The following is a 52,538-nucleotide window of genomic DNA, read 5'->3' as shown; positions in this document are numbered from 1 at the left end:
CTACCTTGTATCCTTTTCCCTCTCGCTCTCATCCAACACCTCCCACACTGCCCCTACTCGGATGGTATCGCGCCGTCCCAACCTTCGCTCTCTCTCCCCCGCTACTCTCTCCTCTTCCATCCTATCATCTCTTCCCTCTGCTCAAACCTTCTCCAACCTATCTCCTGACTCTGCCTCCTCAACCCTCCTCTGCTCCCTCTCTGCATCCTTTGACTCTCTATGTCCCCTATCCTCCAGGCCGGCTCGGTCCTCCCCTCCCGCTCCGTGGCGCTCCGTGGCTCGATGACTCATTGCGAGCTCACAGAACAGGGCTCCGGGCAGCCGAGTGGAAATGGAGGAAAACTCGCCTCCCTGCGGACCTGGCATCCTTTCACTCCCTCCTCTCTACATTTTTCTCCTCTGTCTCTGCTGCTAAAGCCACTTTCTACCACTCTAAATTCCAAGCATCTGCCTCTAACCCTAGGAAGTTCTTTGCCACCTTCTCCTCCCTCCTGAATCCTCCTCCCCCCTCCTCCCTCTCTACAGATGACTTCGTCAACCATTTTGAAAAGAAGGTCGACGACATCCGATCCTCGTTTGCTAAGTCAAACGACACCACTGGTTCTGCTCACACTGCCCTACCCTGTGCTCTGACCTCTTTCTCACCTCTCTCTCCAGATGAAATCTCGCGTCTTGTGACGGCCGGCTGCCCAACAACCTGCCCGCTTGACCCTATCCCCTCCTCTCTTCTCCAGACCATTTCCGGAGACCTTCTCCCTTACCTCACCTCGCTCATCAACTCATCCCTGACCGCTGGCTACGTCCCTTCCGTCTTCAAGAGAGCGAGAGTTGCACCCCTTCTGAAAAAAACTACACTCGATCCCTCCGATGTCAACAATTACAGACCAGTATCCCTTCTTTCTTTTCTCTCCAAAACTCTTGAACGTGCCGTCCTTGGCCAGCTCTCCCGCTATCTCTCTCTGAATGACCTTCTTGATCCAAATCAGTCAGGTTTCAAGACTAGTCATTCAACTGAGACTGCTCTCCTCTGTATCACGGAGGCGCTCCGCACTGCTAAAGCTAACTCTCTCTCCTCTGCTCTCATCCTTCTAGATCTATCGGCTGCCTTCGATACTGTGAACCATCAGATCCTCCTCTCCACCCTCTCCGAGTTGGGCATCTCCGGCGCGGCCCACGCTTGGATTGCGTCCTACCTGACAGGTCGCTCCTACCAGGTGGCGTGGCGAGAATCTGTCTCCTCACCACGCGCTCTCACCACTGGTGTCCCCCAGGGCTCTGTTCTAGGCCCTCTCCTATTCTCGCTATACACCAAGTCACTTGGCTCTGTCATAACCTCACATGGTCTCTCCTATCATTGCTATGCAGACGACACACAATTAATCTTCTCCTTTCCCCCTTCTGATGACCAGGTGGCGAATCGCATCTCTGCATGTCTGGCAGACATATTAGTGTGGATGATGGATCACCACCTCAAGCTGAACCTCGGCAAGACGGAGCTGCTCTTCCTCCAGGGGAAGGACTGCCCGTTCCATGATCTCGCCATCACGGTTGACAACTCCATTGTGTCCTCCTCCCAGAGCGCTAAGAACCTTGGCGTGATCCTGGACAACACCCTGTCGTTCTCAACCAACATCAAGGCGGTGGCCCGTTCCTGTAGGTTCATGCTCTACAACATCCGCAGAGTACGACCCTGCCTCACACAGGAAGCGGCGCAGGTCCTAATCCAGGCACTTGTCATCTCCCGTCTGGATTACTGCAACTCGCTGTTGGCTGGGCTCCCTGCCTGTGCCATTAAACCCCTTCAACTCATCCAGAACGCCGCAGCCCGTCTGGTGTTCAACCTTCCCAAGTTCTCTCCACTGGCTTCCAGTTGAAGCTCGCATCCGCTACAAGACCATGGTGCTTGCCTACGGAGCTGTGAGGGGAACGGCACCTCAGTACCTCCAGGCTCTGATCAGGCCCTACACCCAAACAAGGGCACTGCGTTCATCCACCTCTGGCCTGCTCGCCTCCCTACCACTGAGGAAGTACAGCTCCCGCTCATTTACAGTAATGTAAATGTAAATGTAATTGAGGGATACAAAGTATGTTGAAAGCAGGTGTGGTTCCTGAGTTAATGAAGTAATTTAACATCCCAATTGCCCATTATTTTGGCTACTATGGTTAGAAGAAGATATCTCAGTGACTTTGAAAGAGGGGTTTTAAAGGGGCATAGGGGGTTTAAAGGGTATGTGTGTGTGTGTGTGTGTCTTAGTCACCAGATCTCAACCCAATTGAACTCTTCTGGGAGATTCCAGTGCGGCGTCTGAGACATTGTTTTCCACCATCAACAAAACACCAATTGATAGAATTTATTGTGTAAGAAGGGTGTCGCATGCCTCCAATATAGTTCCAGACGCTTCTAGAATCTATGCCAACGTGCATTGAAGCTGTTCTGGTGGCTCATGGTGGCCCAATGCCCTATTAAAACACTTTATGTTGGTTTTTCCTTTATTTTGGCAGTTACTGACAGATCATACCCCCAAGACATACTAACCTCCACTGTTAATATACAATAAAGCTCAGTATTTCAATGATTTACTTCATACACTCATTATTGCTCATGGTTATCAAAGGTGTCAATAATATCGGACCTATTGTACCAGTCAAAATTCTGCACACAACTACTCAATCCAGGGTTTTCTTTATTTTGACTTTTCTACATTGTAGAATAATAGTGAAGACATCAAAATTATGAAATAACACATATGGAATCATGTAGTAACCAAAAAAGTGTAAAACAATCTAAATATATTTTGGCATTCTCTCAACCAGCTTCATGAGGTAGTCATCTGGAATGCATTTCAATTAACAGGTGTGCCTTGTTAAAAGTTCATTTTCATGCGTTTGAGCCAGTTGTCTTGTGACAAGGTAGGGGTGGTATACAGAAGATAGTCCTATTTGCTAAAATACCAAGTCCATATTATGGCAAGAACTGCTCAAATAAGCAAAACCATCATTACTTTAAGACATGAAGGTCATCAATCTGGGAAATATCAAGAACTTTGAATGTTTCTTCAAGTGCAATTGCAAAAACCATCAAGTGATATGATGAAACTGGATCTCATGAGGACCACCACAGGAAAGGAAGACCCAGAGGAACCTCTGCTGCAGAGGATACATTCATTAGAGTTACCAGCCTCAGGAATTGCATCCCAAATAAATGCTTCACAGAGTTCAAGTAACAGAGATATCTCAACATCAACTGTTCAGAGACTGCATGAATCAGGCATTCATGGTAAAAATGTTGCAAAGAAACCACTACTAAAGGACATCAATAAAAAGAAGAGACTTGCTTGGGCCAAGAAACACAAGCAATGGAATTTAGACCAGTGGAAATCTGTCCCTTTGCCTTTTGAGTCCCAATTTTAGATTTTTGGTTCCAACCGCCATGTCTTTGTGAGAAGCAGAGTAGGTGAAAGGATGATCTCCGTGGAAGAGGAGGTGTGATGGAGGTGTGATGGTGTAGAGGTGCTTTGCTAGTGACACTGATGGTGTGGGGGTGCTTTGCTGGTGACACTGTCTGTGATTTACTTAGAATTCAAGGCACACTTAACCAGCATGGCTACCACAGCATTCTGCAGCGATACGCCATCCCATCTGGTTTGCGCTTAGTGTGAGTAACATTTGTTTTTCAACAGGACAATGACCCAACACACCTCCAGGCTGTGTAAGGGCTATTTGACCAAGAAGGATAGTGATGGAGTGCTGCATAAGATGACCTGGCCTCCACAATCACCCAACCTCAACCCAATTGAGATGTTTTGGGATGAGTTGGACCGCAGAGTGAAGGAAAAGCAGCCAACAAGTGCTCAGCATATGTGGGAATTCCTTCAAGACTGTTGGAAAAGCATTCCAGGTGACGCTGGTTGAGAGAATGCCAAGAGTGTCCAAAGCTATCATCAAGGCAAAGGGTGGCTACTTTGAAGAATTTAAAATCTAAAATATATTTTGATTTGTTTAACACTTTCTCGCTTACTACATGATTCCATATGCCCAGACTCTAAAAACCTGTTTTCTGCAGCATTGATCAGTGTCCTTCATCATTCTGAAATGGAAGAAGTTTGGAACCACATAGACTCTTCCTAGAGCTGGCCGCCTGGTCAAACTGAGAAATCGGGGGAGAAGAGCCTTGGTTGGGGAGGTGACCAAGAACCCGATGGTCACTCTGACAGAGCTCCAGAGTTCCTCTGTGGAGATGGGAGAGCCTTCCAGAAGGACAACCATCTCTGCAGCACTCCACCAATCAGGCCTTTATGGTAGAGCAGCCGGACTGAAGCCACTCCTCAGTAAAAAGCACATGACAGCCGCTTGGAGTTTGCCAAAAGGCACCTAAAGGACTCTGAACATGAGTAACAAGATTATTTGGATTGATTGACCCAAGATTGAACTCTTTGGCCTGAATGCCAAGCATCACGTCTGGCATCATGCTGTGGGGAAGATTTTCAGCGGCAGGGACTGTGAGACTAGTCAGGATCGAGGGAAAGATGAACAGAGCAAAGTACAGAGAGATCCTTGATGAAAACCTGTTCCAGAGCGCTCAGGACCTCAGACTGGGGCGAAGGTTCTCCTTCCAACAGGACAATGACACTAAGCACACAGCTAAGGCAACACAGAAGGGGCTTCGGGACAAGTCTCTGAATGTCCTTGAGGGGCCCTGCCACAGCCCCGGACATGAACCCGGTCAAACATCTCTGGAGAGACCTGAAAATAGCTCTGTAGTGATGCTCCCCGTCCAACCTGACAGAGCTTGAGAGGATCTGTAAAGAAGAATGGGAGAAACTCCCCAAATACAGGTGTGCCAAGCTTGTAGCAGATTCCCAAGAAGACTCGAGACTGTAATCGCTGCCCAAGGTTCTTCAACAAAGTACTGAGTAAAGGCCAGGGAAAAGGTGGCGAATCGCATCTCTGCATGTCTGGCAGACATATCAGTGTGGATGACGGATCACCACCTCAAGCTGAACTTCGGCAAGACGGAGCTGCTCTTCCTCCCGGGGAAGGACTGCCCGTTCCATGATCTCGCCATCACGGTTGACAACTCCATTGTGTCCTCCTCCCAGAGCGCTAAGAACCTTGGCGTGATCCTGGACAACAAACTGTCGTTCTCAACTAACATCAAGGCGGTGGCCCGTTCCTGTAGGTTCATGCTCTACAACATCCGCAGAGTACGACCCTGCCTCACACAGGAAGCGGCGCAGGTCCTAATCCAGGCACTTGTCATCTCCCGTCTGGATTACTGCAACTCGCTGTTGGCTGGGCTCCCTGCCTGTGCCATTAAACCCCTACAACTCATCCAGAACGCCGCAGCCCGTCTAGTGTTCAACCTTCCCAAGTTCTCTCACGTCACCCCGCTCCTCCGCTCTCTCCACTGGCTTCCAGTTGAAGCTCGCATCCGCTACAAGACCATGGTGCTTGCCTACGGAGCTGTGAGGGGAACGGCACCTCAGTACCTCCAGGCTCTGATCAGGCCCTACACCCAAATAAGGGCACTGCGTTCATCCACCTCTGGCCTGCTCGCCTCCCTACCACTGAGGAAGTACAGTTCCCACTCAGCTCAGTCAAAACTGTTCGCTGCTCTGGCTCCCCAATGGTGGAACAAACTCCCTCACGACACCAGGACAGCGGAGTCAATCACCACCTTCCGGAGACACCTGAAACCCCACCTCTTTAAGGAATACCTAGGATAGGATAAAGTAATCCTTCTCACCCCCCCCCCCTTAAAATATTTAGATGCACTATTGTAAAGTGGTTGTTCCACTGGATGTCATAAGGTGAATGCACCAATTTGTAAGTCGCTCTGGATAAGAGCGTCTGCTAAATGACTTAAATGTTAAAATGTAAAAATGTTAAAGGGTCTGCAATCTTATGTAAATGGATTATTTCAGTTTTTATACATTTTCAAAAATGAATAAAAACCTGTTTTTGCTTCATCATTATATGGGGTATTGCGTGTAGATTGATGAGGGGAAAAAATATTTAATCCATTTTAGCATAAGGTTGTAACGTATCAAAATGTGGAAAAAGTAAAGGGGTGGAACGCTCTTAGATTCACCCAGAAAGTCTCACAGCTGTAATCGATGCCAAAGGTGCTTCTACAAAGTATTGACTCGGGTGTGAATACTTATGTAAATCTGAGATCTGAGACCAGGCTAAATTCTTTAGGTTGATATCTTCTATATTTTTATTTCCCAGAGCCCAACTTCATCTCCTTGGCCCAGATGCCAGAGAGTGAGAGCAGGTCAGCGGTTGTTGATGACAAGGTATACCTGTTCTTCAGTGAGACTGCTGTGGAGTATGACTTCAACAGCAAACTGGTGGTGTCCTGCGTGGCTTGTGTCTGCACGGTGTGTATGAACCACCACATTTAACCAAGACAAGGTGACTGGGATTATGGCCGAATACAAACAGTGTAGTTATTCCCTCCGTAAGGCAATCAAACAGGCAAAACGTCAGTACAGAGACAAGTCGAAATACAACGGCTCAGACACGAGCGCTATATGGCAGGGTCTACAGAGTTCCTCTGTCCAGGCTCTGTGTTCTTTTGCCCATCTTAATCTTTTTTTTTATTGGCTAGTCTGAGATATGGCTTTTTCTTTGCAACTCTCTGTTGACGTTGAGACAAGTGTTTTACGGGTACTATTTAGTGAAGATCTCACTATAGGACTTGTGAGGCGTATGATTCTCAAACTAGACACTCTAACGTACTTGTCCTCTTGCTCAGTTGTGCACCGGGGCCTCCCACTCCTCTTTCTATTCTGGTTAGGGCCAGTTTGCGCTGTTCTGTGAAGGGAGTAGTTCACAGCGTTGTACGAGATCTTCAGTTTCTTGGCAGTTTCTCCCATGGAATAGCCTTCATTTCTCAGAACATGAATAGACTGAAGAGTTTCAGAAGAAAGTCCTTTGTTTCTGGCCATTTTGAGCCTGTAATCGAACCCACAAATGCTGATGCTTCTTAAATCAGAAGAACAGTTTCAGCTTTGCTAACATAATTGCAAAAGGGTTTTCTAATGATCAATTAAACGACGACTATCGGCAGCATAGAACAGAAGCCTCTGGTAAAGACACGGGCGGGGGCCTATGCATATTTGTAAAGAACAGCTAGTGCACGATATCTAAGGAAGTCTCAGCTCCTTCTGTAGCTCAGTTGGTAGAGCATGGCGCTTGTAACGCCAGGGTAGTGGGTTGTCCTCTTGATCCCGGGACCACCCATATGTAGAATGTATGCACAACATGACTGTTTCAAGTCCTTTGTTTCTGGCCATTTTGAGCCTGTAATCGAACCCACAAATCGCTTTGCTTGCTAACAGTTTTCTAATGATAAAAGCGTCTGCTAAATGGCATATACATATACATATACATATACAAGTCTCAAGGTTTTGCTCGCCTGAGGTAGAGTATCACATCGTAAGCTGTAGACCACACTATCTACCTAGAGTTTACATATCACCACCATAAAACCACACTTAATGAGCTGTATACCGCCATAGGTGAACAGGAAAATGCTCATCCAAAGTGATCTCTCATGTTCTGGAACAGAACCGTTATTTTCAAATCTTGAGAACCTTTTTGTACCAAAAATATTCCTCATGTCCACATAATGTCCTCATAATTCTATAATTCGGTGAAATTATAATGCTAGTAATAGCCTAAACAAATTCCAGTTCACGTCATGTCATGATGTTCAGCTTTTCAAGCCAAGCCCCCTCCATGTTCACTCCTCTCTCTCCCCACCTGTGAAATTTCTGTTGCATCTCGTGCCGAGCGTTCCATAGCAAGCGTCTCTAGCTGTGCTAATAGGTTGAGTAAATGAATGATCTATTCTGTAAAAACTATGTTGATTTCACAGGTTACAAAGATTACAAAAAGGAACTATATGGTTTCGAACTGGTTCAGAACTTTATTTTTTGATCAGACAGGAACAAAGAAAATATGGGTACTGTTCAGAATGATTGGAAAATAATTTTGGTTCCAACTAAATGGATCATATTTTGAGTGTATTCAGCACTCACTGTGACTGAACAGTATGCAAAGGATGAAAGTTAAGTTTTCATTGGGAAAATCATTTTAGTTAGAACAGATGGGTGTTCTGTTACCAAATAATGACATTAACATATTTTCTAATCAATCAAATGTATTCATAAAGCCCTTTTTATATCAGATGTCAAAGTGCTTATACAGAAACCCAGCCTAAAACCCCAAATAGAAAGCATGCTACTGTGTGCTTGTGTCTTGAAAGGCTTATTACATTTTGTGTAATTGCCCATTGTTGATATGCTGTAAGTGTGTGAATGAGATTTAAACATGATCACACATTGAAAAACTAGTTGCCTTCGGCTATTCAGACACAGAGGCATGACAGTGCCACTCATAAATATAGCAAGAGCTGTATGAAATCCTTTTAGAATAACACAATACAAAATTAACAAGGGCTACTTATTTGTGGGCAAAGGTATTGAGTGTAATCATGTTGGCCATATTGGAATCAGAATAAAATGTATTTACAGGGCCTCCCGAGTGGCGCAGTGGTCTGTCACTACTGACCTCGGTTTGATCCCAAGCTGTATCTCAACCGTCCGTGATCGGTAGTCCCATAGGGCCCAGCGTCGTCCGGTTTAGGAGAGGGTTTGGCCGGGTTGGCTTTACTTGGCTCATCGAGCTCTAGCGACTCCTTGTGGCAAGCCGGGTGCCTGCAGGCAGACCTCTGTCGTCAGTTGAACGACGTTTACTCGGACAGGGGCTAAGCGGGCGGATGTTAAGAAAAGGGTCATGTTTCGGAGGACACGTGACTCGACCTTCACCTCCCGAGCCTGTTGGGGAGTTGCAGCGATGCAACAAGATCGAATTTGCGGGTAAAAAGGGTGTCAAATACACACACAAAAAGTATTTACACCAACAGTCTTTATAGGCATGAGTGTTGTACACAATTCTGAAAAAAGGCCTCATTTACAAAAGTAATATTTAAAGGTGATTTAACCTCCATCAAATGTTATTATGGCAGCCATATTGAATTTGAGACCAATTATAAAGATAATCTGTGATGGCTCTCTGACTTAATTGCAAGACGAGGGAACCTTTACAGAACCTTTGACCCCAAAACATCTTATTTGGATGTCAGAGCCCATTTGTTTTCTTTAGAGTGATTACAATAGCCACAACATAAAATAATGTGTAACTGTATGTATTTTTGCCAGGCGGTACCATACAGCACTGAATGAAAGCTAATTTGACATGGAAAGTTGTCTATTGAACAGCTACCAAAAAGCAAAGTTTACATTCAACATGATTCTTGATAGTTATTTCTGCCCATTGTATGGATCTGTGTTTACAGGTCTTTATTTTAAAAGTTATTTAAGATATCCAAATGATGTTTGTATTTGGGCAGACAATTGACTTGTTTTATTCAAAATTTGAGCAATATCAGAGCTTGCCATATTGGGTTACCCCTGCAGCGTACTGCGGTGTGGAACGTTTGTTGATCAGGTCCGGATAGAAGATGTTGCCTGGCATTATCCTGAACTTTGAGTCAAAGGGTGTCACAATATCTAGAAATTCTTCTGCAGTAAAATATTTTTACACAACCATCCATTTCATACATGGGAGACCTTAAGAGATATGGAAAAACATTTTTTTTTTTTTTTGAGTTTTGGCCACTAGCCTAAAGTGCATTCTCAGGATCCTGTTAACTGTACTGTATAAGTGTTGTTTACGTTATTAAAACTCTTTCTATCTGAACTGTTTTTGGCATCTCCAATGTGTGTGAATAGAATAGTCAACAGGCATGACTGGTTTCAATCTGGGGCAGGAGTGGACTTGCTAAGAAAGTGCTAACATTGGGGGTTAATTCGTCCTAAATCGAACAGCTGTTGTTTCTAAGATTAAAAATAGATCAACGTTACACTTAGCCAATGGTAAAAGGGACAGTTTACTATCTTGTGATTTGTTGACATCCTCTTCCTGACTGATTATGAGACATAGTTAATGCCACTCCTAGGAAAATTTAAATCTTGTCAAATGTTTTGTTATTAGACTGTTTTACCTCACAGCTCTGATGACAACAAATGGAAGTCCGCTATGAAAAGAATCTTTAATATGTAATTTCAGAGACAGGTACATTGAAAGCCTATCTGATCAAACTAAAATACAAACCATTCTTTGTGACAACAGAATGGGCAGGGCTGCCGTAGTAATAACTAGGAGAAAGGTTAACACGAAGATAACCAATAAAAACACAGTTGATCCCAAGTGTGTAATTGTTTTTCTTTAGGCCTTCAGACTAAACATTAACCGCTTGAACACATTAACCTTACTGATGATCCCAACTGATATGATATCTGATCTATACATTCCATTTCTATGGTTACAACCTGGCAGTGTGAGTTTCCTGGTCCGGATTGGGGTCCAGGCCCAAGGCTGGTGTTGTACTGCTGAGGTTCTAAACTCAGCTGGTTCTATCTTCTGTAGCGGTACCTCTTGAAGTGGAACCACAGCTGGAAGATCCCGTTGGCGAACTGACAACGGAACCCGTGGCGGTGAGAGTACTCCCACTCGCGGTTAACGATCTTAAAGGCAATGTCCTCATATGGCGGGCCCGCATGGAACCGCAGAACCCCAAAGTCCTTGTTGTCGGGACTGGGTTCTAGGAAGTACTGCGGTGTGGAACGTTTGTTGATCAGGTCCGGATAGAAGATGTTGAACTTGTAGCCCTGGACGATCTTAGGCGGAGGGTTGTCGAAGTCGTAATGGGTCTGGTTATATTTGTTCCACTCGAAGCCTGTGTGGACCCTGTTGAAGAAGCGAGGTTTCCGGGGACGGTATTTATCAGCCCACAGGTACATCTTCCCTGTGAGGGGAAGCTCTACGCTAAACTGAGCCTCGTCCCCGCCCATGCCCTGTTTGGCGCGACGCACAAACTCATCCTCTGCATTCTCATTGGCATCACCTGGAGAACAAGGGGTGAGCAGAGAGAGAAAGATTGATTAATAGGACGATGGGTAGAGATAGGCCTTGTAAGAATGTCTGAGCGTTTTTGTGTATGTATGAATGTGGGTGTGTAGAGCCTCTTACCTGTGACGGCGAGCTGTCTGCGTGAGAGGTGTAGTTTGTGTGTGTCTTCGTCAGGTGTGATGGTGTGTGTGTCCAGCGGTAGCTCTGAGGGAAGCAGCAGTGTGGGACTGTAACGGCCAGAGTCATACTCTGCCTGGCTCTGCTGGATCAAATCCTCCTCTGTCAGAACAGCCTCTACCACCTCACCCTTCTCCTCTCCATCCCCCTCTTTCTCCCTGTCTCCCTCCGTGGATGGGCCCGCCACTTGCTCATCCTTCTCCTCTGCATCTCTCTTTTGATTGATGGAAGGGGAGGAAGAGGAGGGTCCAGGCACCCCTGAGGGAGTGTCTTTCTCGCTGTCGGTTCTGTGAATGAAAAATAGAGGCGGCAAAGGTCAAACCTAGTGTACTTGTGCGTGCGTGCATGCATGCGTGCGTAGAAAGAGGTTTGACGGTGTTTGTGCGTATACTCACACAGCCTCGTCCTCAGGCTCCTCTTTGATGATCGGGAAGAGAGGCTCACTCTCCACTCCCTGCTCCTGTTTCAGCTTGAACAGCTTCTGACGCAACACGTCCTGGTGCCTCTCTCTCAACCTACAACACAGATAGGGGTTGACATTTTTTATTTGAGTCATTTAGCAAACACTCTTAGCCCGAGCGGCATACGATAAGAGTGTCTGTGTGGATACATTTCTGTACTTTTGCCTGTACTGGTCCCCAGTGGGAATCGAACCCACAACCCTGGCGCTGCAAGCACCATGCTCTACATGCAATCAACCGGTCCTCACCGTGCTCGGCCCATGAAGACCCTGACTTGCTGCATCAAGCTCTCCCAGTAGCCTATGTCCAGGTTGGATCCCCCAGCTCGGATCTTGGTCTCGATGTTGAGGTTCAGCGCCTGGAGCTGGCTGTACGTTTTTCCCTTAAACACTATCTGAACATCGGTGCTCACTGACGTGTTAATGCCATCGCGACGGTCACCTGGAGAACAGAGAGACAGTCAACTAAACAGTAAACCTCACTTGACAGGCTAGGGCTGCACCAGAAATGGCACCCTATGCCCTAATTATATATTACACTACTTTTAACTAGGGTGCCATCTCCGACACTCCCTAGGAGAAAGAGACAGGGGGAGAAATGCCTAGGCGTAAAGTATAGAGGTTGATGATGGACAGCCAAGACATAAAATGGGCCAATGAGAGAGAGCAATACTGAGATGTCCATGTAGCTGGGCCTATGAGAGGTTGAGGTGGTGCACCTGGGCCTTTTCCAGATGCCTCCAGTTTCCGGAGCTTGCTGATCTCATCCTCTGTGATGGTGGTCATATCCCTCCAGAAGTCTACATTCTTCCCCTGCTCCAGCTCCATGTATACCTACAGAGAAAACACACAGGGTCACACAAAAAAAAAAACTCTTCCTCTGCACACCACAATTTCTCAACCAACAAGCTCAATTTATTCTAGAAAGACAGTAAGCACACAAACACACACACACCTTGATATCTTCAAGCAGGTCGTCCATGTCAGTGACGGTGAGTCCGTTGAGGAAGGTGTAAGGTTCGTGCATCTCCACAGCCAAGTCGTCATCCTCGGCACTGATGTACTTAGCCAAAAGGTCTATGGGCTTAGCACGGCCGTCACGGATACGGATCTTAGACCTAAACACACAAACATTTATTAGCTAGAGGGCTACACACAAATCCACACCGGCAGACACCGGAGCACTGAGGTGTTGTTTTTGGACCAGGCTGTTTTTGAGTGAGTAAATGGAACCACCGTGCCTTCGGAAAGTATTCAGACCCCTTGACATTTTCCACATTTTGTTTGGTTAGCCTTATTCTAAAATGAATAAAAAAAATAAAAAAATCCTCATCCAACAACACACCCAACAACAACAACAAAAGGGTATTCAGACTCTTTGCTATGAGACGCTAAATTGAGCTCAGGTGCATCCTGTTTCCATTGATCATCCTTGATGTTTCTACAACTTGACTGGAGTCCACCTGTGGTAAATTCAATTTAATTGGACAGGATTTGGAAAGGCACACACCGGTCTAAATAAGGTCCCACAGTTGACCGTGCATGTCAGAGCAACAACCAAGCAATGAGGTCAAAGGAATTGTCCGTAGAACTCCGAGACAGGATTGTGACGAGGCACAGATCTGGGGAAGGGTACCAAAACATTTCTGCAGCATTGAAGGTCCCAAACAACACAGTGGCCTCCATTATTCTTATATGGAAGAAGTTTGACACCACCAAGACTCTTCCTAGAGCTGGCCGCCCGGCCAAACTGAGCAATCGGGGGAGAAGGGCCTTGGTCTGGGAGGTGACCAAGATCCCGATGGTCCCTCTAACAGAGCTCTAGAGTTCCTCTGTGGAGATGGAAGAACCTTCCAGAAGGACAACCATCTCTGCAGCACTCCACCAATCTGGCCTTTATGGTAGAACAGTGGCCTCCTCAATAAAAGGCACATGACCGCCTGCTTGGAGTTTGCCAAAAGGCACCTAAAGGACTATGACCATGAGAAACAAGATTGTCTGGTCTGATGAAACCAAGATTGAACTCGTTGAATGTCAAGATCATGTCTGGAGGAAACCTGGCACCATCTATAGGGTGTAGCATGGTGACAGTATCATGCATCACGTGGTGACAGAATCATGCTGTGGGGATGTTTTTTTTCACCGACGGGAACTGGGAGACTACCGGTAGTCAGGATCGAGGGAAAGATGAAAGGAGCAAAGTACAGAGAGATTCTTGATGAAAACCTGCTCCAGAGCGCTCAGGACCTCAGACTGGGGCAAAGGTTCACCTTCCAACAGGACAACGACCCTAAGCACACAGCCAAGACAACGCAGGAGTGGCTTTGGGACAAGTCTCTGAATGTCCCTGAGTGTCCCAGCCACAGCCTGGACTTGAACCCCATCGAACATCTCTGGAGAGACCTGAAAATAGCTGTGAAGCCATGCTCCCCATCAAACCTGACAGAGCTTGAGAGGATCTGCAGAGAATAATGGAAGAAACTCCCCAAATACAGGTGTGCCAAGCTTGTAGCATCATACCCAAGAAGACTCAAGGCTGTGATCGCTGTCAAAGGTGCTTCAACAATCTACTGAGTAAAGGGTCTGAATACTTGTATAAATGTAAAAAAAAAATTTTTTTATACATTAGCACATTTGTTTTTAAACACGGTTTTGCTGTCATTATGGGATATTGTGTGTAGATTAATGAGGGAAAGAAACAATTTAATACATTTTAGAATACGGCTGTAATGTAACAAAATATGGAAAAAGTCAAGGTGTCTGAATACTTTCTGAATGCACTGCATGTGAGAGGTTATTGAGGGTCAGGGTTTACAGAGGGATAGTAATGAAGGTGGCACCACTAACCGTAGCTTGGCCTGGTGCAAGTGAAAGTTGTCCTCTTGTTCCGCCCAGGTTTTGAAATGCTCTGCCTCCTTCTCTCTCTGCAGCATCTCCAGCTCGGTCTCTCTCATGGCCTTCTCTCTCTCCCTCTCCAGACGCAGCTGCTTCACCTAAACACAGGCAGACACACAAACACAGTTACACACACACAGGTCCTGCTCTTGCATGGCTTTCTCTCTCTCGCTCTACATTGTCCTACAGTAAAATTGCATGACTTCGTTGCAGTCAAATGTAACACTATTTTGGGGTTTATATAGTCCCAACCTCATTTTGTGTTAAAACTACATTGATTTAAAAGATTTTCAAACCACAACTCTATGCACAAGGGCTACTTTTAACAATTTCCACAAAAAAAAATGTACAAAAATGAGTTTAGTAGAAAATTGTGCAGATGTAACCCTCAGGTTATGCGACCAACGTTTTCCAAAAATGATGTTAAATATCTTCTCCGAATTAAGATTAAAAGATGTCTGCTATCAGTAATGATAGCTTGCGTTTGAAAAATCTCTTTTGGTTATTGAAGTACAGTAAATGAAGTGGATTTATACCCGGTGCCGGTACTACGGTAACAGAATTACATCATGGGTCCCTGATCTGTACTCCACAGAAATGCATAAATATGGAAACGAATGTCATTTACAGCACAGTTTCACAAGTTTGGACATCACAGTAGAATACAATGCAGTACAATACAGCGCAGCAAAGTTCAGTAGAGTTTAGTTCAGTACAATATAAACTCAGCAAAAAAAGAAACATCCTCTCACTGTCAACTGCGTTCATTTTCAGCAAACTTAACATGTGTAAATATTTGTATGAACAAGATTCAACAACTGAGACATAAACTGAACAAGTTCCACAGTACTGCAGTGCATCTCCTCCTCATGGACTGCACCAGATTTGCTGTGAGATGTTACCCCACTCTTCCACCAAGGCACCTGCAAGTTCCCAGACATTTCTGGGGGGAATGGCCCTAGCCCTCACCATCTGATCCAACAGGTCCCAGACGTGCTCAATGAGATTGAGATCCGTGCTCTTCCCTGGCCATGGCCGAACACTGACATTCCTGTCTTGCAGGAAATCACGCACAGAACGAACAGTACGGCTGGTGGCATGCTGGATGGTCATGTCAGGATGAGCCTGCAGGAAGGGTACCACATGAGGATGTCTTCCCTGTAGCGCACAGCGTTGAGATTGAGCTTGTTGTCATTGCAGGCAGTCCGATGATGTTGTGACATACCGCCCCAGACCATGACGGACCCTCCACCTCCAAATCGATTACGCTCCAGAGTACAGGTCTCGGTGTAACTCTCATTCATTTGACGATAAACGAGAATCCGACCATCACCCCTGGTGAGACAAAACCTCAACTCGCCAATGAAGAGCACTTTTTGCCAGTCCTGTCTGGTCCAGCGACGGTGGGTTTATGACCATAGGCGACGTTGTTGCCGGTGATGTCTGGTGAGGACCTGCCTTACAACAGGTCTACAAGCCCTCAGTCCAGCCTCTCTCAGCCTATTGCGGACAGTCTGAGCACTGATAGAGGGATTGTACGTTCCTGGTGTAAGTCGGGCAGTTGTTGTTGCAATCCTGTACCTGTCCTGCAGGTGTGATGTTTGGATGTACTGATCCTGTGCAGGTGTTGTTACACGTGGTCTGCCACTGTGAGGACGATCAGCTGTCCGTCCTGTCTCCCTGTAGCACTGTCTTAGGCGTCTTACAGTACAGACATTGCAATTTATTGCCCTGTCCACATCTAGAGTCCTCATGCCTCCTTGCAGCATGCCTAAGGCACGTTCACGCAGATGAGCAGGGACCATTGGCATCTTTCTTTTGGTGTTTTTCAGAGTAGAAAGGCCTTTTTAGTGTCCTAAGTTTTCATAACTGTGATCTTAATTGCCTACCGTCTGTAAGCTGTTAGTGTCTTTAACGACCGTTCCACAGGTGCATGTTCATTAATTGTTTATGGTTCATTGAGCAAGCATGGGAAACAGAGTTTAAACCCTTTACAATGACGATCTGTGAAGATATTTGGATTTTTACGACTTATCTTTGAAAGACAGGGTCCTGAAAGGGGGACGTTTCTTACAGTTTATTACACTCTACTGTGCTCTACTCAATGTACAGTACTGTACTATGCAAACTTATGAAACATACCTCTATGATAGATTCAGATTTGGTTCAACTACTTTTAAAAGTCCATGGACGTCCAGTGTCCATGGAAAGAGAGGGGGCTCGTGGTTATGTGTCAGTAAGACCTGGGAGAGGTGACATTAACTAGAGAGAAAGAGAGGGGGCTCATGGGTATGTGTCAGTAAGACCTGGGAGAGGTGACATTAACTAGAGAGAAAGAGAGGGGGCTCATGGGTATGTGTCAGTAAGACCTGGGAGAGGTGACATTAACTAGAGAGAAAGAGAGGGGCTCATGGGTATGTGTCAGTAAGACCTGGGAGAGGTGACATTAACTAGAGAGAAAGAGAGGGGGCTCGTGGGTATGTGTCAGTAAGACCTGGGAGAGGTGACATTAACTAGAGAGAAAGAGAGCGGGCTCATGGGTATGTGTCAGTAAGACCTGGGAGAGGTGACATTAACTAGAGAGAAAGAGAGGGGGCTCGTGGGTATGTGTCAGTAAGACCTGGGAGAGGTGACATTAACTAGAGAGAAAGAGAGGGGGCTCATGGGTATGTGTCAGTAAGACCTGGGAGAGGTGACATTAACTAGAGAGAAAGAGAGGGGGCTCATGGGTATGTGTCAGTAAGACCTGGGAGAGGTGACATTAACTAGAGAGAAAGAGAGGGGGCTCGTGGGTATGTGTCAGTAAGACCTGGGAGAGGTGACATTAACTAGAGAGAAAGAGAGGGGGCTCATGGGTATGTGTCAGTAAGATCTGGGAGAGGTGACATTAACTAGAGAGAAAGAGAGGGGGCTCATGGGTATGTGTCAGTAAGACCTGGGAGAGGTGACATTAACTAGAGAGAAAGAGAGGGGGCTCGTGGGTATGTGTCAGTAAGACCTGGGAGAGGTGACATTAACTAGGTCCTTCTGTAGCTCAGTTGGTAGAGCATGGCGCTTGTAACGCCAGGGTAGTGGGTTCGATCCCCGGGACCACCCATACGTAGAATGTATGCACACATGACTGTAAGTCGCTTTGGATAAAAGCGTCTGCTAAATGGCATATATTAACTAGAGAGAAAGAGAGGGGGCTCGTGGGTATGTGTCAGTAAGACCTGGGAGAGGTGACATTAACTAGAGAGAAAGAGAGGGGGCTCATGGGTATGTGTCAGTAAGACCTGGGAGAGGTGACATTAACTAGAGAGAAAGAGAGAGGGGGTTGTCCAGACTCAGACTGTTTTAACACTGGGTTTGTCCACAAGAGAGACAAAGAAAACTGTTGTGAGCTGAACATAACAGTATGCCAGTGGAAGAGAGGACAGTAAGCAGGTGACCCAAGCAGGTGACTATTGTGATTTCCCATTGTAGCCAATTCAGTTGCAGTAATTCCGTTACAGATTTTTTGGTAGGTAATTCCTTTGCCAAATTGGTCACAAAATTACGAGTTTTAATCACATAATAATTCATTAACAAAATTGATATCAGTAAAATCACTATAACTAATTGGTAGGTCTAAAATTACTTGTTACTTCTGGGGACTTAATTTAACACCGATTTCAACTATCCTTGATTTATTATGCAGACCCAGAAAACTTGTGTTGCATAGAAGCATACCTTCTGCAGTTCTCTGCGATTTTCCTCCTGGATACGTTTGTTCCTGTCCTTCAGGTCCTTCTCACCCAGATGGCCAATGCCCTTCCTGTCCAGAGCCTGACCACAACAACAACAGAGAAATACACAAATTCCTCAGAGCCTTGTCTGTTGAAGCCTGAAGACCTGGCATTGAATTGAATATAATTCTAAGTCGGGCAGAAATTAGCATTTCGATCAGGAAAGTTTCATTTCATGACCTCTACAAGCCAGAATGCTGAAAAAAAGTATTGGTTATCCGTGTGGTTGTTCCTTTTGCTGGTAGGAATGTGAGACAAAATGACCAACAGAATAATGTCATCAACCCAACCTTCAGTACGCTGTTCTGTAGATCATTTGTATTTCCGGTTTTTATTTTCAATACTGATGCAATTAGCACGTGACAAACACTTGCACAATATAGCCGAGCCTAACCGAAAGGCAAACACTTCCAGCTGATTGCAAGGAAACGTGTTACGGCTATTGTTTACATATTGTGCATCACGTGTAATGTGACAACAGATTGATAACACAAGTGACAGAACCTATCGGCGCTGCAAAAAGTCAGGTAGACACATTCCTGTGGAAACATTATCTCCACCTCCTACCGCCAAAAGGACCAACAGCATGTACAACCTGCAAAATAAGTATAAATATATATATTTTTTAATTCTGCCTTGTAGAGACTATTGCTTTTTCTTTTACAACGACTTCTTTCAGATTGATATTCATGGAGTAACCATTGTATCAGTCTGCTGTTTAGACTAGGTCTGACAACCACTGCACTTCTAAAAGCAGGAGGTTGATAGTCCCATATACACCCATTTCTCAAGTGCTCATTCTCCCCTCCCCGTCTTACCTTCTGCCATTTGAAGGTGCCCAGCAGGTTGTTGTCTCCGAAGGGGTTGTCTGCATTGGTATAGCCCATGTACTCCTCACTCCAGCCCATCTTTTCTCTCTTCTTCCTCTCCTTGGCCTCCTTCTTGGCCAGTCGTCTGGCCCTCTTCTCCTCTGGGGTCTCCAGGGCCTTCAGCATCTCTCTCTGGTTCTTCTTCTCATCTCGTACCGAGGGACCGGCCTCTCCAGACCCCGGGCTGCCTCCACGGGCCCCGCCATCTGACCCAGAGCTCTTAGACGAGTCAGAGGATCCAGAGCGACGTCTATTACGCTCTTTGTCCCTTTGGTCCTTCCCTCTGCTTCCTTCTCTCCTCCCACGGTCTTCACTCCTCCGGCTGCTTCTTTCTCGACTTTTCTCCTTACATCGGCTTGGCTCCTTGTCTCGGCTTCTCATTCTCTCCCTGTCTCTCGTTCTCTCCCGCATCTGTCGTTCCCTTTCTCTGCTGGGGCTTCTACTCCCTCTGTCTGCACTCCTCTGCCATCTCCTCTCCCAGGCATTGTTTCCCCCGTCCCTCGATCTCTTCCGGTCTGCACTAGACCCTGAGTCGGACTGGGACTGGCTCCTGCCAATCATCTTCTCTCCTTTGTCTTCTCTTCTGCTCTTCTTTTTCTCTCTTTTCTTCCTTCCCTTTGGATCATCTGAGTCAGACCTGATGGATAGAAAAACGTTTAGTTGCAGATACAGTATGTGGGACATTTTTTGCGAACTACATACACAGTACATTTTTATTTCATATAGCTTAACCTGTAACGTTTACCTGGATCTGTCTTTTGATTTGCCCTTCAGTTTACGTCTCTTGTCGCTGTCTGAGTCGCTTCTCGATCCGCGATGGTCTCTGCTACGGGGCCGCTGTCCTTGTCGCGTCGTAGATCCACCACTGCTGTTCGAGTTTCCGCTCTCAGAACGCGCAATTCTCCGGGGTTTTATGTTTCGATCAATGGACCGACTCCGGCCTCTCTTCTCTTCGGGTGATCGTGATCTGCTTATTTTGGACCTGTTTCGATCCCGGTTCCGACTACGAGAGCCAGAACGGGACCGACGATGCTTTTTTGGACCCATGGCAAAAGAGTTCCCAAATTTTTGTGGTCCGTTCTCTTCTAGGTCGCGTAAATAGGACCTGTATAATTATTTTTGTTCGCAGCACACAACTGTATTGTATTTGAGGAGAGAAACACATTAAGAAAATTACAACCATAATTATTTAACTTAAACCACGAAGGGATCCTCTCCTAATAACCTTTATATTGATTTTGTTCACATTTGTTTAATTCTCAGGTATATTTAAAGCCTACCACTGGGACTTGTATTGAGCCCTGACGCAGATTGGTCGCGTCATATTATAAACTGACTGGTCGTTTGGTTTGGAGCAGAATGGGGGATGGTGAAATACAACTGCGCTTTTCTCAAGTATTTTATCATGATCAATGAAATCCGCACACTACATCCCATCTATAAGTATTTTGTATAGAAATATTTCAGTTGACACACAAATTGACATCGAAAATGCCCAGCAAGGCACTTCACATCAAAACAAACAACATTCGTGTTGTAACGTCACACAATTGGACTGTTTTCCAGAAATGCAGTGAGTGTAGTTTTTAAAACCTCGAAAATAATGAAAGAGTTGTAAATACATTGCTATACACAATTAATTGGAGTACTTGTACAATAAACATGGTGAATAAAATGTATATCATGAAACGTTTTGGCAATTTTTGCAATGCTGATATGAGAAGTTTTAAGTTCCATGTTTCATTGGAACTTCATTTCCCAGACGGCACTGCAATCTTATTGAACGTTTTGAGAGGAGTGGAGACTGCTTTCACTCTTCACATTGCTTGCCAGCAGGGACACAGACGTTCGCAGTTGAAAAATATATTCGGTGAATAATTAATGTTGTACAGACTTTGGCTGGTCCAAAACGAATTATTTTAGTATAACTATCAGTAGCAAAGTAACTGCTTTTTAAAATATTAATTTGATCAATAGCTAGCGCCTTATGCTAACTACTAGCTATATCCACGGCAGTCAGCTAGGTCGGTGAGCCTAACTACTGAAATACCAAAACATTTATTTTTAGTATGAGTTTTTCTAAATTCAGCTATTTTATAAAGATAATTAGCCAGATAACACATTGCGCGGTTTCACAACAAATCCATCCACCTGAAGCAAAATAAAAGTTGGCTAACTAGCATTTGTCCGCATCGCAAAATCGCAACAAAAGAAAACGTTTTTTGTGTTTTTCTTTGCAGAATCAGGTGGCTAGCTAGGTTGTTACGTGTGTTCGAGTAAACAACGAGGTTAACTAGCTTCGCTAGTTTGCTATATTACCATGGCGCAACATGGTCCTACTCACGTAGCAAGCTCACAGAAAGCATTAATGTTAGAAATGAAAAGCCTTCAAGAGGAGCCAGTCGAGGGCTTCAGAATAACATTGGTGGACGAGGCAGATTTATACAATTGGGAAGTGGCCATTTTTGGACCTCCTAACACCCACTATGAAGGAGGGTATTTCAAGGTAAGTTCGACGCGTAGGTATGTCAGCTTGTTTTGCAAATATGTTACATACACAAATGCTATTTTCCTAATTGATTTTGTTTGCTAACTAGCCACCATTCCTAATGGACAACTACATTGTTTGCTTCCGTTAATAATAGGCCCGTGAAAAACGTAACATCGCATCTGCATTCTATTGATGCAGCCTGCAGTGACAAGCAGTACTGTTTAGTGTCAAACTTGTTTCTGGGTCACGCTGTTGTTGCTCTATAGTTTGGTCTACTCAGCACTGGGTTGCGACATCAGGATTACAATTGAATCCGGTTAGCTAGTTTAGGCCCCAGAGACGCATGTTAGGACATGTTGCTGACATATTTGCTTCTTTCCCTGTGTCCCACAGGCTCGCATCAAATTCCCCATTGACTACCCCTATTCACCACCTGCTTTCCGTTTCCTCACCAAGATGTGGCACCCCAACATCTATGAGGTAAGAAGAGATAAACATTTATTTTACATTTTAATTCTACAAAAATACATTGTGTAACCTTTTATTAAACTAGGCAAGTCGGTTAAGAACAAATTCTTATTTACAATGACAGCCAAACCCGGACAACGGCAGCTGTATGGTACTCTCAATCACAGCTGAATGTGATTCAGCCTAGATTCGAACCAGGGACTGCAGTGACGCACGCATCTTGCACTGAGATGCAGTGCCTTAGACTGCTGCGCCAATTAATTACTCCATGTAATTCATTTTCAGACATTTTGTGGTGTTAATCTACATTTCTCTCCATCTTTTTGTGGCCTAATCCTAGTCACCTGCAATTTGTGAACATAAACCTGTCTGTATATTAATTTTAGCCTCTTCCCTGTGTTAGAATGGGGACGTGTGTATATCAATTCTGCACCCTCCAGTTGATGACCCTCAGAGTGGAGAGCTGCCCTCTGAGAGGTGGAACCCTACCCAGAATGTTAGGTACACATCTCAGCATGTTCTCTAACCCCACATCCCCTTCTCTCTGTACCTTTTCCTTCTGCTTCATTTTTTTCTCTGTGACCTTCTCCCATTACCAAACAGTTGACAAATTCAGCTAGGTCCCTCCCTGTTTCATTTGGTTTGCTTCCGTTTAGGAAATGTTTTCCAACAGAATCCATAGAATTAATACACCCCTGCTCTCCCTCTGCTTACTATATCACGCTCCCAATTCATCCCTTCTTTCTCTGTCCCTCTCCTCTATGCCCCGCTCTCTCCCATTGTGCTGTGTCACTCATACTCAGATCACATGACCCATGTCGATCTGGCTTCAGTGGAACCTCTCCAAGACTGCACAGAAACCCTGTTACACTTTGTTTATTTTCTGTCTGACCCAGTTACGTGGAATACTATAAGTCATGTTTGTCAGTTCTAATTTAAGAAGTTGTAGGTCTTATTTTTACCAGCAACATTTTAGGTTTATATCAACATCGACAGGCATAAATATCCTAGCCTGTATCCCACAAAGCAGGATCAATAAGCCAACCAGTTTACTTCGATAGGAACTGCTTGGTGCTTCTTTCTGACATCAAACCCTCTGTGTGGCTCCTGTAGGACCATCCTTCTAAGTGTCATCTCTCTGCTGAACGAGCCCAACACCTTCTCTCCGGCCAATGTGGATGCCTCTGTCATGTACCGTAAGTGGAGAGACAGCAAGGGCAAGGACAGAGAGTACGCAGAGATCATTCGGTAGGTACACACACAAAGGACAGAGTGTAGCATGCATACATACCGCAAGTACAAGGACCGAGAGTACAGCACACACTTATTCACCCTCTATCTCCCTGTCTCTCAGGAAGCAGGTGTTGGCCACTAAGGCTGAGGCGGAACGCGACGGGGTGAAGGTCCCCACCACACTGGCCGAATACTGTGTCCGCACTCGCGCCCCGCCACCTGACGAGGGCTCTGACCTCTTCTATGACGATTACTATGACGACGAGGATCTGGAGGATGAAGACGACTGCTGCTACGATGAAGATGACTCTGGGACAGAGGAGTCGTGACGCGTCCTAAATGTGAACCTGGATGGCTGACGCATGCGCTCCCTGACTTCTCCCATAGGAGAGACAGTTCTGAAAGGACTACTTCACATATTTTAAACCTCTCACTTTTTCTATCCACAGATGGCAAGTGGTTCTCCTCCGCCGTTTCTTCTCAGAATCCAAGAACACTTAGGCTGGGCCTGATGTGCTCAGTTTTCTACCAGTGGAAAGGCTGCACCTGTTGTTTTCTGAAAGGATTGACTAAAATAAATGACATGCTACCTTTTGTCCTTGTTTGACTACCTGTAAAAAAAAAAAAACGGGTGTCAACATTGCACTGGTGAAAACACATGGTAAATCAGGCCCATAAGTTAGATCTCTCACTTGTTAAGTTTCCCTTCAACTTGCCGCCTCTAGTTCCCTCACCTATAGACTTCATTGACTGAACAGGTGACTGGAGACTTCTCCATCTGTCATGGTATCTGTGTGACTGACACAGCAGAACTTCTTTATCTCCAAGATGAGGTTCTGTGTTCTCACCACCCTTAAATTTTTGTGCGAGAGAAAACGGACGATACATTTTGCAACATGGGTGTTTCTGCATGTCAGACATCTTGGACACGTTAAATTTTCTTAGATGGACCGTTGCTCTTGTCGCCATACTGGTTTGATTGAATTTAGAAAAAAGTGTGATCATGGAAACGCTAATGACTTCTGTCTGGGGTCCCCAGGTTGAGCTTGAGCTGTGGCCCAAACCCAGTTTGAACATTTTAACAGTGTTTTGCTGGCTTGGAGAACACCAGCTCAGATAGTTATGGCTGTCATTTGAAAGTGGAATGTGTGCTTCTAAAGAGCCCAACGATGCTGCGGCAACCAGTTCTCCTGCGTTTGGACAGAATCTCCTCAGAGACCCTTTGCTCATCAAGGTTCTCCTCTGCGAAGCAGGATGGAGCCAGCGATCTCAACCAGTGGAGCCCAACTGTATGGAGAGAAAAAAAAAGTTAGCTGTATGGGTTTAGCAGCTTCATAATTAGCTACGTTTGCAGTTTTTATTCTTCTTTCATTGAGAATTATGCCTGTAGTCTTTGTTAGAGAATGCTTTCAAATGTCCTGGGGTCGATGTTGGTGGGTTTCTGTAGGAAGATTGTATCTCTTCAATATGTTGTATCAGTCAGCAAGCAGTGGGAATTGGGAATGAAAATGGCAGCCACTTTTGTTTTTGCTTATTTATTTTGTGTGTGCTGCTGGGGGGTGCTATCATGAATCTCCAAACAGGTGTGGGTCCGTGTGTGTGTGTGTCAGCAATATTGGATGTTGCATCTTATTCTAATTTGGCTTAATTTAACTTCCTCTGGATATTTAAGAATGCTAATTTTTTATTTTAAGGTGGTAACGTGATCTAGTTTATCCTACCTGGTGGCTTCAGATATGGTTTACAGTAACATGTACACTTACTGATATGCACATGGACGATCACCTTTTCATTTTATTTACATGTATTTTATTTTTTGCCTATTTAAAACTGAACAAATAAAGATCATTATCGGAAAACAAATAGTATTTTCTTCCTCCTACACCCAATTGAAATGGGCAGTATACATCAATTGTTTTTACAACAATGCAAAAGTTGATTGTAGTGTAACAATGGTGTGTGTGCTGTCTATAGTACATCAACCATAGACAGCCTACAGAAGTAATTGTCAAACTCAAAAGTTCCAGAAATGGTTGAAAATGGCAGCCATATTTGTCAGTGAGAAAATAAAAGGTGATATCAGAAATTGTGTAAAGATTTGTCAACCAAAAATATTCTCACATACTGAACAAAAATATAAATCCAACTTGCAACAATTTAAAATATTTTGTGTTACAGTTCAAATAAGGAAATCAGTCAATTGAAATAAATTAGGCCCTAATCTATGGATTTCACAACTGGGCAGAGGCGCAGCCAATTAAAATGTTTTTTTCCCCACAAAAGGGCTTTATTACAGAAATACTCCGAAACAATATTTTGCTCCGTATGGAACATTTCTGGGATCTTTTGTTTCAGCTCAAGAAACATGGGACCGGCACTTAACATGTTGCTTTTATATTTTTTTCACATCAGCACAGAACCTCCACATTCGACTTGTTCACCTGCCAGATCACCCATGTTTGCACAACTGAAGAATTTCTGCACAAACTCAGAAACCGTTGCAGGAAAGCTCATCTGCGTGCTCGTCGTCCTCACCAGGGTTTTGACCTGACTGCAGTTTGGAGTCGTAATTGACTTCAGTGGGCAAATGCTCACCTTTGATGGCCACTGGCACACTGGACAAGTGTTCTCTTCACAGATGAATTCTGGTTTCAACTGTACCGGGCAGATGGCGCCGTGTGGGCGAGCAGTTTACTGATGTCAATGTTGTGAACAGAATGCCCCATGGTGGCGGTGGGGTTATGGTATTGGCAGGCATAAGCTACGGACATCGAACACAATTGCATTTTATCGATCGCAATTTGAATACATAGAGATACCCTGACGAGATCCTGAGGCCCATTGTCGTGCCATTCATCTGCCGCCATCACATCATGTTTCAACATGATAATGCACGGCCCCATATCGCAAGGATTTGTACACAATTCCTGGAAGCTGAAAATGTCCCAGTTCTTCCAAATCAAACTTTATTTGTCACATGTGCCGAATACACTATGGGAGTCTGCTTGAAACATGTAGGTATTTCAGGGAGAGGTTGAAAATGTCAGTGAAGACACTTGCCAGTTGCTTTGAGTACATGTCCTGGTAATCCATCTGACCCTGCGGCTTTGTGAATATTGACCTGTTTAAAGGTCTTGCTCACATCAGCTACTGAGAGCATTATCACACAGTCATCCAGAACAGCTGGTGCTCTCATATGCATGCTTCAGTGTTGCTTGCCTCGACGCGAGCATAAAAGGCATTTAGCTTGTCTGGTAGGCTTGTGTCATTGGGCAGTTCGCGGCTGCTTAGGATATGTACGTACGGTCACTGTGGGGACGATGTCATCAATGCACTTATTGATGAAGCCGATGACTGAGGTAGTATACTCCTCAATGCCAGTTGATGAATCCCGGAATATATTCCAGTCTATGCCAGCAAAACAGTCCTGTAGTGTAGCATCCGCGTCATCTGACTACTTCCGCATTGAGCGAGTCACTGGTACTTTCTGCTTTAGTTTTTGCTTGTAAGCAGGAATCAGGAGGATATAATTATGGTCAGATTTGCCAAATGGAGAGCGAGGGAGAGCTTTGTAAGCATCTCTGTGTGTGGGGTTAAGGTGGTCTAGACATTTCTTCCCTCTGGTTACACATTGGTAGAAATTAGGTCAAACCGATTTAAGTTTGCCTGCATTAAAGTCTCCGGCCACTAGGAGCGCCACTTCTGGATGAGAATTTTCTTGTTTGGTTATGGCCTTATACAGCTGGTTGAGTGCTGTCTTAGTGCCAGCATTGGTTTGTGGTGGTAAATAGATGGCTATGAATAATATAGATGAACTCTCTTGGTAGATAGTGTGGTCTACAGCTTATCATAAGGTACTCTACCTCAGGCGAGCAATACCTCGCCCCTAGTATTACCAGAAGTAGCTTGTCTGTCCTGCCTGTGCATGGAAAATCCCGCCAGCTCTATATTATCTGTGTTGTCGTTCAGCCACGACTCGGTGAAACATAAGATATTACAGTTTTTAATGTCGCGTTGGTTGTATAATCTTGATCGTAGGTCATCCATTTTATTTTCCAATGATTGCATGTTGGCCAATAGAACGGATGGCAGTGGGTGTTTACTCACTCGACTACGAATTCTCAGAAGACAACCCGACCTTCGCTCACTTTTCCATGGCCTGCATACTCACCAGACATGTGACCCATTGAGCACGTTTGGGATGCTCTGGATCGACATGTAAGTCAGCGTGTTCCAGTTCCCGCTAATATCCAGCAACATCGCAAAGCCGTTGAAGAGGAGTGGGACAACATTCCACAGGCCACAATCAATGGCCTGATCAACTCTATACAAAGGAGATGTGTCATGCTGCATGAGGCAAATGGTTGTTACACTAGATTCTGACTGGTTTTCTGATCCACCCCCCTGCCTTTTTTTGTAAAGGTATCTATGACCAATAGATCAATATCTGTATTCCAAGTCGTGAAATCCATAGATTAGGGCCTAATCAATGTATTTCAATTTACTGATTTCCTTATATGATCTGTAACTCAGTAAAATCTTTGAAATGGTTGCATGTTGCATTTGCATTTTTCTTCAGTTTAAATATCTTATCACATCACTTGCAAACCATGGTTGACCAACTCCCTGACCAAAATGGTTGACCTTTATGCCATCATAAGTTTATATACTAAAGCCAAAGTAAGGGAAATATGAACTGTGAAAGTAGAAACTACAGCCAAAGATTTGTATAACTAACCCAAGATAGACCACAGCCTCTTGTTTTCAATGGGCGCAAATTAATTATAGTGTGCAGAACAAGCAAGGAGGTGGGCAGAGCCGAGTGTAGCATGTATTGCATATTTCCGTTAAGCAAACTACTCTGTGAAGTGCGCCTGTGCAATAACTCAATTCGCCCTTGCACTTCAATATTTCAGAAAACTGAATTGAGATCAAATGTTTCATCGATGAGAAAATTAGTTATCTATCATCTATATCATGCTGAAACAATCTACCCTTAGGATTATTCAGCATGTCTAAAACCATTTAAACAGTAACATCTGTTACCCCCAATAACTATTTTGCCGTATCCACAATAACCTTCAACCTGGCATTTCTGCTTTCCACAACCCAAGTCGTGTTGATAACCTTACCAATGAAAGCTATGAAATTAACTTTATTCACTATTAAAGTGTCATTTGACACAGCACATTCATGAGCGTAACATTTCTTGTCTTGAAACCATGCCAGGACTAGAAGAAGCAACAGCCCCGAAATTAGGTCTTTAGTATAGGAGCAGCCATGGAAGCTCTATCATTCCGCACTGTAGTTCCAACAATCTGTCTTAAAGCCTCTGCATATGATACATCATGAATGATTCTATAACTCTGAGCCTCTCTCTGCACTTTCCATCCACCAAATGCTGCAGTATGTTCTCCCCCACAATTACAACACTTGACCTTCACATTGCTCACGCATTCACCGTAATCATGTTCCCCTCCACACTTGGCACATTACATTTACATTACATTTAAGTCATTTAGCAGACGCTCTTATCCAGAGCGACTTACAAATTGGTGCATTCTTTTCTTTACACTAAATATCTAGACTTTTCCACATTTTGGTTAAATTTTTCCCCTCATCAAACTGCACACAATACCCCATAATGACAAAGCAAAAACAGTTTTTATTTTTTTTGCAAATGTATTAAAAATATAAAATGGAAATATCACATTTACATAAGTATTCAGACCCTTTACTCTGTACTTTACAGCCTTCTTGGGTATGACGCTACAAGCTTGGCACACCTGTATTTGGGGAGTTTCTCCCATTCTTCTCTGCAGGTCCTCTCAAGCTCTGCCAGGTTGAATGGGGAGCATTACTGCACAGCTATTTTCAGGTCTCTCCAGAGATGTTCGATTGGCTTCAAGTCTGGGCTCTGGCTGGGCCACTCAGGGACGTTCAGGGACTTGTCCCGAAGCCACTCCTGCGTTGTCTTGGCTGTGTGCTTAGGGTCGTTGTCCTGTTGGACGGTGAACTGTTTCCCCAGTCTGTGGTCCAGAAAGCTCTAGAGCAGGTTTTCATCAAGGATCTCTCCGTACTTTGCTCCGTTCATCTCTCCCTTGATCCTGACTAGCCCCCCAGTCCCTGCTGTTGAAAAACATCCCCACAGCATGATGCTGCCACCACCATGCTTCAAGGTAGGGATGGTGCCAGGTTTCCTCCAGACGTGACGCTTGGCATTCAGGCCAAAGAGTTCAATCTTGTTTTCACCAGACCAGAGAATCTTGTTTCTCATGCTCTGAGAGTCCTTTAGGTGCCTTTTGGCAAACTCCAAGCGGGCTGTCATGTGCTTTTTACTGAGGAGTGGCTTCCGTCTGGCCACTCTACCATAAAGGCCTGATTGGTGGAGTGCTGCAGAGATGGTTGTCCTTCTGAAAGGTTCTCCCATCTCCACAGAAGAATTCTGGAGCTCTGTTAGAGTGACTATTGGGTTCTTGGTCACCTCCCTGACCTGAATGCTCAATTTGGCCAGGCGGACAGCTCTAGGAAGTCTTGGTGGTTCCAAACTTCTTCCATTTAAGAATGATGGAGGCCACTGTGTTCTTGGGGACTTTCAATGCTGCAGACATTTTTGGTACCCTTCCCCAGATCTGTGCCTCGACAAAATCCTGTCTCAGAGCTCTACGGACAATTCCTTCAACCTCATAGCTTGGTCTTGTGGGACCTTATATAGACAGGTGTGTGCCTTTCCAAATCATGTCCAATCAATTCAATTTACTACAGGTCAACTTCAATCAAATTGTAGAAACATCTCAAGGATGATCAATAGAAACAGGATGCACCTTTGCTCAATTTTGAGTCTCATAGCAAAGGGTCTGAATACTTATGTAATAAGGTAATACATTTGCAAAAATATCTAAAATCCAGTTTTCACTTTGTCAATATTGTGTGTATGGGTATTGTGTGTAAATTGATTAAGATTTTAGAATAAGGCTGTAACGTAACAAAATGTAGAAAAAGTCAAGGGGTCTGAATACTTTCCTAATGCACTGTACATGTCCCATTGTTTCAAATCAAATCAAAGTTTATTTGTCACGTGCACCGAATACAACAGGTATAAACCTTACAGTGAAATGCTTACTTACAGGCTCTAACCAATGGTGCCAAAAAAAGGTATGTGTGTGTGTGTGTAGGTAGGTAAGTAAAGAAATAAAACAACAGTAGAAAGATGTTTGAAAAGAGAGTAGCAAGGCTATATACAGACACCTGTTAGTCAGGCATATTGAGGTAGTATGTACATGTAGGTTTGGCATTTAAAACACTGCAATGGAGATGGGACAAATTTTCTGACATTGAAACTAAGGAACTTTTCCAGGCAAAACCTCCTCAAACCTCAGCAGCACTGATAAGCTTTCACTTCTTTGACCCTCTTTCCTACTGATCAACTTTTGGCCTCAATCACTCTGCCTCACTACACATTTTCTTTGATATCATATATGGACATAGATATTGGGACCCCAGTGATGACTCCCCTCAAACTAGCATAAGCACCAGGGACATGGCTTTTATTCTTCTTCCCATTACGCTTTCCCATTTGCAGAATCTTCCCTTGCTGATCCTAGCTACCTCAAAATATTAACAATCTACCATTTCCAATGAACCGGGCTAATTTGACTTCACATATCTCTTTCTCAACAGCATTGGTTAGTCAGATCGAGTGTAAATGAGGCCCTGTGCTCTCATCAAACACCATCACCACTTTCCACTCCAACACATTATTACTATTGCTTCCTACCTTGGCCCTCTTTATGGTTTCTTTACTAGATGCTACTCTGCTTTCAGTATCATGATCTCTCTTCTTCATGTCTTTCCACTACAGACCATTCCAGTCCTTGACCCTCATCCTCCCGCTCCATATAATCAGAACTGACACCCATATTGTTAGCATTCCAGCACAACTGGAACATTTTCTCCATTTCGTTCCTTACTACTCGCCGCCATTTCGGCTGTCAGACTTCCAAACTTCTCACACACCAACAACTCATTCACTAAGTCGGATGTCCCACTCGTTAATTTTGCTTGAACTCGGGAGCTGAAGTCCTACTCGTTTCAAAATTGCCCGCCTGGAAGTACCGGAAATACTCGAAGAATGCCTACGGTGCAGCCACTTGGCTTCCTCTCATCACCATATTTGGTAGTGAGTGGAAACGCCAACCGGATGCTTCACATTTATACATCCGGTTAATTTTCGGTCTCATTGTTCTATCTGCACTATAGCCAAGCCAAATAACTCATCAGTCATTTTAAGTAGAATCGTCCCTTATAGATGACGTCATCGAGCGGGGTCTCAACCTCGAGCAAGTGGGCTGGTTTTCAGAAAGAAACAAAAGCTCATTGCGTTGAACGAGAATTTTTACGAGAGCATTGAGGTATATTTCTGAGTTTTTGTTGAGGAGCTGCAGTAATGTCTGTAAACTACGCCGCTGGACTGTCTACATATGCGGACAAAGGTGTTTGCGGGCTCCCCGAGGTAAACACACAGGCAGGTTTTAGCTAACTAGCTAAGTTACTAGTAGCTACAAAGCTTTTCGAGGATTCCCTCTAGTCTAGCCAGAAGTGTACCTACTACCGCAGCACAATATCAAATACTGCCAATATACAGGTAGTTCAAAACTAGCTAGCTAATACTATTATATCTCTGTTACACACTAAAGCTAACATGAACGCCAGTGTAGTGTTACCCCTACCATTACGTTGTTGTTGCTGGTGCCCTAGTCCTTTTGGCACGTTTTGCCATGTTCTCCACACACTGCACCAGGCACCCCACTGAAATAGATGGGTCAAAGCTGCCCTACACCAACACTACCCTCTACACTCTCTCCCTTCTTTCTTACTCTTCCCAACCCGTCCGGTCCTCTCATCTTCATCCCCATCCTCCCTTCACTTTCCCCTCATCTCTGCCCCCGTTATCTCCCCATCCCTACTCTCTCCCAGTCGTTTGACAGTAAAGAAGAGTTAAAGGGGAAGGTGGAGGCTCTGGCCCAGCTGATTAGGGAGTCCCAGTACCTGGTGGTCCACTCTGGGGCAGGCATCAGCACCTCTTCAGGCATACCTGACTTCAGGTAAGCCCATTACCCTGTACCGCTCAACCACTCAGAGTGCATCGCCATAGGCTAAAGAAATACACTCTCCTCCACCTCTCCTTGGTTGTAAAAGGTTTGGTTCATGGCTATGCTGAACTGACACAGAGGATTTGGCCAGTTTAGAAATATATTATTAGTAAAGGCTCGTCATGTTCAATGAACCTACTTGAATTGGATCAGTGTCTTTTTCTCGCTCAAGAAATTGAATCATGAATCATGCATTTTAAACGATTCAAGTAAGAATATAGGAAATGTGAGTCAACACCATCCTCTTATTTGGCTGCAGTACTGTGGTATCAGCAGAGGGGGGCAGTATAGGCTAGCTCTATTACCAGAGCAATGATTGTACAGTAGTGTTGGCTGGATCTCTGTGATGTTGACTTTCACACCAACTTTCCAACGTTTTCTTTTATATTACTTGTCATTACAATGTAATTCTTATTCTCTCGGTCTCTGCTTGTGTCTTCACGGGTTTCCCTTTTCTCCATTGCTGCTGTGCGGAAAAGGACTAGAGGACTTTACATTCATATTTAATTAATCAGCCTTCTGTCATTCTGGTTTGTCTGCCTGCCTGTCTGTTTGTCCTTGAATTTAATTAATGGTCCATTACTGAAAAACCTAGGCATAAAAAGGACACTTTCCCCCCTAAAGCCAGTTTGCAGACTTTCATTGCCCTTCATGTCCAGCGGCCCTTTTCTCTAAAAGATAAGTACTTAATACCTGGCTGACGTACTCCTCTAGCCTAATGACTGTCTTACCAAATAGCTGAGTAGCTTTGATCTGGTCTGAGCAGACTATAAGTCACACAGTGAGAGAGCGGGGGCTGTGTCAGTTAAAAGAGAATGGGAGAGAGGGGAATGCTATGGCCTTCATTCTGTATTCTCAGTATGTCTCGCTCTTCCTCTTGCATAGAAATGCATCTCTTGCCTTTTGAAGCCCGGCAGCTACCACAACAGATGCCACACCTTACTACAGAGATGTGGAGAGATTGCTTGACAGTCTGTCTTGTATGTTGCCCTGTCATAACCTTAGATGTGCGTTTGTACACACCTCTCACACTTCTATGTTGTCTCCCTCTCTCAGGGGTCCCAAAGGAGTGTGGACAATGGAGGAGAGGGGCGAGTCTCCCCACTTTGACACCACATTCGAGGAAGCTCGGCCCAGCCTCACTCACATGGCCCTGCTGGCTCTGCAGAGAGCCAGCTACCTCAAATACCTCATCAGCCAGAATGTGGACGGCATCCACGTCCGCTCCGGCTTCCCCAGGTAACACTCCTCCTGCAAAATAGACTCTGTATCTCAATGGGTTTTTCACGGTTAAATAAAATATGAAGCCTGCTATACTGTCCCAATGAAACACTACAATCATTCTCTGCCCAGGACCCGTATTTATCAAGTGTCTCAGAGAATAAATGCAGATCTAGGATCAGTTTTGTTTTTTAGATCATAAATAATAAGATTCTATGGACAGGAGGGACCTGATTCTAGATCATGACTCCTATTCTAAAGACTCTTTGAATAAGCCCTGGTCTCTCTTGTGAATAGGATTTCATAGAATTGGAACGGCTACAGCTAGAGAGTGAAATCAAAATGATTCAATACATTAGCAGGAGAATAGCATTATTTCAATTTATATGGTATTCAGTTGGGAAGGAAATGCAAAAATAAAGTACTCTGTTCAAATCAAAGTTTTTGTCATGTGTGCCGAATACAGCAGGTGTAGACCTTAGTGAAATGCTTACTTACAGGCCCTAACCAACATTGCAATTTGTAAGTAAAAAATAGGTATTAGGTGAACAATAGATAAGTAAAGAAATAAAAACAACAGTGAAAATAACAGTAGCGAGGCTATATACAGTAGCGAGGCTATGTACAGGCACCGGTTAGTCGGGCTAATTGATGCAATACGTACATGTAGGTATAGTTAAAGTCACTATACATAGATGATAAACAGAGTAGCAGGAGTGTAAAAGAGGGGTTGGCGGGTGGGGGTGGCGGGACACAATACAGATAGTCCGGGGAGCCAATGTGCGTTGCTTCAACACTCATTTACATTCATATAAATTGTTTGTCACTACATACTTATGTGAAATAAGCAGTCTCTCTTTCTCTCTCTGATTCAGAAATCTGCTCTCTGAGTTGCATGGGAACATGTTCGTGGAGGAGTGTGGGAAGTGTGGCAAGTACGTCTGTTCAAACCACTCTTAGTGAAAGATGTCACACACGACGAATTCAAAAGAATAGAAATGTTATGCGCTTCACATTAGAATGAAAGCATAGTGAAACACAGTTCAGCCCATCTTGAACAAAAATTGTTATTTTGTGTGCCCTCAACTGGTTAATTTATACTGAACCCGCTCTCTTTGTCACACACACGCACGTCATATAAAAGCCAGATTGATTAACCCTGCACTGTTTTCAATTGATGCTAAATCTTATTGTTACCGCTTTTTTTCTTCCCAATTTCTTGATATCCAATTGGTAGTTAGTCTTGTACCATTGCTGCAACCCCCGTACGGACTTAGGGAAAGGTGAAGATAGAGCGCCATGCGTCCACCAAAACACGACCCCGCCAAGCCGCACTGCTTCTTGACAACACTGCTCGCTTAACCCCGAAAGCCAGCCGCACCAATGTGTCGGGGGAAACAACGTACAGCTGGCGACCGAAGTCAGCTTGCAGGCGCCCGGGCCACCACAAGGAGTCGCTAGAGTGTGATGAGACAAGGATATCCCAGCCGGCCAAACCCTCCCCTAACCCGGACAGCGCTCGGTCAATTGTAGTCGGCTGCGGCACAGCCTGGGATCGAACCCTGGTCTGTAATGATGCCTTGGAAGCAGTGCCTTAGATCCGATGCCCCACTCGGGAGGCATTGATGCTAATTCTAATCTAAATCTGCCAACACTGTTTCCCTACTTCAACTGTCAATTCCACAAAAATAAACAAGAATAGACAGACTTCTCACTTTCCATATGTTAACAACCTGAGGCAACTTGGGCAAGGGAGGCTGGCTTGTATAAGCAGGGAAAATCCATTCCAGCAACATACTAATAGGAATCACTTATCTAGCCTTCAGCCACCACCTGTACTGCCCTACACGGGCATGACAACAGCAAAGTATATACATCAGCCACCTCACACGCTCTTTAAACTCTTTGAAATGTGTTTGTTCACTGAACTGTGTTGATAACTGCCACATGTAAAGTGGCACTGTCCATCAGAGTTCTAATACTGAATTATATGGCACTGCCTCACCGAAGGTTCTTCACCAGTAAGTCAACGTGAAAGGCATCACAGGTTCTGATGGATGTGTGGTTTTTCAGGCAGTATGTGCGGGAAAAGGTCATTGGTGTGATGGGGCTGAAACCCACTGGAAAATACTGTGAGGAGGTCCGGGGAAGAGGACTCAGGTCCTGCAGGTAACACACGCACACACTGGGGATTACTCATCCAGTTTCACCGTCTTGGTATTTCAGGGAAATACACTAATAAGATATCAGATCATCACGCTGTATCAGTACATAGCCAGGTGTCTGCTAAGAAATTACCCTAAAGTGTGCGTGTTCACACAGGGGGAAGCTCATCAGTACCATACTGGACTGGGAGGAAGCTCTGCCTGAAAAAGACCTCAACAGAGCCGAAGAAGCTAGCAGGTAAGAGAAAAAGATAGACAGACAGAGAAAGACAGAGAACAAAAGCAGAGCACCTCTTTAAATAAGTGAGTGTATTTCTGTTGGCCCTGTAGGTCAGAATGTTAGGTAACCCTGTTAACCCTGTGATATGGCGGCACAGTCTTGTGTATGCCTCTATCTATTGATGTGCAAACCACCGCTCCATTTCTGGGTCAACTAATTCCCAACGTAATCCCCTTTTAATGGAGGACCTTTCTTCTCTTCATTAAATCTACAATTATGCGTGCACACACACATTGCACTTACATAATTAGACTGAAGTGATTTAGATTAGAACAATTGTCTGTCACAGATCCTTGTTGGCCCTGACCTAGCTTTTGAGGAAGGCTAAGTAGCAAATAGGCAGAGGGTAGCATAATTTGTCCGATTTGTCTGTAATAATGATATGGGAATAATAATGAATTTTATTTTGGAAAGTGCTGTCTTGCATCGAACAGCAACAACAAGGACAAGTGGATAAACAGGTTAATGTCAAGCCCTGCATGTTTTTTTTTTCAAAGGTCTCATGAAATGAAGGCCTACAACACACATTGGCTGCTACTGTAGACTGATGGGTTCTGACTTCTAAAACATTGTTACACATCAGGTATCCTATGGAAAGGAGAAGGCCAACAGTCTGGTTGTTACATCAGAAGTGAATGGTTATCTGTAGGAGGAATGCATATGGTGGAGTCAAGTAAGGTTGGATTAGAGCCAGGGGCTTGGAATGTTACCAAGTAAAGGAAATCACATGGTTGCGGTCACTGATAAGGGTGGAGAGCTGTGGATTTGGGGGCCGAATGGGGGCCGAGGTTAGGTCACCGTAAGGGAGAAGGAACAGTTTATTACCCACATCACTTAACTTCCTGCCTAGCAATAAAGCTGTAATGTTTAGAGGGAAGGATGAGACTTCACCTAGAGTATATAATATATATACTTGTGATGGTGGGACCATGTCTTTGTCTGTTCAGCTGTCTGACCCATTGGGTGAATCAACTTGGTTTGAGCTTTAATAATCGTCCGTGAGTTTTTACTTGGTTCATTTAGAACCTAACCAGGCTGAATGACAGAACAGCTATTTCCGTGTTAAAATGTTATGGGATGCATTTTCTCCGTTGTTTTTGAAGGTAGGTCACTCTGGTAGGCCTACATTATGATCAAATAGCCACAGTAGCCTACTTGGCCACTGTTAAAATAGTAACTTAAAGCGGGTACAGCCTCAGTGTCCACAGTGAACGTGTGCAGGAAGTTACACAGAATCTTCACAACATTCGAGTTTGCAGTCAGCAGACCTGAAATTTGCTCAGTGCCGACATCTTTTTGTGGGAACAGTGCCTGGGTCTGAACACCTCCTCCCTCTGCAACTGGATAATGGACTGGTGGTGAGGGTAGGCAACATCACTTCCGCCATGCTGGGGTCCCCCGCCAACACGGGGTCCCCCACAGGGGTGTGTTCTTAGTCCCTTTGTGTGTTTTTGTTCTGTTATTTTTAGTATTACAGGTTAGTTATCATTGTTTTAGTTCACAATGGAGCCCCTAGATCCACTCTGCATACCCCTGTTACCTCCCTTGTCCCACCCCCCACACATGCGGTGACATCACCCATTACAACCAGCATGTCCAGAGATACAACCTCTCTCATCATCACCCAGTGCCTGGGCTTACCTCCGCTGTACCCGCACCCCACCATACCCCTGTCTGCGCATTATGCCTTGAATATACTCTACCATGCCCAGAAACCTGCTCCTCTTATCCTCTGCCCCCAACGCTCTAGGCGACCAGTTTTGATAGCCTTTAGCCGTACCCTCATACTACTCCTTCTCTGTTCCGCGGGTGATGTGGAGGTAAACCCAGGCCCCGCATGTCCCGAGGTACCCTCATTTTTTGACTTCTGTGATCGAAAAAGTCTTGGTTTTATGCATGTCAACATCAGAAGCCTCCTCCCTAAGTTTGTTTTACTCACTGCTTTAGCACACTCTGCTAATCCTGATGTCCTTGCCGTGTCTGAATCCTGGCTCAGGAAGGCCACCAAAAATTCAGAGATTTCCATACCAAACTATAACATCTTCCGTCAAGATAGAACTGCCAAAGGGGGCGGAGTCGCAGTCTACTGCAGAGATAGCCTGCAAAGTAATGTCATACTTTCCAGGTCCATACCCAAACAGTTTGAACTACTAATTTTGAAAATTACTCCCTCCAGAAACAAGTCTCTCACTGTTGCCGCCTGCTACCGACCCCCCTCAGCTCCCAGCTGTGCCCTGGACACCATTTGTGAATTGATCGCCCCCCATCTAGCTTCAGAGTTCGTTCTGTTAGGTGACCTAAACTGGGATATGCTTAACACCCCGGCAGTCCTACACTCTAAGCTAGATGCCCTCAATCTCACTCAAATCATCAAGGAACCCACCAGGTACAACCCTAACTCTGTAAACAAGGGCACCCTCATAGACGTCATCCTGACCAACTGGCCCTCCAAATATACCTCTGCTGTCTTCAACCAGGATCTCAGCGATCACTGCCTCATCGCCTGTATCCGCCACGGAGCCGCAGTCAAACGACCACCCCTCATCACTGTCAAACGCTCCCTAAAACACTTCTGTGAGCAGGCCTTTCTTTTCGACCTGGCCCGGGTATCCTGGAAGGACATTGACCTCATCCCGTCAGTTGAGGATGCATGGTCATTCTTTAAAAGTAACTTCCTCACCATTCTAGATAAGCATGCTCCGTTCAAAAAATGCAGAACCAAGAACAGATACAGCCCTTGGTTCACTCCAGACCTGACTGCCCTCGACCAGCACAAAAACATCCTGTGGCGGACTGCAATAGCATCGAATAGCCCCCGTGATATGCAACTGTTCAGGGAAGTCAGGAACCAATACACGCAGTCAGTCAGGAAAGCTAAGGCCAGCTTCTTCAGGCAGAAGTTTGCATCCTGTAGCTCCAACTCCAAAAAGTTCTGGGACACTGTGAAGTCCATGGAGAACAAGAGCACCTCCTCCCAGCTGCCCACTGCACTGAGGCTAGGAAACATGGTCTCCACCGATAAATCCATGATTATCGAAAACTTCAATAAGCACTTCTCAACGGCTGGCCATGCCTTCCGCCTGGCTACTCCAACCTCGGCCAACAGCTCCGCCCCCCCCCGTAGCTCCTCACCCAAGCCTCTCCAGGTTCTCCTTTACCCAAATCCAGATAGCAGATGTTCTGAAAGAGCTGCAAAACCTGGACCCGTACAAATCAGCTGGGCTTGACAATCTGAACCCGCTATTTCTGAAACTATCTGCCGCCATTGTCGCAACCCCTATTACCAGCCTGTTCAACCTCTCTTTCATATCGTCTGAGATCCCCAAGGATTGGAAAGCTGCCGCAGTCATCCCCCTCTTCAAAGGGGGAGACACCCTGGACCCAAACTGTTACAGACCTATATCCATCCTGCCCTGCCTATCTAAGGTCTTCGAAAGCCAAGTCTACAAACAGGTCACTGACCATCTCGAATCCCACCGTACCTTCTCCGCTGTGCAATCTGGTTTCCGAGCCGGTCACGGGTGCACCTCAGCCACACTCAAGGTACTAAACGATATCATAACCACCATCGATAAAAGACAGTACTGTGCAGCCGTCTTCATCGACCTCGCCAAGGCTTTCGACTCTGTCAATCACCATATTCTTATCGGCAGACTCAACAGCCTCGGTTTTTCGGATGACTGCCTTGCCTGGTTCACCAATTACTTTGCAGACAGAGTTCAGTGTGTCAAATCGGAGGGCATGCTGTCCGGTCCTCTGGCAGTCTCTATGGGGGTGCCACAAGGTTCAATTCTCGGGCCGACTCTTTTCTCTGTATATATCAATGATGTTGCTCTTGCTGCGGGCGATTCCCTGATCCACCTCTACGCAGACGACACCATTCTATATACTTTCGGCTCGTCATTGGACACTGTGCTATCTAACCTCCAAACGAGCTTCAATGCCATACAGCACTCCTTCCGTGGCCTCCAACTGCTCTTAAACGCGAGTAAAACCAAATGCATGCTTTTCAACCGATCGCTGCCTGCACCCGCATGCCCGACTAGCATCACCACCCTGGATGGTTCCGACCTTGAATATGTGGACATCTATAAGTACCTAGGTGTCTGGCTAGACTGCAAACTCTCCTTCCAGACCCACATCAAACATCTACAATCGAAAATCAAATCAAGAGTCGGCTTTCTATTCCGCAACAAAGCCTCCTTCACTCACGCTGCCAAGCTTACCCTAGTAAAACTGACTATCCTACCGATCCTCGACTTCGGCGATGTCATCTACAAAATGGCTTCCAACACTCTACTCAGCAAACTGGATGCAGTCTATCACAGTGCCATCCGTTTTGTCACTAAAGCACCTTATACCACCCACCACTGCGACTTGTATGCTCTAGTCGGCTGGCCCTCACTACATATTCGTCGCCAGACCCACTGGCTCCAGGTCATCTACAAGTCCATGCTAGGTAAAGCTCCGCCTTATCTCAGTTCACTGGTCACGATGGCAACACCCATCCGTAGCACGTGCTCCAGCAGGTGTATCTCACTGATCATCCCTAAAGCCAACACATCATTTGGCCGCCTTTCGTTCCAGTACTCTGCTGCCTGTGACTGGAACGAATTGCAAAAATCGCTGAAGTTGGAGACTTTTATCTCCCTCACCAACTTCAAACATCAGCTATCCGAGCAGCTAACCGATCGCTGCAGCTGTACATAGTCTATAGGAAAATAGCCCACCCATTTTCACCTACCTCATTCCCATACTGTTTTTTATACTGTTTTTATTTATTTATTTTTCTGCTCTTTTGCACACCAATATCTCTACCTGTACATGACCATCTGATCATTTATCACTCCAGTGTTAATCTGCAAAACTGTATTATTCGCCTACCTCCTCATGCCTTTTGCACACATTGTATATAGACTGCCCATTTTTTTTCTACTGTGTTATTGACTTGTTAATTGTTTATTCCATGTGTAACTCTGTGTTGTCTGTTCACACTGCTATGCTTTATCTTGGCCAGGTCGCAGTTGCAAATGAGAACTTGTTCTCAACTAGCCTACCTGGTTAAATAAAGGTGAAATAAAAATAAAAAATAAAAAATTATTGATACTGTGTTGTTGGGATGAGAGTTTGCACAAACAGTAGTTCACTTTACTTGTACATGTGACATTAAAACAACCGAACACAGTGTTCAGTGCGTTCAGAAAGTATTCAGGCCCCTTGACCTTTTCCACATTTTGTAACGTTAAAGCCTTGTTCTAAAATTGATTAAATAAAACATTTTCCTCATCAATCTACACACAATACCCCATAATGACAAAGCGAAAACAGGTTTTTAGACATTTTTGCAAATTGATGAAAAACAGAAATACCTTATTTAGATGTGTATTTGGGCTCTTTGCTATGAGGCTCAATTGATATCAGGTGCATCCTGTTTCCATTGATCATTCTTGAGCTGTTTCTACAACGTGATTGGAGTCCACCTGTGGTAAATTCAATTGATAGGACGTGATTTGGAAAGGCACACACCTGTCTAGATGAAGTCCTACAGTCCACAGTGCGTGTCAGAGCAACAACCAAGCAATGAGGTTGAAGGAATTGTCCGTAGAGCTCCAAGACAGGATTGTGTCTAGGCACCGATCTGGGGAAAGGTACCAAAAAAATGGCTGCAGCATTGAAGGTCCCTAAGAACACAGTGGCCGTCATTCTTAAATGGAAGAAGTTTGGAACCACGAAGACGCTTTCTAATGCTGGCCACCCGGCCAAACAGAGCAATCGGGGGAGAAGAGCCTTGGTCTGGGAGGTGACCAAGAACCTGATGGTCACTGACAGAGCTCCAGATTTCCTCTGTGGAAATGGGAGAATCTTTCAGAAGGACCACCGTCTCTGCAGCACTCCACCAATCAGGTCTTTTATGGTAGAGTGGCCCGATGGAAGCCACTCCTCAGTAAAAAGGCACATGACAGCCAGCATGGAGTTTTACAAAAGGCACCTAAAGGACTCTCAGACGATGAGGAACAAGATTCTCTGGTCTGACGAAACCAAGATTGAACTATCAGTGCCTGGACTTGAACCTGATCGAACATCTCTGGAGAGACCTGAAAATAGCTGTGCAGTGACACTCCCCATCCAACCTGACCGAACTTGAGAGGATCTAAAGAGAAGAATAGGAAAATTTCCCCAAATACAGGTGTGCCAAAGAGGACTTGAGGCTGTAATGGCTGCCAAAGATACTAAAACAAAGTACTGAGTAAAGGGTCTGAATACTTATGTAAATGTGATATTTCAGTTTATTTGTATTTATAAATTTACAACAATTTAACCAGTTTTTGCTTTGTAATTATGGGGTTTGTGTGTAGACTGGGGAAGAAAAAGCTGTTTTAATTCATTTTAGAATTAAGGATGTTAATTTACAAAATGCACTGTATATAGCAGGTTCTATGGTGGTGGACCTGGTTGTTTGTAGGTAATGATTATGGGTAATGTAGTTTTGTGGTGTTTCTCTGTCTAGACGGGCCGACCTGGCGCTGACCCTGGGTACCTCTCTGCAGATCAAGCCCAGCGGAGACCTGCCCCTCTTCACCAAACGCAAGGGGGGCAAGGTGGTCATCGTCAACCTTCAGCCCACCAAACATGTGAGTCTCGCAAACCACACACAAACACATGAGTAACGCGCACACTCACTCACATATACACGCATTTCGCTACACCTGCAATAACATCTGCTAAACATGTATGTGACAAATAAAACGATTTGATACACAACAATCTGTGCACCACTAAGCGGACACGCACACAAACCTCAACTTACGTGTAATTAACTCAATCACACTGTATCCTATTAAACATGAGTTGCGAACATGAACACAATATCGTCCGATTTCCACAAATGATTGTTTGCGCAGTTCAAATCAGCTAGCTCTCGGATGTTTACAGCCTGTTATCTTCAGAAGTTTCCTGTTTGTCACATAGAACCGTGTAATTCTAAGGTCTGGTGTTCCACAGAGGTTTCGAGCTAAAAATAGAAACCCAGCTGCATGAATAATTCAGCCAATGTGTTCAGTGAGATCATACTTGATTAATGACTCAACACATTCTCTCAGCTAATCCCACTGCAGGACCTGTAGAAAGTTTAGAGGCAATTCAACGATGGCCTATGTTCCGTAAGGAATACAAAGGCATAAGTAAGATGCAGTAGCGTCTTGATGTGTAGTCCTGCACTTGTCTGGGTGGTTTCGCCCTTAAAGGTGGACAAGTCAAATTCTCGCAGCTGACGGTTCTCATTTGAGGGCCTGCCGTTTTATTGGATCAGGTTATATCACATGGTAAGTATATACTCCTATCCTGGCCCTTCTGTCATTTGTGTTTTGCAAACACTGACGTGGTAGGTAGTAGGTTGTTACTGGTCGAGGTCTCAAGCTCATGTTCGTTTCTGTCTGGCAGGACAAACACGCGCACCTGCGTATCAACGGTTATGTGGACGAGGTCATGAGCCAGTTGATGGAGCTGCTGGGATTGGACATCCCAAAGTGGGACGGGCCCACCGTCTGCGAGCGCTCCACCCCTGACCAGAAACCACTCCCTGCCATTGCTACAAAGAAGGAAGTAAAGAAGGGTGTGAAGAAAGAGGCTAAACGGGAGGGTAGGAAAAGACTAGGAGAACCAAAGAAGGAAGAGGAGGATGAAGAGAAGATTGCAGTAAAGAAAGAGAGGGCGGAACAAACAACAGAAGAGCATGAGAAAGACCTGCAGGCCTGTACTGACTCTAACCCTATCCCAGTCCGAACACAGAACCAGGACCTGTCCAGAGGTGGAGACCAGAACGAGGGGGCCAACTCCCCAACACTCTCCCTCTGACAGTTCAGACAGCCCCCAAGAGCCCAACAGAGTGAAGAATAAGCCAGTAGTGTCTTAGTATTGTCCCTTAATCAGTTCTTATACACACTGACCTAGAACAATGCTGCCTGGGACCAATGCTGAAAGGTCTGTAAGTGAGAATGTACAGTACCAGTCCAACGTTTGGACACACCTACTCATTCAAGGGGTTTTCTTTATTTTTGCTATTTTCTACATTGTAGAATAGTAGTGAATACATATATGAAATAGCACATATGGAGTCATGTAGTAACCAAAAAAGTTTTAAACAAATCAAAATATTTTATATTTTTGTTTCTTCAAAGTAGTCACCCTTTGCCTTGACAATTTTGCACACTCTTGGCATTCTCTCAACCAGCTTGGAATGATTCTCCAATAGTCTTGAAGTTGGGTGATTGAGGAGGCCAGGCCATCTAATGCAGCACTCCATCACTCTCTTTCTTGATCAAATAGCCCATACACAGCCTGGAGGTGTGTTGGGTCATTGTCCTGTTGAAAAACAAATGAAAGTCCCACTAAGTGCAAAAATATCAAATTTTGACGCATCAGACCAAAGGACAGATTTCCACTGGTCTAATGTCCATTGCTTGTGTTTCTTAGCCCAAGCAAGTCTCTTATTGGTGTCCTTTAGCATTGGTTTCTTTGCAGCAATTCGACCATGAATGCCTGATTCACGGAGTCTCCTCTGAACAGTTGACGTTGAGATGTGTCTGTTACTAGAACTCTGTGAAGCATTTATTTGTGCTGCAATTTGTGAGGCTGGTAACTCTAAGGAACTTATCCTCTGCAGCAGAGGTAACTTCCTCATGAGAGCCAGTTTCATCATAGTGCTTGATGGTTTTTGCGACTGCATTTGAAGAAACTTTCAAAGTTCGACATTTTCCGAATTGACTGATCTTTATGTCTTAAAGTAATTATGTACTGTCGTTTCTCTTTGCTTATTTGAGCTGTTCTTGCCATAATATGGACTTAGTCCTATTTGGTAAAAGACCATCTTCTGTATTCTAGCCCAACACAACAGATTGGCTCAAACAAATTAAGAAGGAAAGAAATTCAACAAATTAACTTTTAAGAAGGCACACCTGTTAATTGAAATGCATTCCAAGTGACTTCCTCATGAGGCTGGTTGAGAGAATGCCAAGAAGCTGTCAAAGGTAAAGGGCTACCTTGAATAATCTAAAATATGTCCTTAACAATTTTGGTTACTACATGATTCCATGTGTGTTATTCCATAGTTTTGATGTCTTCACTATTATTGTACAAGCGTTTGACTGTTACTGTATACCTCTGACAGAACATAGGGAAGGCTTGATTAAGTAACAGGGAGAACCAGCAGGAGTGTGGCTCTCTAGTGAACATTTCTCAGCAATACAGATATAGAGAAGGGAAAGAAGACCCTTGAATATAATAGTAATCTGACCACTAGAAGTGCCAGAGCAAGGCCACCCAACACCACACAATCACCCATACTTAAAATGTATGCATGCATGACTGTAAGTCGCGTTGGATAAAAGCCTCTGCTAAATGGCATATAATATTTATTACATTTCAAACACAGCTAAGTGAGGTATGGGTCGAGCACCCGTTTAGAACTCTGTAGTAGAGCACTACGACATGGTGTCTTGCAGAGGGGGGCTAACGGGTGTAAATTGAAGGCAGGTGGTGTGAAATGGTAAAAAGTAAGTGATTTTGCCATAGAGCTAGCATACATGATCACATCTGTGTTTTGTTAGACACATTACTGTTTATTTGGAGTACGGACACTTTGTTTAGTGATGGGCATTACACTGGGATTTCTAATGCAGTCTAATTTTGTACAGCCATTCTAGAATTGTTTCGCCTCGCAACTCAGTAACTCCTTCCTGTCATGGGAATACTATGACAGGAAGTTTTTTTTGTTATTGTATACTCTGCTTCTTGTCACTGTCAAGCCATCTGTCCTAGTTTACTTTCTCTTGAACTTTTATTTAGAAAGAATGATGTAGTTTGTTGCAACATTGTTTATTTCTGTACCTTTTTTTTACAGATGTTTTGTAATAAACACTTGATTGTCGCTGTGTGTGTATCTGTGAGATGTGTTTGTGTGAGTGATGTCCTAGTTTTTCTGTATGGTTTCTGCTTGGTCCATTTAGCTCAAGTGTTCTGCTCCGCAAACCCAGGGCCCTTGTGGTAAATGCATGTGCTCCGTTTGTGTGAGGGGACACTGCTTACACCCATCTGACCTGATCATATTCAGGGGAAGTGTCTAGGTTTGTTAGGGACTGGAGACACCAGAGCCCTATACTACGAAGCAGATTTTGAAGAGTTGGCGAGGTAACTTTGGTCAACGGAGTTCAACTTGGGATAACCGGTCATATGAAAGTGGCTCACCTTTTAGCGAGGTACATTTCTATGGCAATGAATCCTTCAGAACTAACCTGCTATGGGGCAGGCTAATTCAAGGCCAAATCCACTTTCCCTCAATGAATTGACTGAGCCGCTAGTTGAGTATCAATGAAATCAGATTCCCTCCCTCGTAAAGATTGCATCATCCCCTTCATTTGAGTAAAATTACTATTTTATTAATCAAATGTTTTATTAATAAGTAGTTAAAATAGCTGTCACATTAAGTCATGACAGGATGCATTTGAAAGTTTACGCACAGTAAAACTTGTATGACTTTATCAAAATAATTTTATTGGCAGGTGGGGAAGAAGGTGCTTGTGCATTGAAGCACAACAAAGCCACATCAAGGATGGCATTAACGATACGTAATAAAATTAAAACGGCACTTCTAGTCTATTTCACACCATAGTCTGCTGAATTTGCAAGAATTTTTCTTTCATGTTGATTTCAGCAAAAATTAGAACGTGACACTGACCCATGGATTTATGTTTCAGCATTGTTTCAATGAAGAGTTCGACTAGTTACAAGCCTGCTAGAGTTAGCATCTGGGGGACAAGCAAATGCTCCAATTCCTCCTTGCAAAACAGCTCGAGCTCAGTGAGGTTGGATGGAGAGCATTTGTGAACAGCAGTTTTCAGTTCTTTCCACAGATTCTCGATTGGATTCAGGTCTGGACTTTGACTTGGCCATTCTAACACCTGGATATGTTTATTTTTTAACCATTCCATTGTAGATTTTGCTTTATGTTTTGGGTCATTGTCTTGTTGGAAGACAAATCTCCATCCCAGTCTCAGGTCTTTTGCAGACTCCATCAGGTTTTCTTCCAGAATGGTCCTGTATTTGGCTCCATCCATCTTCCCATCAATTTTAACCATCTTCCCTGTCCCTGCTGAAGAAAAGCAGGACCAAACCATGATGCTGCCACCACCATGTTTGACAGTGGGGATGGTGTGTTCAGGGTGTTGCTTTTACGCCAAACATAACGTTTTGCATTGTTGCCAAAAAGTTCAATTTTGGTATCATCTGACCAGAGCACCTTCTTCCACATGTTTGGTGTGTCTCCCAGGTGGCTTGTGGCAAACTTTAAACAACACTTTTTATGGATATCTTTAAGAAATGGCTTTCTTCTTGCCACTCTTCCATAAAGGCCAGATTTGTGCAATATACGACTGATTGTTGTCCTATGGACCTCAGCTGTAGATCTCTGCAGTTCATCCAGAGTGATCATGGGCCTCTTGGCTGCATCTCTGATCAGTCTTCTCCTTGTATGAGCTGAAAGTTTAGAAGGACGGCCAGTTCTTGGTAGATTTGCAGTGGTCTGATACTCCTTCCATTTCAATATTATCACATGCACAGTGCTCCTTGGGATGTTTAAAGCTTGGGAAATCTTTTTGTATCCAAATCTGGCTTTAAACTTCTTCACAACAGTATCTCGGACCTGCCTGTTGTGTTACTTGTTCTTCATGATGCTCTCTGCGCTTTTAACGGACCTCTGAGACTATCACAGTGCAGGTGCATTTATACGGAGACTTGATTACACACAGGTGGATTGTATTTATCATCATTAGTCATTTAGGTCAACATTGGATCATTCAGATATCCTCACTGAACTTCTGGAGAGAGTTTGCTGCACTGAAAGTAAAGGGGCTGAATAATTTTGCACGCCCAATTTTTCAGTTTTTGATTTGTTAAAAAAGTTTGAAATATCCAATAAATGTCGTTCCACTTCATGATTGTGTCCCACTTGTTGTTGATTCTTCACAAAAAAATACAGTTTTATATCTTTATGTTTGAAGCCTGAAATGTGGCAAAAGGTCGCAAAGTTCAAGGGGGCCAAATACTTTCGCAAGGCACTGTACATATGAGATGAGTATGTAAACAAAGTGGCATAGTTAAAGTGGCTGTTGATACATGTATTATATAAGGATGCAGTAGATGATATAGAGTACAGTATATACGTATACATATGAGATGAATAATGTCGGGTATGTAAACATGATATTAGGTAGCATTGTTTAAAGAGACTAGTGATATATTTTACATCATTTCCCATCAATTCCCATTATTAAAGTGGCTGGAGTTGAGTCAGTGTGTTGGCAGCAGCCACTCAATGTTAGTGGTGGCTGTTTAACAGTCTGCTGGCCTTGAGATAGAAGCTGTTTTTCAGTCTCTCGGTCCCAGCTTTGATGCACCTGTACTGACCTCGCCTTCTGGATGATAGCGGGGTGAACAGGCAGTGGCTCGGGTGGTTGTTGTCCTTGATGATCTTTATGGCCTTCCTGTGACATCGGGTGGTGTAGGTGTCCTGGAGGGCAGGTAGTTTGCCCCCGGTGATGCGTTGTGCAGACCTCACTACCCTCTGGAGAGCCTTACGGTTGTGGGCGGAGCAGTTGCCGTACCAGGCGGTGATACAGCCCGAAAGGATACTCTCGATTGTGCATCTGTAGAAGTTTGTGAGTGCTTTTGGTGACAAGCCGAATTTCTTCAGCCTCCTGAGGTTGAAGAGGCGCTGCTGCGCCTTCTTCACGATGCTGTCTGTGTGGGTGGACCAATTCAGTTTGTCTGTGATGTGTATGCCGAGGAACTTAAAACTTACTACCCTCTCCACTACTGTTCCATCGATGTGGATAGGGGGGTGTTCCCTCTGCTGTTTCCTGAAGTCCACAATCATCTCCTTAGTTTTGTTGACGTTGAGTGTGAGGTTATTTTCCTGACACCACACTCCGAGGGCCCTCACCTCCTCCCTGTAGGCCGTCTGGTCGTTGTTGGTAATCAAGCTTACCACTGTTGTGTCGTCCGCAAACTTGATGATTGAGTTGGAGGCGTGCGTGGCCACGCAGTCGTGGGTGAACAGGGAGTACAGGAGAGGACTCGGAACACACCCTTGTGGGGCCCCAGTGTTGAGGATCAGCGGGGTGGAGATGTTGTTGCCTACCCTAACCACCTGGGGGCGGCCCGTCAGGAAGTCCAGTACCCAGTTGCACAGGGCGGGGTCGAGACCCAGGGTCTCGAGCTTGATGACGAGCTTGGAGGGCACTATGGTGTTAAATGCCAAGCTGTAGTCGATGAACAGCATTCTCACATAGGTATTCCTCTTGTCCAGATGGGTTAGGGCAGTGTGCAGTGTGGTTGAGATTGCATCGTCTGTGGACCTATTTGGGCGGTAATCAAATTGTAGTGGGTCTAGGGTGTCAGGTAGGGTGGAGGTGATATGGTCCTTGACTAGTCTCTCAAAGCACTTCATGATGACGGAAGTGAGTGCTACGGGGCGGTAGTCGTTTAGCTCAGCTACCTTAGCTTTCTTGGGGACAGGAACAATGGTGGCCCTCTTGAAGCATGTGGGAACAACAGACTGGGATAGGGATTGATTGAATATGTCCGTAAACACACCAGCCAGCTGGTCTGCGCATGCTCTGAGGGCGCGGCTGGGGATGCCGTCTGGGCCTGCAGCCTTGCGAGGGTTGACACGTTTAAATGTTTTCCTCATATCGGCTGCAGTGAAGGAGAGTCCGCATGTTTTAGTTGCGGGCAGTGTCAGTGGCACTGTATTGTCCTCAAAGCGGGCAAAAACAATTCTTACATTGGAATCACACTTCACCATCTGGCAGTCCGAAGGACAAATCTGGGTTTGGTGGATGCCAGGAGAACGCTGCCTGGCCCAATACATAGTGTCAACTGTAAAGTTTGGCAGAGGAAGAATAATGGTCTGGGAATGTTTTTCATGGTTCGGACTAGGCCCCTTAGTTCCAATGAAGGGAATTCTTAATGCTACATTATACAATGACATTCTAGACAATTCTGTTCTTCCAACTTTGTGGCAACAGTGTGGGGAAGGCCCTTCCCTGTTATTACAAGAACTTGACTGGCCTGCACAGAGCCCTGACCACAACCCCATCGAACACTGTTGAGATGAATTGGAACACCGACTGTAGTAAGCCAGGTCTAATTGCCCAACATCAGTTCCTGACCTCAGCAGGTCCCAGTGCAATTTCCCAACATCTAGTGGAAGCTTTCCCAGAAGAGTAGAGGTTGTTATAGCAGCAAAGGAGAGACCAACTCCATATTAATGCCCATGATTTTGGAATGAGATGTCCAACGAGCAGTTGTCCACATACTTTTAGTCAAGTAGTGTATATATTTTTGCGACTAGGTAGCATTAGCTAGTGCTAGTTGGCTGGCTGTACCTGAGCTGAAAAAGCTAAATGATTTTTCATCCTATAGCTTGTTCTCAATCTTCTTTTTAATGAATGCAAACATGTTTTCAAATAGTGAGCCAACAAACTTTCATCACTTTTATTTCCCAGACTGGAACTCATTTTCACATGCTCTTTTGTCTCTTTGCAGCAGACATGTAGTGAGCAATTTGGACCATCAAATCTCAATAAAATCAGTTTTGAATTGCCATACAAATGCAGTACCAGTCAAAAGATTGGACACACCTACTCCTTCCAGGGTTTTTCTTTATTTTTACTATGTTCTACATTGTAGAATAATAATAAAGACATCAAAACTATGAAATAACACATATGGAATGTTGTAGTAACCAAAAAAGTGTTAAACAAATCAAAATATACTTTATATTTGAGATTCTTCAAAGTAGCCACCCTTTGCCTTGATGACAGCTTTGCACACTCTTGACCTTCTCTTCATGAGGTTCACCTGGAATGCATTTCAATTAACAGGTGTGCCTTGTTAAAAGTAAATTTGTGGAATTTATTTCCTTTTAATGTGTTTGAGCCAATCAGTTGTGTTGTATACAGAATATAGCCCTATTTGGTAAAATACCAAGTCCATATTATGGCGAGAACAGCTCAAATAAGCAAAGAGAAACGACAGTCCATCATTACTTTAAGACATGAAGGTCAGTCAATCTGAAAAAGTTCAAGAAGTTTGAAAGTTTCTTCAAGTGCAGTCGCAAAAACCACCAAGCGCTATGATGAAACTGGTTCTCATGAGGACCGCCACTGGAAAGGAAGACCCAGAGTTAACTCTGATGCAGAGGATAACTTCATTAGAGTTACCAGCCTCAGAAATAAAGCTTCACAGGGTTCAAGTAACAGACACATCTTAACATTAACTGTTCAGAGGAGATTGCGTGAATCAGGCCTTCAGGGTTGAATTGCTGCAAAGAAACCACTACTATAAGACACCAATAAGAAGAAGAGTCTTGCTTGGGCCAAGAAACACAAGCAATGGACATTAGACCAGTGGGAATCTTTCCTTTGATTGTGATTTTTGGTTCCAACCGCCGTGTCTTTGTGAGATGCAGAGTAGGTGAACTGAGGATCTCTGCATGTGTGGTTCCCACCATGAAGAATGGAGGAGGAGGTGTGATGGTGTGGGGGTGCATTGCTGGTGACACTGTCAGTGGTATATTTAGAATTCAATGCACACAATCAGCATGGCTACCACAGCATTCTGCAGCGATACGCCATCCCATCTGGTAAGGACTTGGTAAGCAGCCAACAAGTGCTCAGCATATGTGGGAAGTCCTTCAAGACTGTTGGAAAAGCATTCCAGGTGAAGTTGGTTGAGAGAATGCCAAGAGTGTGCAAAGCTGTAATCGTGGCAAAGAGTGGCTACTTTGAAGAATCTTAAATATAAAATATATTGGGGATTTTTAACACTTTTTTGCTTTCTACATGATTACATATGTGTTATTTCATAGATTTGATGTCTTCACTATTATTCTACAAAGTAGAAAATAGTAAAAAATAAAGAGAAACCCTTGAATCAGTAGGTGTGTCCAAACTTTTGACTGGTACTGTATATATATAAAATATATATACGATCTGCACCTGACCTAATGAAGGCTAGATATAGATAAATAAATAAGTGAATAGCAGTGATGGTTGGCCTTCAATAATAATGCTTTGACAAACCTGGCTGAGCTCTGAAATCCCTTCATCTCTATTCACAGTGCTCAAGTTGCAATATGTGCAGTACAGCAGGTTGATGAATTATTGCATTCTGAAATCAACTGTGGATGTAATTGTTTTGAGGCTATGGTATCATTGTGCGCTTTTGAAATCTTCTGCTTTTGATATTCTCTCGTTGTGTTCTTGTCACGCCCTGATCTGTTTCACCTGTCCTTGTGCTTGTCTCCACCCCCTCCAGGTG

The 52,538-nt window shown here is 44.5% G+C and overlaps 3 protein-coding genes across 3 annotated transcripts; 2 read left to right on the top strand and 1 right to left on the bottom strand.

The window, feature by feature from the left end:
* Window positions 1–10,104: 10,104 nt before the first annotated feature.
* Window positions 10,105–20,241, bottom strand: LOC124041531 (cactin-like). Its single transcript, XM_046359229.1, has 10 exons — window positions 19,897–20,241; window positions 19,101–19,788; window positions 18,227–18,322; window positions 14,468–14,613; window positions 12,576–12,738; window positions 12,340–12,454; window positions 11,870–12,062; window positions 11,556–11,675; window positions 11,104–11,447; window positions 10,105–10,978 (listed from the first exon to the last, which is right to left on the bottom strand). The coding sequence occupies exons 1-10, from the start codon at window positions 20,196–20,198 to the stop codon at window positions 10,488–10,490; spliced, it is 2,658 nt and encodes an 885-aa protein (XP_046215185.1). The 5' UTR covers window positions 20,199–20,241; the 3' UTR covers window positions 10,105–10,487.
* Window positions 20,242–20,535: 294 nt separating this feature from the next.
* Window positions 20,536–25,206, top strand: LOC124041532 (ubiquitin-conjugating enzyme E2 R1). Its single transcript, XM_046359230.1, has 5 exons — window positions 20,536–21,657; window positions 22,036–22,122; window positions 22,514–22,611; window positions 23,224–23,358; window positions 23,465–25,206. The coding sequence occupies exons 1-5, from the start codon at window positions 21,472–21,474 to the stop codon at window positions 23,670–23,672; spliced, it is 714 nt and encodes a 237-aa protein (XP_046215186.1). The 5' UTR covers window positions 20,536–21,471; the 3' UTR covers window positions 23,673–25,206.
* A 6,414-nt stretch (window positions 25,207–31,620) lies between these two features.
* sirt6 (sirtuin 6) lies at window positions 31,621–44,570 on the top strand. The gene is made up of 8 exons (XM_046357940.1): window positions 31,621–31,855; window positions 32,320–32,447; window positions 33,552–33,734; window positions 34,592–34,651; window positions 35,790–35,885; window positions 36,039–36,119; window positions 42,670–42,793; window positions 43,602–44,570. The coding sequence occupies exons 1-8, from the start codon at window positions 31,790–31,792 to the stop codon at window positions 44,013–44,015; spliced, it is 1,152 nt and encodes a 383-aa protein (XP_046213896.1). The 5' UTR covers window positions 31,621–31,789; the 3' UTR covers window positions 44,016–44,570.
* Window positions 44,571–52,538: the final 7,968 nt, after the last annotated feature.

This window comes from Oncorhynchus gorbuscha, linkage group LG08 (assembly GCF_021184085.1).
Source record: "Oncorhynchus gorbuscha isolate QuinsamMale2020 ecotype Even-year linkage group LG08, OgorEven_v1.0, whole genome shotgun sequence".
NCBI lineage: Eukaryota > Metazoa > Chordata > Actinopteri > Salmoniformes > Salmonidae > Oncorhynchus > Oncorhynchus gorbuscha.
This window is presented reverse-complemented; position numbering and strand designations above follow the sequence as displayed.

Bases quoted from the DNA above. Each gene is read 5' to 3' on its own strand.
- LOC124041532 (XM_046359230.1), top strand. From the start codon at position 21,472: ATGGCGCAACATGGTCCTACTCACGTAGCAAGCTCACAGAAAGCATTA. The intron at 22,123-22,513 runs GTAAGAAGAGAT...TCCCTGTGTTAG, and splicing joins GGCACCCCAACATCTATGAG to AATGGGGACGTGTGTATATC. The intron at 22,612-23,223 runs GTACACATCTCA...TGGCTCCTGTAG, and splicing joins AACCCTACCCAGAATGTTAG to GACCATCCTTCTAAGTGTCA.
- LOC124041531 (XM_046359229.1), bottom strand. From the start codon at position 20,198: ATGGGTCCAAAAAAGCATCGTCGGTCCCGTTCTGGCTCTCGTAGTCGG. The intron at 12,455-12,575 runs GTGTGTGTGTGT...TTTTCTCTGTAG, and splicing joins ACCTGCTTGAAGATATCAAG to GTATACATGGAGCTGGAGCA. The intron at 11,676-11,869 runs GTGAGGACCGGT...TCTGTGTTGTAG, and splicing joins GTCTTCATGGGCCGAGCACG to GTTGAGAGAGAGGCACCAGG.
- sirt6 (XM_046357940.1), top strand. From the start codon at position 31,790: ATGTCTGTAAACTACGCCGCTGGACTGTCTACATATGCGGACAAAGGT. The intron at 31,856-32,319 runs GTAAACACACAG...ACTCTCTCCCAG, and splicing joins GTGTTTGCGGGCTCCCCGAG to TCGTTTGACAGTAAAGAAGA. The intron at 34,652-35,789 runs GTACGTCTGTTC...GTGGTTTTTCAG, and splicing joins GAGTGTGGGAAGTGTGGCAA to GCAGTATGTGCGGGAAAAGG.